The sequence below is a fragment of the Oryx dammah genome, unplaced genomic scaffold (assembly GCF_014754425.2).
Source record: "Oryx dammah isolate SB20612 unplaced genomic scaffold, SCBI_Odam_1.1 HiC_scaffold_19, whole genome shotgun sequence".
Taxonomy (NCBI): domain Eukaryota; kingdom Metazoa; phylum Chordata; class Mammalia; order Artiodactyla; family Bovidae; genus Oryx; species Oryx dammah.
In genome coordinates, this window is record NW_024070203.1 from 33,794,438 (window position 1) to 33,866,526 (window position 72,089).

The following is a 72,089-nucleotide window of genomic DNA, read 5'->3' on the forward strand; positions in this document are numbered from 1 at the left end:
TTTATCTTATGTCCCAATACTAGAGGAAGCATCTATAAATTGCCTGGATAACAGTTATGCAGATTTAAGGACTTCATTTCTCAGCAATGCATCATCAAATGAAACCATTTTCTTAAGACGTTTGTGAGTTTTCCTTGATTTTTGAAAACTATCTTTCCAAACTATGGTTCCTTTTTAATAATAAGCCTAGAGCTTTGACTCAAATTTTGCGTAGGGGATGCATCCAGATTCATAAGAGTAATCCAAGACACTAATGGTGGTTCTTACTCTCCTTCAGGTCAGAATTGCAGGAGTTTTTTTTATCCTCGTGGCTGTAAGGTGTTTCCTTTTTATGCATTTTTCCTGACCCTTCACTAGGTCCTGTCTCCAAGAAGATTTTACCAGGGAGGAAAGAATTCATGGAGGACATTGAATTCAAGGTTAGAAACACGCATTTCTGGTCCTAAGGAGACACAGCAGACACTGCACTCCTTGCTGTGATGTGAGACAGGAACATCAAGAGATGGGACCCAGACACACACAGAGTCACACATGGTACATGCACACACACACACATATACACTCAACTTGCACACACACACATACACACTTTTGACAAAGAAATACATCTGTGTAAGTGGTACTTTTCCTAACAAATGTGATTCAGTTGATCATTCTTTAAAGTCCTGCCCTAAAATGACACAGCCATCCTCTGCTCTTCCAGTCTGGGAACAAAAGTGCTTATGACAAAGGAGATGCTTAGAACACCATGACCTCATGAGCACTGAGGGCTGTATCTCTCTCTCCTGGGGTGCAAACTTACACATGAAGAGCTACATAATGCTCAGAGCTACACAATGTTCAGTCTAACATTTAGACTCCAGTCATGGCAAGATGCTGTGAGGACACATGGAATGTAAATTTAAGGAGGTTTTCCTATTTTCCACATCAGCAGGATTTCTTCCTGGAACTACTCTCCATGTAAATATCCCTCCCACAGGATGGTAAGAACTTTCAGCCATGGGGTGAAAGTCAACCAATATTCAAGCCATTCCTATGTGCTTTCACTTATAAGAATACAAGGACACCTAAGAAAATCAATGAAATGTAAGAAATGCTCAAAAGAACACTTCATTTTCATCAGGGAAAACCTTGCCCTGCTGTCTTCACCCATCCATGTTAGGGTGCTGTGAAAATTTGGAACACAAGCATCATCACAGTAACCCTAGAGGAGGAAATGGCAACCCACTCCAGTATTCCTGCCTAGGAAATCCCACGGACAGAGGAGCCTGGCAGGCTACAGTCCATAGAGTGGCAAAAAGTCAGACTTGACTGAGCGACTCAGCACGCACGTCACGATGCAATTCTAGAGCCACGTAAAAACCTCCCATGCAAGGTACATTTCCAAAAGTAGAGTGTACACACAGTAGGAAGTCCACAGTGAACATGTCTTGTAGATGTAGTGATGTCTGCAGTTACGTTTCACATTGCTATAAATTCCAGAGGGTGTTGCCCTAACATACAGGCTTAAAGAAGAGATGGGTGTTATTTCTAAATTAGCCCTTTCTTCTGCCCTGGCAAACTGCAGAAAAAGCCATTACCTCGAAACCATAAGTTTCAGGGGAAAGAAGGAAGAAGTTATAAATTATCTCGAAGTTCTAGCAAAATTACTCTAAATGTGCCCCCTGCCAGCGTTATCCTCAGCAGGTGTGCTCCTCACCGAATACTGCGCCAGCTATGTTCCAGCACCGAGAGTGACATAATGTCCTCATTCCCCCACAATTAGGATCAATTTCACTTCCGGCTAAAAGCCACAAAATAGTATCTCAAGATTCACATGAGCAAGATGCCCTCCTTTCATGAACAGAGAGAATCTGGTAATAGTGATATGTTCATTAAAAGATACAGCTTATAAACTAGATTCTGCCAAGGCAACCACCTGGGAGTGAGTTAAATAGTTCCTGATTCATTAACATATGAGTTCTGAGTCCTGTTAAAGGGCTGACAGTGCTGAGGGACTCAGAGGATGTGACACATGACTGATCCCAGACAAAAGCTTATGCATCAGCGAAACATCTTTGCATCAGCCCTAAATGACTCAGGATTTTATCAGCATGTCCTAGGGAAGCCACTTGGTGGGAAGACAAGCCCATTCCTTATTTGCACATATACTATTATTTACAGATAAAACTGTACATTTTTTTGGTGGTATTGAAACCACTTTGTGTCTCTTAACAACAGGACATGCTTTATCATGAGGTTATCTGTCTGAAGAGCATGCTAGAAACAAACCAACCATAGTTTTCAAGAAATTAAACGATGTCGGAAAATACCTTTTGTATATTTAAATAACTTCGTAAACATCAGGATAATTTTCTGCTACACGTGAACAGCAGACACCCCAGGGGTGGAGTCTTAAGCTGAAATCCTCACCCTGCAGCTGTAGGAAATGCATGTCCACTTGGCATAAAGTGAGCTGGGCAGGGCCCCGGACACGGGTCTTCTTCTTACCGAGGTCATTGCTGTCTGAAGTTGTGTCTGGACTGGAGAGCCACAAAGCTCTGAAATCACTGCATTTTTCTTTCTCCTAAATAGAGCTTTGAACACCACATTGCTTAGGAAAATCTCAGCAGAATGGGTCCTGAATTAAAGGTAGGGAACCAGAAGAAAAAGGCTTATTTCTTGGTTCATCAAAGGAACTGGGAGCCAGCACCGCTTCTCTGCCCTCGAAGGGGCTGCGTCTGCTCGCTCTGATCTCCTGTGCTCCATCCCCAGGGCCCTGATGTTTCCACCAACCTGAGTCGCTAACGCAGCCTGTATCTTGCGATTTCAGAACCACAAGATTTCTAAAAGTTTGTTAAAATTTCTCCCTTTCCATCTCAGACTGCGGTAGTAATCTGAGTTAATCCTAGATCATTGAACTGTTCTCTACCCGGAGGACTATAAGAGGACATCTCCACGACTAGTCATACTGGTTTATTTACCCCATCAACCTCCCTCACATAGGCAGGATCCTGAACGGTATTTCTGACCCTGCTTGTGCTCTGGCGCTCCATCCTCATCTTAATGGGAAAGCAGAAGTCCCGGAAACACCGCTTGAAGTTTTCGTCAAGGAAGGCGTAGAGAATGGGGTTCAGGCTGCTGTTGGTGTAGCCCAGGGCGATGCAGAAATAGTAGCTGGAGAGGGCAGCCGTGCTGTGGGCGGTGCTCCCCAGGGCCTCCACAAGGATGAAAATGTGGATGGGGGTCCAGCAGACGACGAAGACCGCCACCACCACCAGCACGAGCCTGGTGATCCGCCGCAGGTTGCGGTCTTTCTCTCGCGAGCCGGAGAGGAGGCGGACGCTCTTTAAGCGCAGGATCATGAGGGTGTAGCAGACAATGATAATGAGAACGGGGATGACGAAGGCGAAGACGAAGACACAGACCTTCATGAACAGGTCCCACCAGGAGTAGTCGTCATCCGGGAACTGTAGGGAGCATTCGATGACTTCCATGTCTGCAGGAGGGAACAAAGCCACAAAACGGAAATCCGTTAGCCAAGGGTTTCAAATGTGGATTTCAATACCTTTCATTACAAAGGTCCAATTATGGCCAGGTGATATTACCTGAAGCTGATCACCAAGCTAGGAATGAGGGCCGTGTGTATTAACCATCCTTTTTTTCACACAAAGAACAATGAAGTCAGAAATGTTACCATTCACTGGTAACAAACACACTGCTATAGAGTAAATAAGATTATCCAGAAGTACTAATTATCTAGTTGTGGAGGCTGGTTTGATGCCGACTATTTTCAGGAGACCAACACTGTTAATTTACGGCAGGAGTACTTACTTGCATACCCATGTATTAACAATTCTCCCAGATCTAAGGCTCTGGCAATAAAAGCTAGTGGTAGTTTAGTCACTAAGTTGTGTTGGACTCTTGCGACCCACGGACTGTAGCCCACGAGGCTGTAGCCCCCATGAGATTCTCCAAGAAAGAATACTGGAGTGGATTGCCATTTCCTTCTCCTATCTGCAATAAATGATAAAATATTGCAAAACCAGCCATTCGACTTAACAAAAGCCAACTTGTCAGAAAAACCTTAAGTGGTTTACAGGAAATCACTATGTAGGTCCATAAGCATGTAAACAAAATTTGTCTAAATACCACCCAGCTGCTGTGATTTAATAGAACCAGTGGTGGTCAATGTGATTAAAAGCATTGCTGAAACATGAGAGGAAACTTTTGAAGAAGAAAGAGAAGGAGGAGGAGGAAAGGAAACGAAAGGAAACAGAAGAAAGGGGAGGAGGAAGAAGAGAGTCAGTATTATCATCTTCAAGGAAATTCACGAATCAGACACATTTTTTACTTTTGCCAACGGTGACTATGTAACAGGGAAAACAAATACGGTGACTATGTAACAGGGAAAACAAATATATGATTACTTAGAAAATGACTTTATTTTGCTCTGCTGTTCTTTGCTGGACAGCATTCTCTTTGGAGTGACCATATTAGAAAGAGCAGAGACTCAGGAGAAGTACCTTTTATAATATTTTCCCAGAGGCCACCTACCCTCCCCAAGCTCTAGCCAGTGAGCCCAGAGCAGGCTAAATTCTTTTTGCCCTGATTCTTCTTTACAGATAAAGAAACAATGAATGATACTAAGCTGTAGTTTTTTATAATGAAAGCGTGTCTTCTGACATTGGAAAATCTGCTTCAAAAATAGCACAAGGATATTTTTCAAGCAGTGAAACAGCTCTATTAATCATGTTTTCTAAAACATCTTAATGTGCTCCTAATCATATATAGTAATGTTCAAAATTCTCCAAGCCAGGCTTCAGCAATACGTGAACCATGAACTTCCAGATGTTCAAGCTGGTTTTAGAAAAGGCAGAGGAACCAGAGATCAAATTGCCAACATCCGCTGGATCATGGAAAAAGCAAAAGAGTTCCAGAAAAACATCTATTTCTGCTTTATTGACTATCCCAAAGCCTTTGACTGTGTGGACCACAATAAACTGTGGAAAATTCTGAAAGAGATGGGAATACCAGACCACCTGACCTGCCTCTTGAGAAATCTGTATGCAGGCCAGGAAGCAACAGTTAGAACTGGACATGGAACAACAGACTGGTTTCAAATAGGAAACGGAGTATGTCAAGGCTGTATATTGTCACCCTGCTTATTTAACTTCTATGCAGAGTAAATCATGAGAAATGCTGGACTGGAAGAAATACAAGCTGGAATCAACATTGCTGGGAGAAATCTCAATCACCTCAGATATGCAGATGACAGCACCCTTATGGCAGAAAGTGAAGAGGAACTAAAAAGCCTCTTTGAAAGTGAAAGAGGAGAGTGAAAAAGTTGTTGGCTTAAAGCTCAACATTCAGAAAACGAAGATCATGGCATCTGGTCCCATCACTTCATGGGAAATAGATGGGGAAACAGTGGAAACAGTGGCAGACTTTATTTTTTGGGGCTCCAAAATCACTGCAGATGGTGACTGCAGCCATGAAATTAAAAGACACTTACTCCTTGGAAGGAAAGTTATGACCAACCTAGATAGCATATTCAAAAGCAAAGACATTACTTTGCCGACTAAGGTCCGTCTCATCAAGGCCATGGTTTTTCCTGTGGTCATGTATGGATATGAGAGTTGGACTGTGAAGAAGGCTGAGCGCTGAAGAATTGATGCTTTTGAACTGTGGTGTTGGAGAAGACTCTTGAGAGTCCCTTGGACTACAAGGAGATCCAACCAATCCATTCTGAAGGAGATCAACCCTGGGATTTCTTTGGAAGGAATGATGCTAAAGCTGAAACTCCAGTACTTTGGCCACCTCATGCAAAGAGTTGACTCATTGGAAAAGACTCTGATGCTGGGAGGGATTGGGGGCAGGAGGAGAAGGGGACGACAGAGGATGAGATGGCTGGATGGCATCACGGACTCGATGGACGTGAGTCTGAGTGAACTCCGGGAGTTGGTGATGGGCAGGTGTGTGCAATTCATGGGGTCGCAAAGAGTCAGACACGACTGAGCGACTGAACTGAACTGAATCATATATCCCTTTGTAAAACAAAATCTATCTTGGAATTTCAGTTAGACATGCTTTAAAACACAAAGAATATAATCACAGCAGCCAGTTAATGAAGATGACTATTTCAGAGACATTTTTATCAACTAAATACCAGATCAAACCTTCCAATAGTAAATGAAAACTCCCAGATTAACTTATAATTTTTGACTCCCTAAAAAGCTCTTGTCCTAAATACTACTACTAGGAAGACTAAAAGAAACAAACAAGCATCTCTCTTAGTCTTTGCTTTAGTATTTATGGGAATAAGAACAATTAAAATCACCTTTAAAAAAATTCACCACTATTATCATAGTTCAAAATGTATTTATTTAACAACTTTTTAGGATGGCACATTGCAATCTGGCTTCTTTGAAGTTTTTTTTTTCTTTCCTGCTTAAATTCTGTGTATTCCAACAGTGTCTTTCTTGTGGTTGACTTCAGCTTGAATGTCACTTTAAAGACATTTATACAGAGTTTCCATGGTGGCTGGATGGTAAAGAATCCACCTGCCAATAAGGAGAGATGGGTTCAATCCCCGATCCGGGAAGATTCCACATGCTGCAGAGCAACTAAGCCTTTGCACCACAGCTACGGAGCCTGTGCTCTAGAGCCCAGGAGCTGCAGCTACTAAAGACTCCTTGCCCTAGAGCCTGTGCTCAGCAACAAAAGAAACCACCACAAAGAGAAGCCTGTGCACAGCATCTAGAGAATGGCCCCTGCTTGCCACAACTAGACAAAAGCCCACATAGCAATGAGGACCCAGCACAGCCAAAAATTAGTAAATAAAATTGTAAAAAAGACATTTATACAGAGGCAGATCCATTTGAACAGTCCTCTTCTCTGAAATTTGTATTCTCCCTCTAAACTATACTCTCTGTTGTGGGGAGGGGAGTGGGAGGGGGGCTCATGTTTGGGAACGCATGTACACCTGTGGTGGATTCATGTCAATCTATGCCAAAACCAATACAGAATTGTAAAGTAAAAATTAAAAATAAATAAATAAATTAAAAAAAAATAAACTATACTCTGGAGAAGGAAATGGCAACCCACTCCAGTATTCTTGCCTGGAAAATCCCAGGGACAGAGGAGCCTGGTTGGGCTGCCATCTATGGGGTCGCACAGAGTCGGACTCGACTGAAGCCACTTAGCAGTAGCAGCAGCATACTATACTCATTGTATTTTTTATCATTATTCAAAGACAGAAGCCAGAGAGAAAGCAGACAGTAGCTCTTTGTAATAATATGTTGCCTTTCCCAATGTTTTTCTCTCTATCCAGAATGTAAACTATCTTAGGGTAGGGACCCAGTCTGCCTTGAATAATATTCAATTCCTGCCACACAAGGAGGCAGGAACATATGGTGTTTGAGGAGAATAAATTGTTAAATAAACAAATGAATACCACATGGAAATCCTTGAAAATATGGACTCAGTGCAGTAGTCATTATGGAAGAGTAATCTGATAAGATAATCAAGGCAACATAAGGGCTGATGTTTAATTTGGGGACATCTTTTAGCTCTGAGGATTAGCTTTCTTTTGCATGCAGTAGGAACTGAAAAATGTTTAATGATTTAAATCATTTAAGTAGTGATTTAGTGACTGAACGATGCACCCAACATTGGAATACTCGAATATACAAAGGATATATACACAGAACTAAAGGGAGACATAGATAGAAACACAGTAATTGTAGAGGAATAAAATATCACACTTTCAACAATGGGCAAATAATCCAGATAGAAAATCAATAAAGAAATGGCAGATTTGAAAAAATTAAAAATAAAATGAACTTAACAGACATCCACAAAACATTTCACTCAAGAGCAGCAGAAGACAAATTCTTCTTAAATGTGCATGAAATAGTCTACAGTATATATATATATGTATGTATATGTATATATGTATATACACACACATCATATGTTAGGACATGGAGCAAGTCTTAACAAATTAAGAAGATCAAAATCATATCAAGTATTTTTTCTGACCACATGAAAATAGATACCAATGACAGGAAAAAAAGGAAAATTCACAAATATGTAGAAATTAAACAACACAGTCTTAAAAACCTAGGAGTGGAAACAGAAATCAAAAGGGAAATTAAAAAATTGCTTCAGATGAATGAAAAAGAAATACAATATACCAAAACTGATGGGATGTAGCAAAAGCAGTTCTGAGAGAAGTTTATAATGACAAACAGCTACATGAAGAAAAAAGTAAGATCTCAAATAAAGAACCTAACTTTACATATTAAGGAACAAACGAAGCCCAAAGTTAATAGAAGGAAAGAAATGAGAAAGAATGAATCAGAAATAATTAATAGAGACCAGGAAAACAATAGAAAAACAGCTGTTTTTTTTAAAGATAAAAATAACAAAACATCAGCTACACTAAGAAAAAAGGAGAGAAGACTCAAATAAGTAAAATTATTAATATAAATGAAAGAAGAGACATTACAACTGATAACACAGAAATACAAGGGATCACAAAAGGTGACACTAAACAATTATATGCCAACAAATTGAACAACTCAGAAGAAACAGATAAACTTCTAGAAACATACAACCGACCATACTGAATCTGAAGACACAGACATTGGTCTGAATAGACCAATAACAGATACAGAGATTGGGGCTAAAGAAAAGCCTCCTTACGAGAAAAGTCAGGTGCCAGATGGATGCATCCAAGCATTTAAGATGCATTGGTTGAGACTTCCTGTCCAGGTGGCTGTGTTCTAATGCACTGACACCTAGCTCCTTTCAGCGAGCTTTCTCCACAAATGTGAGTCTATGAACCACCAATGCCAGTCAGCTCTGCCTCAAGAGCATGGAGATGGCCTAAAGGACTCTTCTCTGTCTGCCAGGGGTCTGGACACGCATGTGTTGCAGCACACCACAATGAGCAGGCTAGCGGGTCTGGAGACAGTCTCTCATCACATAATATAAGTGTGCTTTACAGAATAAAAGACTCATAGAAAGGATGGAGCCCTCCTACAAGACTAGTTTTCTCTCACTTCCTCCTCTTCGCTGCACAAAAACTAATCCTCTGCTGACATTGGTGCATCTTTTCTCCCATCACATCTGCACACGTTCATCTACAGCAACTCCTTCCAGGAAAACCTGCATCTATCTTTATTTCCTCTCAAAACCCTAATTGAAACCCAATTCCTCGAGAATGTCATTTTCTGACAACAATTACAGGAGTAGTGGTTAAGTCAACAGGTATAACGTGAAATGTAAAAATCAATTCTTTATTTGCCCTGGGAAAAACCATCTCTCTTCTTTTATTATTAACCCCAGTTTTCTCACATTCATGGAGCATCTCCTTTTGAACCTAAGTTATTACACACCAACCCCTAAGGCTCAGAAGAGTTTCCTGCAATTTTATTTCATGTGTTGTGTGCATGAAGAAGCAAAATCCTATGTGTAATTGTTGTTGCTGTTGTTCAGTTGCTAAGTCATGCTCGACTCTCTGCAACCCCATGGACTGCAGCACACCTGTGTCTTCCATTGTCTTCCATTGTCTCCCGGAGTTTGCTCAAATTCATATCCATTAATCATATTAATGTAATTAATACTAAATAGTACTCTTGCCTGGAAAATCCCATGGACGGAGGAGCCTGGTAGGCTGCAGTCCATGGGGTCGCTAAGAGTCGGGCACGACCGAGTGACTTCACTTTCACTTTTCACTTTCATGCACTGGAGAAGGAAATGGCAACCCACTCCAGTGTTCTTGCCTGGAGAATCCCAGGGACAGAGGAGCCTAGTGGGCTGCCATCTATGGGGTCACACAGAGTCGGACACAACTGAAGCGACTTAGCAGCAGAAGCAGCAGCAGTAATTAAATTAATAATATTGTGATGTAATTAGTGGAATTAATCATATTTTAAAGTTCTTCTCTAGTAAAGCTTGGCATTTCTTAAAATTTATTAAATTATCGCAGCTGTAATTTTTACCAGTGCTGTCCTTGAGTTTAGGTTGAACCTATACCATAACAGGATTAACTCTCCTTTCTTGTACTGCCCATATGTCTAGATTACAGTTTTTCAGATAAGCTCACAGATGGTTACATAGGACCTAAACCTTTCTCAGCTACTGATTGGCAAAGGGAAGGGATATAACTCTTATGTGGGGCTTTAAAACTCTTCAGTTCTGCTCTTTTGTTCTATGCGATTGTTGTTATCCTTGTATAATCCAGCAGTGACTGTAATAGTGGCTTAATCATAATAAGAATTTAGAAATGTATTCAAGAAATGATACAAGAGCAGCCTATAACCTGACATACTATGCAGAATGGTTTAAAATATGCTTTAACAGAGCAGGTAAACAAATGTATAGCTGACATCTGAGCTCATAGCCACCTTCACTTCATTTTTGTCTAAACAAATCACTTGGATACTTAATGGGGAGCCAACCAGCTTGAACTTAAGAAAGAATAATAGGTTTTGACGGGAAAATCTATCAGATTTCCTTCAACAGAAAAGAGATGTTAGATAGGAAACTTCTTTATATCTTGGATTAAAGGAACAGGAGAATGATTTTACAGGTTTTAGGGGTCCACTGTGGCTCCTTTGCCTCTGTGTTAAAGGGCTTTCTTGGTGGCTCAGGTAGTAAAGAATCTGCTTGCAACGCAGGAGATCCTGGGTTTGATCTCCGGAAGATTCCCTGGAGAAGGGAGTGGCAACCTACTCCAGTATTCTTGCCTAGAGAATTCCATGGACAGAGGAGCCTGGTGGGCTACAGTCCATGCGGTCACAAAGAGTCGGATATGACTTTGCCTGTGTGTACTGTACTGATAGCTTAACATCTGCGGTATTTACATTGTAAATTCATTTTAAAAGGAAAAAGATTATGCTTCATTTAAAAATGTGTACCATGCAGGAGAAGCTATGGTTTTAGCACCTGCCTTTTCACTACGACCTGGAAAGTCTCTGCTTATCTGTACTCACAGGTATCATGAACCTCTCTCATAACCTGGAGCATTTAGATACCTGCTACTGGACATGGAACAACAGACTAGTTCCAAATAGGAAAAGGAGTACATCAAGGCTGTATATTGTCACCCTGCTTATTTAACTTATACGCAGAGTACATTATGGGAAACGCCGGGCTGGAAGAGCACAAGCTGGAATCAAGGTTGCTGGGAGAAATATCAATCACCTCAAAAATGGAGATGACACCACCCTTATGGCAGAAAGTGAAGAGGAACTAAAAAGCCTCTTGATGAAAGTGAAAGAGGAGAGTGAAAAAGTTGGCTTAAAGCTCAACATTCAGAAAACGAAGATCATGGCATCTGGTCCCATCACTTGACGGGAAATAGATGGGGAAACAGTAGAAACAGGTCAGACTTTATTTTGGGGGGCTCCAAAATCACTGCAGATGGTGACTGCAGCCATGAAATTAAAAGACGCTTACTCCTTGGAAGGAAAGTTATGACCAACCTAGATAGCATATTCAAAAGCAGAGACATTACTTTGCCAACAAAGGTCTGTCTCGTCAAGGCTATGGTTTTTCCTGTGGTCATGTATGGATGTGAGAGTTGGACTGTGAAGAAGGCTGAGCACCAAAGAACTGATGCTTTTGAACTGTGGCGTTGGAGAAGACTCTTGAGAGTCCCTTGGACTGCAAGGAGATCCAACCAGTCCATTCTAAAGGAGATCAGCCCTGAGTGTTCTTTGGAAGGAATGATGCTAAAGCTGAAACTCCAGTACTTTGGCCACCTCATGCGAAGAGTTGACTCATTGGAAAAGACTCTGATGCTGGGAGGGATTGGGGGCAGGAGGAGAAGGGGACGACCGAGGATGAGATGGCTGGATGGCATCACCGACTCGATGGACGTGAGTCTGAGTGAACTCTGGGAGTTGGTGATGGACAGGGAGGCCTGGCGTGCTGCAATTCATGGGTTGCAAAGAGTCGGACACGACTAGGGACTGAATTGAACTGAACTGAAAGCAATAAATAGCTCCCCTCACCCCAGTGAATTTATATCAAAACAAACATATTTTCATAGCTTTATCTTTCACTAGTAAAGCTAAATTCCTAGAGCAGAAGTTCTCGCCTTGGCTGTACGTCAGAGTCATCTGGGGAAATCTTAAAACTCTTGACACCCAGACTGTGCCTCAGATCAATTAAACTCAACCCTCCAGAGAGGGATCCAGGCAGCAGAGCTTTTCTAAAGGTAGACTTCCAGGTGATTCTAACATGCATCCCAGAGTCAGAAGCACTGTCCTGGAAATACAGGGAAAACATCAAGTCCTGTTTGCATGGGGTGAAAAGCAATGAGTCCAAAGTTTGATGGCTTTGCTCATCTGTACTATCATCCATTGTGAACCTGATTTTGAATGACTTACCTTCAGAAGAAGGCTTCCCTGTGGGCTCAGTGGCAAAGAACCCGCCTGCCAATGCAGGAGACATGGATTTGATTCCTGGGTTGGGAAGATCCACTGCAGAAAGAAATAGCAACCCACTCCAATACTCTTGCCTGGAGAATTCCATGGACAGAGGAGCCTGACACGCTGCAGTCCATAGGGTCGCAAAAGAGCTGAACATAACTTAGTGACTGAACAACAACCACCACCAAATAAAGTTGCCATGGAAATTAACCCCTTAGGAAAAAGAGTGAAGAGGCAGCCTATGACTTTAATGACTTAGGACCCTTTTCAGGGAGGAAAAAGAGGAGCGAAGTATATCTTAGAATTGCCAGGATGTGACAAAATTGTATTTTAAAAAATCCGCATGCCTGTGTTTCCTTACTTTGTCCTCACCCCTCCAGGTTCCATAAGCACTTTCTAAGTAGGGGATAGGATGGTGTCTGTGTTCTGGCCATGTCATCATCGCATCTTGTGTTAGACAAAGGAAGGAATGCAAATTGTTTTCTTTCTCATTTTCCATGAATTTAGGCATTATATTTCTGTTGGCTTTTGGCTTTTCTTCTATACATGAGTCCTGCTGCTGCTAAGTCGCTTCAGTCGTGTCCAACTCTGTGTGACCCCATAGACAGCAGCCCACCAGGCTCCTGTCCCTGGGATCTTCCAGGCAAGAACAATGGAGTGGGTTGCCATTTCCTTCTCCAATGCATGAAAGTGGAAAGTGAAAGTGAAGTCACTCAGTCGTGTCTGACTCCTAGTGATTAAGAGTTTGTATAACTAGAAGCTACATTCTAAAAATGAAATAATGTAGCTGAATCACATTTCTGTACACCTGAAACTACACCACACTTCAATAATTTTTCAATAAATCAGCTATACTCCAATTATTTTTTTTTATTTTATGAACAAGGACAAAATAAATCACAGAGTCTTTTTTTTTTTTAATGGAAACAGCCATCCTTACCTTCCCTAACTTTGGTTCCTCCAAGGACTATGGCAGAGATGCCAACAGATGAAGACAGGATCCAAATACAGATGTTGATGATCTTTGCCTTCAGGGGTGTGCGGAAGTCAAGAGCCTTGACGGGGTGGCACACGGCGATGTAACGGTCCACACTCATCATGGTTAAGGTGAAGATGCTTGTGAACATGTTGTAATAGTCGATGGAGATGACCACCTTGCACAGCACGTCCCCAAAGGGCCAGGAGTTCATCAAATAGACCGTGCTCTGGAAGGGCATAGTTGTGGTCACCAGTGCATCTGCCAAAGCCAGGTTGAAGATATAGATGTTGGTTGCTGTCTTCATCTTTGTGTATCTAAAAGACAAGAAACAAGATCATTTCTTTCCATCTTCATGCCATACTCATGAGGTAAATGTTTCTCTGGATTACTGAATGTTTCATCCACTTATTCTTTATGTACTTATCATCCAGACATTAGGGGCAGTAGAAAAATGGGCAAATATTTCCAACTTTATTAAGCTTTTATTCTAGTGCTTTGTTCCAAAATCTATTTAATTGTAAAAGGGTAAAGAAATGAGTTGGACAATCACTGACTAAATTGATATGCGTTTGCGCAAACTCTGGGAGATAGTGAAGGACAGGGAAGCTTGGTATACTGCAGTGCCTGGGGTTGCAAAGAATCGGACGTGACTTAGGGACTGAACAACAGCACAAGAAACAAGCAGGCTTCCCTGGTGGCTCAGTGGTAAAGAATCTGCCTGCCAATGCAGGAGATGCGAGTTCAATCCCTGGGTCAGGAAGAACCCCTGGGGGAGGAAATGGCAACCCACTCCAGTATTCTTGCCTGTGAAACCCCATGGACACAAGAGTCTGGCAGGCTACAGTCCCTGGGGTCACAAAGAGTTGGAAATGACTTAGCAACTAAAAACAACAACAACAAAAGAAACGAGAATAGATAGACAAATGGATAAATGTACATATAGATCTTGTCAACAAACTTGTGTGTCATATAGGTCTTTATTTTGTGACTAACATTTTAATCCTACACAAGATTGCTTGGCTTTCATTATTTTTTAATGCTTTTTTTCCCCCACTATGTAAAACAAAGATAAAACATACCCAACTTTTCCTTAAGGTTACTTTGAGAAATCAGTCATGGTAATTATGTCTTTTGAAAATCTAAATGGTTTTTTATTTTTTAAATAATTCCATTTCAACGACCACAGCACAACTAAGTGCAGATTTTTTTAACCAGTGACCCACACCTTTTAATTTTAAATATGTTATGTAAAAAAAAAAAAATGACAGGCTGAGTTCTCTTATACATAATATAGTATGAAACATAATCTGGTATGGTATGTGAGAAATAAATCTGTTCCTTTCACTTTCATCTTGGGAGGTTTATAAAGCACACAATTTGTTTCATCTTCCAACTGAGGGAACAGAAAATTTCAAAATAAGTCAGAAAGATGGCCTTTAAGCCCAAATTACTTCTTTCCATTTTCACATGAAGTTTAGAACAATTGCCTCTTCTACTAAAACTGAATTAATAAGATTGTTTTACTTAGAGAATGCTTCCTCGGGGATCTATAGGGCAGGAAATGTTCCAGACTACCTCAGCAGGTTTTCTGAAGCCAGATGCTAAGATATGGTGAGGAAATCCACAGAGAAATGATTTTCTACACACCTCAGGGTTGTGGACCTAATCACAATTAATTCAACCATGTCCCATGTATCTTCAAGGAGCCAGACTTTTTTCCGTATTAGGGCCCTGAGTTTAATCGAAGGTTATTTGTAAGGAGCTGATTACAGAAAATGACTTCTGCTTGGAGTATAAAGTATTATCAGTGGTATGTGCTGATCATTGTGTCTGTGCTGTCTTTTTTTTAATGCCTGAGTAATATTCCATTGTTTATATAAACCATTTCTTCTTTATCCATTCATCTGTCAGTGGACATTTAGGTTGCTTCTATGTCTTACCTATTATAAATAGTGCTACTACGAACGCTGAGGTACATGTATCTCTTCAAATTAGAGTTTTCTTCAGATATCTGCCCAGGAGTGAGATTGCAGGATCATACGGTAGCTCTAATTTTTAAGGAAAATCTGTACCATTATTCACAGTGCTTACACCCATTTAGAGTCCTATGAATAGTGTAGGAGGGTGTTTGTCGCTCAGTCGTGTCTGACTCTTTGTGACCCCATGGACTGTAGCCCACCAGGCTCCTCTGTCCATGGGATTCTCCAGGCAGAACACTAGAGTAGGATGCCATTCCCTTCTCCACGGAATCTTCCCAACCCAGGGACTGAACCCAGGTCTCCTGCATGGCAGGCAGATTCTTTACCACGTGAGCCACTAGGGAACATTATATGTTCAAATACTGTCTTCTTAAAAATATGGTTTTATGTTTGAAAAATGCATCTTACAACCCAGCCTCTTACTCTTTCAATCCCTAATACTAGCAACGACTTGAGCCAGCAACACCTGTGACTTCTGCTCTAATGTTTTGTAACGTGATATTCTCCTCTATCTTTAGGAAGTGAGACTGATGTTCTCTGCCTTACACATTTAGGTGGACCTGGGTTCTAGTCCTTAGTTTTCCCTCCAACAGACAGACTTTGGAGAGGTCACTAAAAACCCTGAGTTTCAGTTTCCCCACCCTGGAATGGGAAACATTATCTCAGAGTGGTCCTGAGATAACCAAGGGAAGGCACCTGATCTGGATTTTGTCTGGAATTTATCGCATGCTTCCAGCTCCTCTCCTTGCTCTAATATGGGTGGAAACTACCAGTTACCAGAGGAAGCAGAAGGGAACACAGTTTGTAGTTAACACCTCTGGTGGTATTTACCCATTTCAGCTTGAATAGGAAAGATAAAAGTAAAAATGAAGCCTGCAACCTTACGTGCTAGCACACCATGAATGGAAAGACACATGAGTTACAATAAAACAGCATATGTGTCTTTTAGGTAGTCAAAAAATACTGGATGATAACTTGCCCTGAGCTTTTCAAAAATATTTTTATTAGATGTGTGAAATTGCTTAAGGCTTGAACTTTCAAAAAGTTCAAACCCTGTCATCAGATCTCAGAATGAGACAGATGACTACCAGCAACAAAGACATCTGTATCGCAATTAAACTAATTGCAGCAGAAGCTGGTGCTCCCCAAGAAACAAGCTCTGCCCATACACTCCCTGTGGGGCTCTCTGTTACAGCCCGAGGGCCAGAGGTGTCTGCAGGGATGGAGGGAGACGCTGGCAGCCCCTGCCATTGACAGCCTTGCATCTGCCGACACCTGATGTCTAGGCGTGGGGCGGACCGTGCTCCTGATAGTGATCGTAACAACCGTTTGTCCCCGAACATTCCCTATGGCACACTCTGCTGTGCGCTCCACGTGCCGTATCCCGCCCAGTCCTGAAAGTGATGCTGGTGGGTACCAGCATCCTCACTCTAGAAACGAGGCACTGAGAACCACAGGAGGCTTTAAATGTCTCAAGAGTCGCATGGTTAGAAGAGGCACTGCAGGAACTCAGACCCAGGGATTTGAGCTCATGCCCACATTCTGGTATCTCTGCAGCACTTCATAACTTACAAAACCCACCCAGTATTTTACTTCCACATATCCTATTTTATTTTCACAACAACCGCTCTTCGAGTGGCCCAGGGGATGTACGCCTTTTCCCTAACATGGCTGAAGAAAGACTCAGGAGAGTAAATTGATTTTTCTAGTGTCAGAGAGGGAGGGGCCCTGTGGGAGGACGAGGAGGAGGCAGCAGGTCTCAGCTCCCACTCCAGGGCTCTGGAAGACATGTGCTTACAAGGCTACAACCCTGAAAAGGAGAACTCAACAGGTACAAGTATTAACAACAGGCTATGAGTACAAGGAATATATATTAAGTGTTTTATGTGCTCCTCTGGATTGGATCCAGTGAACACAGGATTTTAAGACCTTCCCCCAATCTCAAAGACAAACTGGTTGAGCCCCTGGGTATGGGTATTGTTTGCATTGAACCAAAACAGAACAGCATGTGTTATTTCAATTATTATCTGTCTGCTGGTGGAAATAAACGAGTAAGCTTTCTCACCAGGATCAGATAGGAAATCACTTTCCATTTCATCCATGCTGCCTGACAAAGACTCACAAGTCTTTCAAGTAAAATGGCACTGTCTGAGTGGGAATTCTTGGCTTGTGTGGAGCAACTGGGGGTGGGTTGGCAGCGGGCGGCTGCACTTTTTGGTGTACACGCTACAGGAGCGTGTGGCATTAAGAGAGCAGTGTGTAGGCTGTACCCGCTAAACTTGCCAGCGTCACAAACCTGGAAACAACGGTGGGATGCGGGAAGCAGGCCAGGAAGAGGATCAGGAGGGAGCCCAGGGTGCCAGCCACGAGGAAGTCAGCACAGGGCAAGGTCATGGATGGTGTTCCCCAGGAGCTTAGAATCTCCCCATCACACATGAACTCAAGATCTTCCTAGCATGGTCCTCGTCAAGAGAGATTTGTTGAGTGGCTTCTAAACTGGCAGCCATATCACAGCTGGTGTGATATCGAGGGGAACAAAGGAATCTGTGGCGCTCTCAGGAACCAGTGTCACCAAGTAGAGATTCTAGGAGAGCAAGGCTCTCGCAGGAGAAACTGACTCAGAACCTATCACCAGGCAGAGATTTTAGGAGAGCCTGGCTCTCACAGGAGGAACTGACCTTGTGATACCGCAGGCTCACAGCTTCTGTCCTGCCCTGCACCTGCCCGGTGCAGACAATCCCAGTGAGACTTCATTCTTGGAGCCTTACTATCCCTTACTATTGAGGTGTGCTGCCCCAGTGTTCTTCCTTAAATTTAAATGAGGCTTTTTAAATCAGGAGCTGCTTTTTAGCTTTGGTGCAGCATAATAAACCCCTAATCTTGGTGGCTAATCACCATATATCTTTAAACACAGACACGTTCTCGGGTTTGTGGAGTTCGGTACTTTGTGGCTCGTCCCTACCCTTGTCCACCAGGCTGACATCCTCTCTACGTCTTCAGCCGGCTCATGCTCCCTCCCCGGCCACATCTTCTCATCATTCCAACACCAAGTCTCAGCACCTGCTCCATACCCAGCAGCAGCCTGGACACCGAGGCGACTGAAAAACAAGTTTACACAGATCCTGCCCCCAGGATCTTCTAAATTAATTGAGTCAAGATTGTAACACAAACTAGAAGAATAGACTACCTGATGGGAAGAACTGACTCACTGGAAAAGACACTGACGCTGGGAAAGATTCAGGGCAGGAGGAGAATCTAATCTCTAATAAGTAAAGGAATTCAGGGCCATATTCCAAAGTTTCTTAAGGAGTCAGAAATTGTACCAGAGAAATGACAGGATACTCGGAATTCCACTCCTTCCAGCAGCTAAAGATTGAAAGACATTCTGGTAAGTGTGGTTAACTGTACCTTGTGAGGGCAGGAAGCATCTGACATGAGGAGGCAGGGCCTGAGCCAGAAGGGAGTATCAACATAAAATACAGCATGTGACCCGTCGGGAGACAAAGGCCATCACGCAGATGACGGTGTTTCAGCTTGTCCATGAGCAATGCCCGTGGTTTTCAGGAGAGGGAACTCAGGGAAGAGGAAGCAAGTGATCTCAAATTCGAGAGACCATGGGAAAGAAAAATGTGAGCCTTCTGAGTAGACACAGAATCTCGGCTTCAACATCACAAAAAAGCAAACACCCTACTGGCCAATTATCTGAAGAGACTCCTTTAATACAGCAAAGACCTAATCGCCATCAGAAAGCACCTGAACAAACGCTGATCTGGTGAAAACATCAGTGTAACCTGCCCCACAGGCAGCTGGCCGCTACCCCACAAGCCGGGGCTGGACCAAGAGACGCAAGGCCTGAACACCAAACTCAGGAAGGGGAGGCTTTGCAGGCCCAGGGAGGAGGCACCCCTCTTTAACCAGTGATGGGGGAACAGCACAGTGAGAGTGGGCTTCAGCATCTTTTCTCTGTATAATGTATTCATCCTCTTGGGCATGTTTTCCAGATACACAGTATTCTAGATTTTATGTTTAAAATAACCAGACATTGGGGACTTCCCCGGTGGTCCAGTAGTTACGACTCTGTGCTTCCAATGCAGGGGGCGTGGGTTCAATCCCTGGACAGGGAACCAAGATCCCACATACCATGGGACCTGGCTAAATAAACAAAATTTGAAAAAGTAATATCGCCAGACGTGACAGCTGTATCGATGCAAATTCTCAGGGGAACTTTTTTAAAAAATATAATAAGTTTGCTTCATTAAATTATCCAGATATTTCCAGTTCATCTCAATGAATTGGCTAAACATCCTTTTAGATTGTTTACCACTGAAACTATGGTTCTTTACTAAAGGGCAGTAGCTTGTGATTTAAAAAAAAAGGGGGAAATTGGGCTGCTGTTTCTCCAATGATCTGACTTTGAAATAGCTTCAATTGATAGTATCCTAAAGGCATCGTATTCATGTAGGTATCAGGCCCTTGAAACTGTACCACAAGCTGAGCAAAAGCTGAGGAGAACAGAGGAGGGGCGGGGTGTACCCCAGCCTCAACTCCTGGGACTGCAGGTACCAGGCTGGCAGTGAGGTGCAGTCAGAAGGCAGACACCTCCTCAGATCCTGGTGGGCTGTCCTCGAGGGTGCTGTGGGGCAGGGGAGGAAGCAGTGCTAAAGCAGTGCTTTCCCTGCCTTAGCCCGGGCCCCAGCAACTGCTCCCCTCCCTGGAGCCACAGCCCTGTTCCCCAGGAGGTACTGTCCAGTGTGTCCAGCAGTGCACACAGGGTGAGTGTTTCTCACGAAGAACACAGCAACCCACTCCAGTACTCTTGCCTGCGAAAGCCCATGGACAGAGGAGCCTGGTGGACTCTAGTCCATGGGCTCTCAAAGAGTGGGACACGACTTAGCGACTAAACAACACCAGCAGGTAGAAAACTATTAATACGAATCTCAAATGACTGATGCAGTGTTTCCTAGTGTACAACTCTCTGGATACCTAGACGTATGCAGACTTCTGGAATTATTTTCCCATTTTAATACAGAAAACTGACCTAGCTAAGGTGAGCCACAGGGCGCCACCCAGAGGCAACAAGGTCACTCTCCTGCTCTGTCTTCTGTGGGAAGGAAGAACCCCCTGCATTAGGTGGAAAGCAACACAGCAAAGCAGAGTTTAGAGTTGTGCTCTGAACTTAGAAGAATTAATATTCCACAGAATCTCGGAAAACTGCTCTGATTGTTACAGCCTATCTCTAAAGGCATGTAACTCCAGCCATGCTTAGTCTGAAGGCTTCCCTGCTCAACCTCAGATCAATTCCTTTGGGGTATCTCAATTCATCCACTTGTTTTATGTTTTTCTCATTTTTCATTTAAATGCTGACTTGCTTGGTCAGTGGAGTGAGTTAAATAAAAAGGCGTAAGCCTTTTACTACATTATCCCCACTCCTAAAATCCATTCTTCTCATGTAAGTCTTCCTTATTTAAGATATAAGCCAGCATTCCAACCAAAGAGAGAGAGAAACAAAATACACTGGCTGATTTTCTGTTGAGGAATACATGAGTGTTATTCTGAAACCATCTTTTGTTAACCAGGTATTTTATAAAGCCTGCAAAACCTTCTACCTCTGAAACACAGAAGCCAAATCTTAGAAAGGAAACCATCCTGCAGACATACGATTTTAGGTTTTTAGCTGAGCACAGAGGCACATCTCCCACGGAGCAGGGCAGCAACAATTGAGTGTCTCCACAGGTTAATCATGGACTTCCCTGGTGGCTCAGACGGTAAAGCATCTGCCTACAATGCAGGAGACCCAGGTTCAATCCCTGGGTTGGGAAGATCTCCTGGAGAAGGAAATGGCAACCCACTCCAGTACTCTTGCCTGGAAAACTACATGGACAGAGGAGCCTAGTAGGCTACAGTCCATGAAGTCGCAAAAAGTCGGACACGACTGAGCAACTTCACAGGTTAATCTAGGGAGAAGGAGATGCCAACTTCCCAGTTCTCATGAAGATGCTGCCTGCTACCCAAAGACATCACTGGGCAGAAAATGGATAGAAGTTGCCAGTTCCCAGTGAGAAGTCAGTCCCTCCTAAAAATAACTCTAAGATGGACGCCAAAAAAACTGTGTCGGCAACAGCATCCAAAAGTGATTTTGAAGACTACCACTTTGCCTGAGTCTGTTAAATCTTAGGAGCTCTGTACCTGATAACCACATTGCTTGTTTTTCTCTTTCTTTTTATTTTTTCTTGTTTTTTTTTTTCTTTCCCTTTCTTTCTCCCTCCCTCCCCTCCTTACTCCTTTCCTCCTTCCTTTCTTTTTAAGTAACCGTGCAGTCTCTGATCTCTGAAATAGCTCCATGAAGATTTGGGCTTCCGTGACCACATGTCCCACACAGAAGAAAATAATCTCATTTAGCTAATCCATGTAAACAGTGGCAGTGAAGCCAATTTTCTCTTTTAAGAGCTTGTCAAACAGTAAAATTACTTTGGGACATTCAAGATAGGCTCCTCTGAAAATAATTTCTGAAATTATTTTTCCTATGCTTGCTTTAAAGGAAATGTTGAGCACTGATTCCAAGAGAGGACCAGGATAAATTACAACATACTCATTTTTTTCTAATCAAAGCCTAAGGTAAGCCTGCAGTTGAACAGGAAGCAGTGAATAGTTAATGACGACTACACACCTCTGCCTTTCCTCTCATATCTCCCTGCACGTCATCAGGTGACATGACCTAAGTCGGCTCCCAAAGTTACCCCTTTGGGGATATTCCAACACTGCCCAGGCTGAATTATAGGGAAGCCGAAGTCTTCTACGAGTGAGACAAAGTCACCAGAAGACTCATCCCTTTATTGTGTCATTATTGTGATAGCAAAGAATTAATGAAAACTAATAAGAAAAGGCACAACTTATAAGATCAAGGACCAAATAATTTTCTGATTCCTGTAATTTTTTCTAATAATTTTTCCTTGCTTATCCTTATATTTTCTGGAGAAGGGAATGGCAATCCACTCTAATATTCTTGCCTGGAGAATTCCATGGACAGAGGAGCCTAGCAGGCCATGGGGTAGCAAAGAGTCCATGGGGTCAGAAAGAGTCAGACATGACTGAGTGACTAACACTATCCTTACATTAAATTTAAAAAGAAACATACCTTTATAAGAGTAAAGCTTTTCTTTAAATTAAACAAACAAAGAAAAATACCCTCTTCAGTATTCTTGCCTGGAGAATCCCATAAACAGAGGAGCCTGGCAGGCTACAGTTCATAGTCAAAAAGAGTTGCACACAACAGACGGGACTGAGAACAAAGAGATGAAATGAGGTAAAATTAAGGTAAAATGGGGTCGTTTCCAAGGCAAACCATTCAATATCACGGTAATCCAAGTCTATGCCCCAACCAGTAATGCTGAAGAAGCTGAAGTTGAACAGTTCTATGAAGACCTACAAGACCTTTTAGAACTAACACCCAAAAAAGATGTCCTTTTCATTATAGGGGACTGGAATGCAAAAGTAGGAAGTCAAAAAACACCTGGAGTAACAGGCAAATTTGACCTTGGAATGCGGAATGAAGCAGGGCAAAGACTAATAGAGTTTTGCCAAGAAAATGCACTGGTCATAGCAAACAGCCTCTTCCAACAACACAAGAGAAGACTCTACACATGGACATCACCAAATGGTCAACACCAAAATCAGACTGATTATATTCTTTGCAGCCAAAGATGGAGAAGCTCTATACAGTCAACAAAAACAAGACCAGGAGCTGACTGTGGCTCAGATCATGAACTCCTTATTGCTAAATTCAGACTTAAATTGAAGAAAGTAGGGAAAACCACTAGACCATTCAGGTATGACCTAAATCAAATCCCTTATGATTATACAGTGGGAGTGAGAAATAGATTTAAGGGCCTAGATCTGATAGATAGAGTGCCTGATGAACTACGGAATGAGGTTTGTGACATTGTACAGCAGACAGGGATCAAGATCATCCCCATGGAGAAGAAATGCAAAAAAGCGAAATGGCTGTCTGAGAAGGCCTTACAAATAGCTGTGAAAACAAGAGAAGTGAAAAGCAAACGAGCAAAGGAAAGATACAAGCATCTGAATGCAGAGTTCCAAAGAACAGCAAGGAGAGATAAGAAAGCCTTCCTCAGAGATCAATGCAAAGAAATAGAGGAAAACAACAGAATGGGAAAGACTAGAGATCTCTTCAAGAAAATTAGAGACACCAAGGGAACATTTCATGCAAATATGGGCTTGATAAAGGACAGAAATGGTATGGAGAGAAGCAGAAGATATTAAGAAGAGGTGGCAAGAATACACAGAAGAACTGTACAAAAAAGATCTTCACAACCAAGATAATCACGTTGGTGTGATCACTCAGCTAGAGCCAGACATCCTGGAATGTGAAGTCAAGTCGGCCTTAGAAAGCATCACTACAAACAAAGCTAGTGGAGGTGATGGAATTCCAATTGAGCTGTTTCAGATTGAGCTGAAAGATGATGCTGTGAAAGTGCTGCACTCAAAATGCCAGCAAATTTGGAAAACTCAGCAGTGGCCACAGGACTGGAAAAGGACAGTTTTCATTCCAATCCCAAAGAAAGGCATTGCAAAAGAATGCTCCAACTACTGCACAATTGCAATCATTTCACACGCTAGTAAAGTCATGCTCAAAATTCTCCAAGCCAGGCTTCAGCTATACATGAACCATGAACTTCCAGATGTTCAAGATGGTTTTAGAAAAGGCAGAGGAATCAGAGATCAAATTGCCAACATCCACTGGATCGTGGAAAAAGCAAGAGAGTTCCAGAAAAACATCTATTTCTGCTTTATTGACTATGCCAAAGCCTTTGACTGTGTGGACCACAATAAACTGTGGAAAATTCTGAGAGAGATGGGAATACCAGACCACTTGACCTGCCTCTTGAGAAACCTATATGCAGGTCAGGAAGCAACAGTTAGAACTGGACATGGAACAACAGACTGGTTCCAAATAGGAAAAAGAGTATGTCAAGGCTGTATATTGTCACCCTGCTTATTTAACTTATATGCAGAGTACATCATGAGAAATACTGGGCTGAAAGACGCACAGGCTAGAATCAAGATTGCCAGGAGAAATGCAGATGACACCACCCTTATGGCAGAAAGTGAAGAGGAACTAAAAAGCCTCTTGATGAAAGTGAAAGAATAGAGTGAAAAAGTTAGTTTAAAGCTCAACAGTCAGAAAACGAAGATCATGGCCCCCGGTCCCATCACTTCATGGGAAATAGATGGGGAAACAGTGGAAACAGTGGCAGACTTTATTTTTGGGGGCTCCAAAATCACTGCAGATGGTGACTGCAGCCATGAAATTAAAAGACACTCACTCTTTGGAAGAAAAGTTGTGACCAATCTAGATAGAATATTGAAAAGTAGAGACATTACTTTTCCAACAAAGGTCCGTCTAGTCAAGGCTATGGTTTTTCCAGTGCTCATGTATGGATGTGAGAGTTGGACTGTGAAGAAAGCTGAGCACCGAAGAATTGATGCTTTTGAACTGTGGTGTTGGAGAAGACTCTTGAGAGTCCCTTGGACTGCAAGGAGATCCAACCAGTCCATTCTGAAGGAGATAAGCCCTGGGATTTCTTTGGAAAGAATGATGCTAAAACTGAAACTCCAGTACTTTGGCCACCTCATGGAAGAGTTGACTCATTGGAGAAGACTCTGATTTGGGGAGGGATTGGGGGCAGGAGGAGAAGGGGACGACAGAGGATGAGATGGCTGGATGATATCACTGACTCAATGGAATTGAGTCTGAGTGAACTCTGGGAGTTGGTGATGGACAGGGAGGCCTGGCGTGCTGCAATTCATGGGGTCACAAAGAGTTGGACATGACTGAGTGACTGAACTGACTGATCCCACTTGGCAAGTGTCCTTATAAGAAGAGATCAGGATACAGAGAGTAGGAATTTCCACACAGAAGGATGACCACATGAGGACATGGTGAAAAGGCAGTCACCTGCAAGCAGGGACACTCAGGAGGAACCAAACCTGCCAGCACCTTGATCTTGGACTTCCAGCCTCTAGAACTGTAAGCAGAGAACAGAATTTTGTTGTTTAAGCCACCCCATCTGAGGTCCTTGTTATGACAGCCTTAGCAAGGCAGATTCACTAGAAATCTGAGAAACCTACAAGACAATCCTATAGAACCATCCAGAATGAGGGAGGGCAGATGAGTCTGAAGTAGGGATGAATAAGTGGAAGAGAGATACACAGGTTTAGGACAGTTCAGAATTTCCCTGACAGTTATAGCCACAAGAATGGATAATACCATCAAGAGTGATGGTCAGTTTGATGAGCCATCTTGGCCAGGCTACAGTCTTCAAATACTCAAACACTCACCAAGATGCTACTCTGAAGGTGTTTTTAGATGTGGTTAAAGTCCATTATCAGTTGATCTTAAACAAAGAAGATGATCCTAGAGTACCTGGGTGGGCCTGGTCTAATTAGTCGAAGGGTCTTAACTACAGGGCATACAGCTTCCCTGAGAAAGAAGAGATTCCACCTTGGAAGTGCGTTCTGCCTCTCCTGACACCTACCCTCAGGGCTACAGACATGACTGGCCAGCCCCACGATCACCTAAGCCAAGTCTTTGTAGTAAACCCCTCCACACACACACATTCCCTACTGGTTCTGCTTTTCTGGCTGAATCCTGACTAACATGAAGAGAGTGCAAAGAAAGCTAAGAAGTCTCAGGAAAAGACAATTATTTAGGACACGTCAGGGAAGAGGAGACTGTGATGGAGTTGACGAGAAACCCAGTGTGTGTGGAAGGAAGTCAAGGAGAAGGTGAGACTGGTCCAGCATGTTGAATCCCCATGGACTTTGAGGGACAGCCAGCCTGAGACATCACCTGGGACATGAGACCTACACGTCCGAGAGAGGAGCATCAGGGAGGAAACTCAAGTGCCCTGATTGAAGAACAGATGGACGACACCAAAGCGATGGGCAGGGGTTATTCCTCCAAGAGGTTTACCCAAGACAGATAGGAGGAAGAAAGGACGTTAGCTAAGGGAACATAATCTATTAAATGGGTATGGGGAAACATACCCATGGGCTTTCCAGATGGCTCCAGTGGTAAAGAATCCTCCTGCCAAAGCAGGAGACACAAGAGATGCAGGTTTGATCCCTGGGTTGGGAAGATCCCTTGGAGAAGAAAATGTCAACCCACTCCAGTATTCTTGCCTGGAGAATCCCATGGACAGAGGAGTCTGTCTGGCTACAGTCCATGGGGTCACAAGAGTTGGACACAACTTAGCAACTAAACCACCAACCACCACACAGCTTTACCAGCCTGGCATATATTAGGTGTTCATTAAATGTTAATCGTTTTCACCAAGAGAGGAGACAGCCATATGTGTTGGAAGTTGTGGTTAGGGTGGGAAATGGAATATAAGGTATCAGAGATGGGGCTGCCTGGCAATGTCCCAGGCGTGGGCTGGGTGGGCATCATAGCATTCACTGCAGGTGACCTGCACAGGAGAGGTGAAGAGAACACGGGGTTAGGACCCTGAGGATGGGCACCCCAAGGTGTTGGTGGGACCCAAGGACTTGAATCAAGGGTTGAGGTAAGACCTTCCTGAGCCAAGACCACAAACCCCTATACCTGGAGAGAGGGAGGCTGCAGTGCTTAAATTTTAAGGTGTTCACAGTGAAAGGTTACAGAATCCTAACATTGAGCAACTATAGTAGTTGCTACACATTAAAGGAGGAAAATCCTTGAAACATTAGATGATCTTCAGAAGATACTGGATGACATTCCAGGTGCTGAAGGGAGAAAAGCCATTGATAAGGCAGGTCTACAAGCAGTCGATGCTTCTTCCACAACCCTCACGTCCTCCCAGGTCTGAGATGGCCATCCCAGACCTGCACCTGCCCTGCCATCCGAGCATCTAAATTCCATCTCTAGGGTGATTTCCTAGATGATTCAACCAGGAGCCTTTGGCATGTTCAATATTTTAAAATAATATCCTTTTCAAAAGTGATCCTCCATCTTTTCAAGTGACACTGCTCAGCCAAGGTCAATCACAAAAGCCTCACTTGAACTCCACCCTCTTGTTCTGCTCTGAGTTCTGATGAGCACACTGCGTCTGATGCCTGGCTCCAACCTTTAGTCCTTTCTTCTCCTTAGCAAAATAAACCCATCCATCAAGTTTTCTTCTGAGGTTTTATTTTTCAATTCTCTGGCCCTGTATCAGTCTAAACAAATTCTAAATGCTTCTTAATGCTGTTTGCTATAGATTTAAGCCAACTATTGTTTCGATATTTGGCTTTCCAAGATGATAATAGAACTCTTCACTCCTCATTTACTATCAAATGTAGTGGGCAGATGTATAATATTATTACATGAACTTTATAACTCTTTTTGTATTTTTAGCTGAATTTATCCCCTTTTCACAAACTTTAGTCTTGGATGTCTTTGAGATAGACATATTTAGCTTATATTTATATGTATTTTTGTATTTATCTTGAAAATTCTAGTCAATCTACAGTGATTCTTCTTTCTTTCTGACATGTATAATGCTCCCCATGGAGTTATCTTTTCACATATTTTAGGATTCTTTATTCTTTTTAATCCTAGACTGCAGGGCTATACAAAGAGTTGTAGAGCAACTTAAAAAGCCCTCTCAAACTCAAAACTTCAAGTTCTCTTTCAAGTGACAGTAAGATGTATCTGTTTCACTCAAGCACTTAAGTATGATGGAGCAGGAACAGAGTGGGTTTACTCCTGACATCCCCTTTCTCTGTAACAATGTTTTATTATAAAACAACAGCCTCTGTAGCAAAGATCTCCTAGAAATTTTAATTATAGTTTAGAGTACAGCTGTCCTTTCTTTTCTCTTGGTTACTATAATCTTCTCTCTAATGGAGAGTAGCCCTGCAATTACTAATGATTTGAAAGAACAATTTGCTTGTAAAATATTACTTCAGTAGCCTGTACTCATCACTGATAGAAGTCCAGTGGAAGGCAATAAGCAATTGTGGAAAGCAAGGTCACCAAGCTAGAGACACTAATTGTAGGTGAAAAGAGCTTTATAATATGTATTTGGAGGCTTAAAAGATGGTTTTCAGTTCTGTAGCACAGATGAGGATAAAAGTGGTGACATTCCCAAGTCAGAGAGAGAGAGAGAAAGGAAACAGGTATTTGAAAGATTCATGCTACTGCAGATATGTCTTTAAAGTTCACAATAAATAAAGAGCATGTTTCAAAACTAAAGTCAAGATTTTTTTTTAAAGTTCATCCTTTCTATGCCTCTAAGCAGAGTGACTTGCACCTTCCTTTATACACAGGAACGTCTCATCTTCGTATTCACTCTCAAATGTGCAGCTGAAAACCATGAAGTCTCCCAGAAAGGGAAATTTCTCAAAGGGTATCCAGACAATGGTAGGATTTCTGTTTTTTTCTTGTTTCCTTTGTTATGAGAGGCCAAAATACAAATCACTTCACTTTCTAGAAAATTAGCATATATGCAGATATTTAGGTATTTATTATTGGAAGCTGACTTCAATGCGCCCACAAAGAACAATAAAAAGAAAGTTCCAGTTCCCATGGTGGGAGATAAAAAGCAAAACAATTTTTGGAAACCTCCAGCACCCATACTTTAGGAGACAAATACTAGATGGTTTAGGTACCAAAGTGACTGGCATTCTAAACAAATAAGATGGCATGTCAGTACTACAAGGCTCACATGTGGATACCTAAACAGTATACTAGATTTGCTTCATAAACTATAACACCATTCTGATGAGTCACAGGAAATCCTGAATTCTCTTCAGGGCATTGAGTGGGCATGAATTTTATCTTAAGAAATATTTGCAAGGGCAAAACAAAGTGCTCCAAACTGGTGCAGGCAATCAGGCAAAAGGCCAGGCAGTTGGACTAGTTTCCTTCCCAGGAGACACTGACTTTGTCTCTTGCAGGGACACCCCATTATCTCCATCCGAAGGGCCTTCTGCAGGAATTTGGGGCCCAGGGGAGGGTCACTCTTAAACCTTCAAGTCACCTCTGGTCGCTTGGATTCGTCCTGTGAGAACCTCGCAGTCCCACAGCAAAATGTCTCCCAGGAAATCTCACTTCGAAGAGGCCGCCCCCTGAACCTCTCCGGAGCCCGGACGGAATGGGGTCCCCACTACCCGGCTGGCGTCCCAACCCGCGTCCTGGTGACCAGCCCGATCCTCCCTCCAGCTGCGGCCACTGTAGCGCCAGGACCCTGCGCTCACCGGATGATCACGAACATGACCAGCGAATTGCCCACCAAGCCCACGACGAACACCACGGAGTAGACGGCCGTGATGATGACCAGGATGACCGGGGAGATGTGAGCCGGCTCCAGCAGCACGTCCTCCGAGCCCGCGCTGCTGTTACCGTCCGGCTCTGCCCAGCCCGGGAACCAGCCGCTGCCGTTGGGGGGCAGGCAGGTGCTCGGGGAGCAGGTGGGGCCCGGCTCACCGCGGAAGATCTGGACTGGGGGCTCCATGTCCGGCGGCTGCGGCAGTGGGACAAGGACAGGCGGCACCTGCGGGGGCAAGAGAACCGACTGGACCCGGGAGGCGAACTTTGGCCGCGTCCGAACCAGCGCGCGAGCGCGGAGGTGCAGGGGCCTGGGACCCGCTGATACCCACCCCGGCCGGAAGACCCCGGGGAGGCACAGGGGCGCGGACCTCTCTCTGGGTGCCACTCCGGCCAGCAGACGCGCCGCAGGTACCAGGAGGGGCGGAGGGCGCGCCGTCCTTTCCCCTGGTGCCTGAAATCCCTCACCCTTTCCTAGGCACGGCTCCAGGGAGGAACTGTCCCCGGTCTGCGGCCCGGAGACCCCAGGGACAAGAGACCCCTGGAGCGCAGAGCCCTAGCTGCCAAGGACCGCGCTTCGAAATCCCAAGGCTCACCTCCGGCTCGGGAGATGCACGCAGAGGAACAGCGATGCTGGACCGCGCGGAACCCAGCGTTCCCGAATCCCACTCAGCCGGCGAGTTGCCGTGCATCCGCAGCCCCGCGGCGCTGGCTCCCAGGCCCGGACCCCGCGCTCTGGCCGCCCCCCAACCCCCGAGCGCGTCCCCGCCACTCCGCGCGCGGCTCCCACGACCGGCAGCGGCTGAACACGGCTGGACGCCGCGAGTGCGCGCGGGCCCCAGACATCCCTCCCCTCCCGACCCCGCCCCTGCCGCCCCGCCTACCCGCCTGCGCGCCCCTCGCCCCGCGCCCGCCGGCTCACCCGGAGCACAGCCTCCATCCGTGGCCCCTGGCCTCCCCGGCGCCTGACTGTGAACATCTGGGCGATTCAGACTTAGGGTCAAGAAGGGTGCGCCTGTCCAGTGCGAGTGGACATCGGGGTTACTCACAATGTGTCTAGAACTGCTGCCGGCCTCGTTCTCAGAACACGTCTGCTTTCGGGTGAGGAGGAAAATGGTAATTTTATGTGAGTGACCCATCCAAATACAGTAGCAAAATGATCCAATTAGAATAAGACCAGACCACACGGTTTTAGTCGTTGATTTTGACCACCCAGTGCTAAGAGCCGACTCGCTGGAAAAGACTCTGATGCTAGGAAAGATTGAGGGCAGGAGGAGAAGAAAATGACAGAGGATGAGATGGTTGGCTGGCATCACTGACCCACGGACTTGAATTTGAGCAAACTCCGGGAGATAGTGAAGGACAAGGAAGCCTGGTGTGCTGCAGTTCATGGAGTGGCAAAGAATCGGACACCACTGAGGACTGAACAACAGCAAATACATAAATAGAATATTCTGTCCCTTTCATTCTGCAGCATGCACGGGATGCACCCCGAGGTACCACCTGTGTGTCTTGCTGTCACCTGCCGAAGAGAAGACACGCCCCTCCTCAGGCCAGGCCCCAGGGTGGGTGCAGGTCGGAGACAGGGTCCTTTCTCCCACGTTAACCTCCAAAGCCATCCCATTCCCTCATGAAGGCGGCTTTTCTCTGACACCTCCAAGAGCCTGAGCCCCCAAAGAAATCCCACCCTCGTTCCTCTGCATGACTCTGCCATGCCAGGAGCAGACTCTGCTGGTGAGAGAGGCCCTCAGCACAGTGACCGGAGGGTAAGGAAGCAGGACTCAGGCGCTGTGATGAGACCCTGAGGGAGACTGGGGAAGCCCGCCTCTCCCAGCTGGTGTTGGAAGTCAGGTGCCAGGAGACCAAGGTAGCCAAGTGTCCTGAGTGGACTCCTGTCTAAGACTGACTGACCTCTGGAGACAAACAGAGCCCACTGCTGCTGCCCTGGCTCGCATCTGCACCCACACGTGGGCACTCACGGCCCTGACGGTCATCCCACCCATCGACGGGCAGCAGAAGGGAGCTCCCACCTCTTCTGCGACACAATGACCCCCCAAAAGAGATACGCCCCCCCCCCCAGAGTTGTATCCCAGCCTGGAAATGTACAGCTCTTCTGAGAAATGTGATGTGAGCCCAACTGTATCCCTTCAACCCTGGTGCCCTCAGGGGTTTGAAAATGTTTTATCACATCTTGTTCTTGTTCAGTCACTCAGCCATGTCCCACTCTGACCCCATGGACTATAGCCTGCCAGGCTCCTCTGTCTGTGGAATTCTCCAGGCAAGAGTACTGGAGTGGGTTGCTGTTTCCTGCTCCAGGGCATCTTCCCAACCCAAGGATGGAGCCTGTGTCTCTTGCGTCTCCTGCACCGGCAGGTGGATTCTTTACCACTGCAAATCAGTGTCATGCACTGTGATAACACAAAGGCATCTTAGTGGACCCCATACCTGCGTGCCATACACATGACTTTCCTGTGGTCGTGGAGCAGGGGCTTAAACCTGAAACGTTGAATCTCTACAACTCTGAAACTCTTGATCAAATTGAATCCACGGAGTTGAAACTCTAGTGCCAATCCCACGTCAGGCATCAGGTGATGGAGTGAGAGTTTCAAGGGAGAACAAGAATGTCAGGAACAACCATGACTGCTGCTGTACAACTTAACAGTAAGGACATTGGGGGCTGGCTGACAAAAGGCACTGTTCATCCTTAAGGAACTGACTGTCTCCAGGTTTGTAGGGAAACTGGTTTCCCAGGGTCTGAGGGACTCCTGGCTTTCTATCTTGCCCTTGAATGGCCAGAGTAGGGGAGCCAGGCAGGACCCCCAGAGTGTGGCCAGGGCCTCTCACAGACACAAAACCTTGCCACTCCCTGCCTCACTCACTCAACCTCACCAAATCCACCGTTCTGTTTGCAAAGAGTGAAAAACATTTTGACTTAATAAATATTCCTAATGATATTACTGCTGATGTTCCCCATATACTGTCTGGCATCTACAAAACACATATTAACTGAATGAATTAAGAATATGTCATATTTCACGTACAGCACAAGGAACTCGCTCAATGCTATGTGGCAGCCTGGATGGGAGGGGAGTTTGGGGAAGAATGTGTGTGTGTGTGTGTGTGTGTGTTCAGTTGTGTCTGACTCTTTGCGACCCCATGGACTGTAGCCACCAGACTCCTCTGTCCATGGGATTTTCCAGTCAAGAATACTGGAGTAGGTTGCCATCCCCTTCTTCAGGGGATCTTCCCAACCCAGAGACTGAACCCACATCTCTTGCATCTCCTGCGTTGGCAGGTGGATTCTTTACCACTATGTCAGGGACTATGACTGAGTCCCTTTGGTCTTCACCTGAAGCTATCACAGCATTGTTTATTGGCTATCCCCCAATACAAAATAAAACATTTAAATTAATTAATTAATTTCTTAAAGAATATGGCATACTTCACAGTAAAAAAAGCGAATGCAGATGTGTGGGCTGGGAACCAGAAAATATGCTAACGGAAGGTTAGCATGAATTTGAAAGGTAGCGTTAACTCGAGACAGTAATTATATTTGATTAGCATTTTCTTTCCCTTTTTCTTACATAAGTCTTCAAGCAAAATTATAAGGAAAGTGGTGAAAGTCAAGGGATAACAAATCTAGAGAAAATGGGTTAGTGGATTCCTTTGTATCCTATGAAGCATTGTGCACTTTTAAGATCAATGAACTCACCGAACTTAATAAAACTTAGCAGTTCATGACTCCAAAGAGTTCAGACTCAGATCAAGCTTTGTATTTGGAGGCAGTGCTTGCCAAAAATGTTTCTCGTTTTGCAATCAATTTCATGATGATTTGGTTAGCACTCAGAGTCAGGAAACAAAAATCCCATGAGTAGAGAAGCCATAATGGCTCCTGAATCTAATAATACCATCTCTGCTGACTCCTTTGTCTTATAAGACCTCCTCCAGTTTCTAGCATTTTTAAAGCATGTGCCATTAAAATTAAAAACTTTTAGACTGCACCCAAAGAGTGATGTTTTAAAAGACTATCAAAGCCTAGTTCTTCAAGCTACCAAAAAAAAAAAAAACAAAAAAAAAAATAACAGCGTTTGAATAATCTACCCTTGCTGCTGCTGCTGCTAATTTGCTTCAGTTGTGTCCGACTCTGTGTGACCCCATAGACGGCAGCCCACCAGGCTCCCCCGTCCCTGGGATTCTCCAGGCAAGAACACTGGAGTGGGTTGCCATTTCCTTCTCCAGTGCATGAAAGTGAAAAGTGAAAGTGAAGTCGTTCAGTCGTGTCCGACTCTTAGCGACCCCATGGACTGCAGCCCACCAGGCTCCTCCATCCATGGGATTTTCCAGGCAAGAGTACTGGAGTGGGGTGCCATTGCCTTCTCCAAACCTACCCTTAGAAAGAGATAATTACAAGAATATTTTGGGTGACACAAAGTGAATCCTCTTTGACTTCATTTCTGACCTCTCTCCATTCCCCAGTTTAATAGGGTAGTTGAACAGCAGACGGAGTAGGTAAAGAGATGCAAGTAAATAAAATTAGAACCGACATATAAATATTTTCAATAAAACACCAAAGTTTGAACCCAGCTTTGTTAGAAAAGTATAGTTTTGCTTTCTGATTTCAAAATCTATGCAGCATATTAAAAGGTCATAGGCTTCCCAGGTGGCCCAGTGGTGAAGAACGCACCTGCCAAAGCAAGAGACGAGGGTTCCATCTCTGGGTGGGGAAGATCCCCTGGAGGAGGAAATGGCAACCCATTCCAGTATTCTTGCCTGGAGAATCCCATGGACAGAGGATCCTGGCGGGCTACAGTCCACTGGATCACAAAGAGTTGAACATGACTTAACAGCTAAACAACAGCAATAACAATATAAAAATTTGTACAAGCCTTTTTGATTCTGTCAGAGTACTTCCTATGATAATATCTCACTTGGTCATGATAACTTCCTTGTGCTTCATGCAGAATAATGCTGTCTGTATTTTATAATTAAAAGCAGGCTTTGAGGGGTTAAGTTGCATAACCGCAATCATTTAATGAGAAGAGGTACTAGGAACACGATTGTTCCTTTAAATCCCACCCTGTGATCTTTTCACCGTCCCAGTTTGCACAGATACTGTAGTTTGAATGAAAGCAGAGATGAGTCACACAAGTAAAATTAAAATGTGAGCAGAATGTCAAGTGTTTGCTCTGACATTGAAGCATGAGCTGTGGCTTCGTTGTCCGCTATGCAAGAGGTTGTTAATCTATTTTATGAAATGGAGATAAATACAATGGAAATTATGTTGAAAAATTACACCGATGTTAGTATGTTGAACTCCCCTTTAAAGGGTGTGTATTCAGACAACTAAAGCAGAAGGAAGGTAGACTGATTAATTCCACAGTCGATTCAAAGAAAGATACTGAATAAGTGAAAACTGCACATATGTTAATTCTGGCAAAAATAATTGATATGAACAAGATTACATAGCACTTTGAAAGAAATACAATTATTTATAATTATAGAAATAGAGTGTGATTTATCATTTAGTTGGTAAACATTAAGAAAATATCATTTATAGTTAAATGGACAATTCATTTAAAAAGGTTGTTACTTGCTTATACATTCAGTTCAGTTCAGTCACTCAGTCATGTTCCACTCTTTGTGACCCAATGGACTGCAGCACACCAGGCTTCCCCGTCCATCATCAACTCCCGGAGCTGGCTCAAACTCATGCGCACCGAATCGGTGATGCCATCCAACCATCTCATCCTCTGTTGTCTCCTTCTCCTCCTGCCTTCAATCTTTCCCATACATTTACATGGACCAAAAATCAGAACTATTTACAAAGGTATTGTAAGTAGTCTTATCTCTGTTTTCCACATCCAACCCCCATCTCATATAAGTAAATTTTTTTCATTTCCTTTGTGTTTTGAGGGTGTGCCTTTATGCACGTGCAATTAAATTGGTTTCTCTGCATTTTTACACAGAAAAACACATTCATTGTTCTGCACCATGTGGTTTTCATGTAACAGTATATACTACAGATAGTGCTATGTCAACACATAGTTTTCTCATTCTCTTTAAAATAACCTAAATTTTTCAAAGCATTTCATTTCATGGAACTATCAGCTTGTGTAACCAGTCCTTCTCAAACAGAAATTTGGATTGTTTTAATCTCCCACTGTCACAATTTCTCCAAGTCAACAGTTGTTTTAAATTTTTATAGACATTGCAAACAACTGTGTATCAAATTTTGATCTGATGGTTAGTTTCTTTTGCGAAGAAAAGTATTACATTAGTCATTCCAGTTTAATTTCAAGAAAATTGCATATAAATGAATGTGTCTCATTTGGGATGACAAGTACACACTGCTATATTTTAAATGGATAACCAACCAGGACCTAGTGTACAGCACAGGGAACTCTGCTCAATGTCACGTGGCAGTGTGGATAGGAGGGAAGTTGGGGGGAGAATGGGTACGTGTATAGGTATGGCTGAGTCCCTTTGCTGTCCACCTAAAACCATCACAACATCGTTAATCGGCTATACTGCAATGCAAAATAAAAAGTTCAAAGTTCAATTAATTAATTAACATTTCTCTAACGGTTATTTGGTGGAAATTTGGCCTTTGAGAAGTTTATTGTACCCAAGTTTCAAAGGAGGCTCCTCAGAGACTCGGGCACTAGAGCTGTTATGAGTCGCATTCAGCTCATGTTCTGAGAGTCAAATGACTGACACTTGTTTTAGGCACACTTGCTGACGAACCTGCCTTTTCTTTTCTGGCAGAGACAGTAATATAAATTTAATTATGGAATGACGTTAGTGTTTTCTTTTAAATATGTAAACTTTCTCAGGTGAGAAGATAGAAGGTCCTATGTGGAATTAATTTCATATATGTAGCTTTTAGAATGAAGCAAAGGCATGGAAATGACTTCCAGTGTGCATGGAACAACAGACTGGTTCCAAACAGGAAAAGGAGTACGTCAAGGCTGTATATTGTCACCCTGTTTATTTAACTTCTATTCAGAGTACATCATGAGAAACGCTGGACTGGAAGAAACACAAGCTGGAATCAAGATTGCCGGGAGAAATTTCAATAACCTCAGATATGCAGATGATACCACCCTTATGGCAGAAAGTGAAGAGGAACTAAAAAGCCTCTTGATGAAAGTGAAAGAGGAGAGTGAAAAAGTTGGCTTAAAGCTCAACATTCAGAAAACGAAGATCATGGCATCTGGTCCCATCACTTCATGGGAAATAGATGGGGAAACAGTGGAAACAGTGTCAGACTTTATTTTTTTGGGCTCCAGAATCACTGCAGATGGTGACTGCAGCCATGAAATTAAAAGATGCTTACTCCTTGGAAGAAAAGTTATGACCAACCTAGATAGTATATTCAAAAGCAGAGACATTACTTTGCCAACAAAGGTCTGTCTAGTCAAGGCTATGGTTTTTCCAGTGGTCATGTATGGATGTGAGAGTTGGACTGTGAAGAAGGCTGAGCACCGAAGAATTGATGCGTTTGAACTGTGGTGTTGGAGAAGACTCTTGAGAGTCCCTTGGACTGCAAGGAGATCCAACCAGTCCATTCTGAAGGAGATCAACCCTGGGATTTCTTTGGAAGGAATGATGCTAAAACTGAAGCTCCAGTACTTTGGCCACCTCACGCGAAGAGTTGACTCATTGGAAAAGACTCTGATGCTGGGAGGGATTGAGGGCAGGAGGAGAAGGGGACGACCGAGGATGAGATGGCTGGATGGCATCACAGACTCGATGGACATGAGTCTGAGTGAACTCCGGGAGATGGTGATGGACAGGGAGGCCTGGTGTGCTGCGATTCATGGGGTCGCAAAGAGTTGGACACGACTGAGCAACTGAACTGAACTGAACTGTATAATGGTATTAATACATAGATTATAGGGTGAGATTGAAATCTCCTATCTCTGTTCATTTCTCTGTCTAGAATTGTTGACAAATCAACTTTTTAAATTACCATACATATGCAAGTATCTAGTGGACTGGAAGAAACACAAGCTGGAATCAAGATTGCCAGGAGAAATATCAATAACCTCAGATATGCAGATGACACCACCCTTATGGCAGAAAGTGAAGAGGAACTAAAAAGCTTCTTGATAAAAGTGAAAGAGGAGAGTGAAAAAGTTGGCTTAAAGCTCAACATTCAGAAAACAAAGATCATGGCCCCCGGTGCCATCACTTCACAGGAAATCGATGGGGAAACAGTGGAAACAGTGTCAGACTTTGTGTTTTTTGGGGGGAGCTCCAAAATCACTGCAGATGGTGACTGCAGCCATGAAATTAAAAGACTCTTACTCCTTGGAAGAAAAGTTATGACCAACCTAGACAGCATATTCAAAAGCAAAGACATTACTTTGCCGACTAATGTCCATCTAGTCAAGGCTATGGTTTTTCCAGTGGTCATGTATGGATGTGAGAGTTAGACTGTGAAGAAGGCTGAGTGCTGAAGAATTGATGCTTTTGAACTGTGGTGTTGGAGAAGACTCTTGAGAGTCCCTTGGACTGCAAGGAGATCCAACCAGTCCATTCTGAAGGAGGTCAGCCCTGGGATTTCTTTGGAAGGAATGATGCTAAAGCTGAAGCTCCAGTACTTTGGCCACCTCACGTGAAGAGTTGACTCATTGGAAAAGACTCTGATGCTGGGAGGGATTGGGGGCAGGAGGAGAAGGGGACGACAGAGGATGAGATGGCTGGATGGCATCACTGACTCGATGGATGTGAGTCTGAGTGAACTCCGGGAGTTGGTGATGGACAGGGAGGCCTGGTGTGCTATGATTCATAGGGTCGCAAAGAGTTGGACATGACTGTGACTGAACTGAACTGAACTGAATCACATTTTGGGGTTTATGAGACAAAAGTGAGTTGCTATATGCTTAAAGCGATGTCATTAATCTAAGAAAGAAGGAAAAAGGGAAGAAAGAGGGAAATAAAGAGGGAAGGAGGAAGGAAGAGAGAGAATATATTGATACATATAAAATTAAGCTTATACCAAAAATCACCATTTTTCAAAAAACATTAGAGCATTGTTCCTTTTATACTTTCATTCAGAAACTTTCCTACACAAAGAAATCGTGAATTTTTAAAATTTAAATGTCCTTTCGGTATTTGGAAATAGTTTGACAGTGTCTTTATTTTGTACCTATCTGTTCGTGAATTTCATTGCTGTTGTTTTTGTTGGCCACACAGCGTGTGGGAGCTTAGTTCCAGTTCCCCAACCAGGGATTGTACCCACGCCCCTGCACTGGAAGTGTGAGTCTTAACCACTGGTTTGCCCAGGAAGTCCCTGTACTTATTTATAATGAAAGGCTGACTACATCACTTTAGAGTCACTGCTCTTTTCTCTGAGCCCTTTGTGGATATTGTCGTATCACTACTGCTTTCTGGGCTCCAGTGTCTGTAAATCACATCAGCTGTTGGTCCAAGTATCACTGCTTTGCAAACATCTGTCTGCTTTCTGCCTGCTTTCTAAGATCTTTGTCTTTGCTCTTTCAGTTCTTTAACTACAATTATCAATTGCACAATTGATACAACAGCTATAATTACTCAGCAGGCTGCTTTCCCCCCATATCCTGCAGAGAATATTGTGTTCCTCTTGACTACGAGTCTGTATGTCTTTCAACAATTTTTTAACTTCTCAGCCATCCTTTCCTGAAATATTCCCTCTTCCCTTTCTGTGTTCATTCCTTCTCAAACATAGAGTGTCTCTTAGACCCCCCATTCTCCAGGTCTCTTAACCTCTCCAACACATTTTCCTCATCTCTTCATGCTATATTATTGGTACTTTCAAGTCACTTTTCTCATTTACTAATTTCCTCTAAGATGTGTCCAATCTGCTCTTTGAATGATCCACTGAGCATTTAATGTCAAGAATTACTTTTTTCTATTTTGCAAGCTTCTATTACATCATAGGGCTTCCCTGGTAGTTCAGGCAATAAAGAATATGCCCACAATGCAGAATACCCAGGTACTATCCCTGGACTGGGAAGATCTCCTGGAGAGGGGAATGGCTACCCACTGCAGTATTCTTGCCTAGAGAATTCCATGGACAGAGGAACTTGGCAGGCTTCAGTCCATGGGGTCACAAAGAGTCAGACACAACAGAAGCAACTTAGCACACATGCTGTATAAACATTTTTCTTTCTGGATTTGCCTGGAAATTGTTGGCATTTTAGCTGCTCTCAACTCTGTTCCACTGCCAGTTGACTGTTGTTTGTAATTGTAGTTTCAAAATTAGCAGGTAAAAAAAAAATTAGCAGGTAATACACCATTTTTTCAAGGCAACCAATAAATTGACAGGGATGTTAAATTCAAGTCTACTGCTGATTCCTTCAGGGCTATTCATCTTTGGCATTTAACACCACCTGCCTATGCAGGAAATTAAGTATTGTCCTTTCCTCGACTATAAATGTTTTCTTTTAATGGTGATATAAATCGAGTGATTGCAGAGAAATAATAAATTACAAAGAAAAGAAAAATGGGCCTGAATGTGTGGCTTTTTGTGACTACCTGGCTTTTTTCAACCAAGTGTGATGAAGTGGAGGATTAATGTAATGAAGCAAAAATGTGATGCTTTTTATTAATATGCAATCAGTCTCGAGCTCTTGGGTTTCTGAGACATTTCTTTTCTCTTTGATGAAAATAAGCAGATTATACAATGTGTGACTTTCAATAGCCATTTTATTTTGCTTTCATTAATCTGGTTGGTGTCAAAGGAAAGTTAGAAAATGCTTTCGCTTTTGCTTTTCCTCGGCCTTTCATATTTCATGTAGAGCACTGCTGACACATTTTATAGTGATGAATATCGTGTCATGTGAATGTGGCTTCTGGACTGAAGCCACAGCGTAAACTCCTTGGGTTTTTGGACAATGCAAACATGAAGGGAGCTTGTTGACAAGCAAATACCGTGTTTGCTACTGTAGTGCTCTAATATACCGAGATAATCAGTTTCATTAAATGAGAATACAAGGGAACAAGGTCAGATCTAGTTAAAATTCCAATGTGAATTGTGAATTCCCTTTCCTGCGGGCTCCTCTCTTCATGATCACGGCTGCAGGACGCCTGCTTCTTGCTGTCTCCCTGCCCCAGGTGGTTCAGGGTGTCCTAAATTTGGTCTCTTTCTTCTACCCAATTTCCCCACTCTCTTTCTCAGTCCACCCATTTTGCTCTCCAAGCACTCAGTCAAGACTCATCTCAAAAGTAAAATGGCTCTCCAAACCTACAGGATATCATTTGATGGGCACCTGCTTTCCTTTATGTATTTATTTGGCCACACAACGTGGCTTGTAGGACCTTATTTCCGCAACCAGGGATCAAACCCGGGGACCCCTCAGTGCAAGCACGGAATCCTCACCACTGGATCACCAGGGAATTGGCCACCTGCTTCAAATCTTGATTTGTCGTAATAAAGAGCACCTTATTGTTTGGACTCCATTCTTGTTAGTTTGTGTAGGTGTTTCAGACTTGAAGGATCCCCTGGGAAAATCCACAGACCTCTGAGATGGTAACAACAGCTAACATCATCACCAGCACTTTAAGCATGATCAGAGCTGAGCAAGGCTATGTACAGGTGCACTGGAGAGATACTTGAGCAGAGAAGACACTGGCACTGCAGCCACCCACTGGGTACCTCAAGCCCCTAAAGTGTACATGGATGTGTGACCCCTGGCAGGTACCCTAGACACCAAGTGGAGGCCGGCCACATGAAAGCACAGGGCCCTAAGCCAGGCTTGATCAGCTTCACAGTGTGCTGTGGGACTTTGTTCTTGAGGTTCTTAGATGACGAGCAAATCAGTCTCATAACAAATGACAGCTGATGTGTGAAAAAGTGAAAGTGCTAGTTGCTCAGTCAAGTCCAACCTTTTGTGACCCCACTGATGGTAGCCCACCTGGTTCCTCTGTCCATGGAATTCTCAAGGCAAGAACACTGGAGTGGGTCGCCATTCCCTTCTCCAGGGGATCTTCCTGACCAGGGATTGAACCCTCATCTCCTGCATTACAGATAGATTTTTAACCATCTGAGCCACCAGGAAAGCCCCAAAATCACTTCCAAAAAAGCCATCTGTCTTCCATGCACCTCTGCTCAGTAGATTTGTCCTATCTCTGAGATCCCCAGCTTAGATCCTTGCTCTCTACCTACTCACAAGTTTTCATACATGGACATGCTCTCTAGTGAATGGACGCAACTGTTAAATAAACGTTTTCCCATTTGAGCATGTGTGAGAAACAAGTGCTTTATCCAAGTCTCTGTGCAGTATGTGTTTTAAGTGCCTTCCAGACATTTATAATACAGCAACTACAAAGCTTTGACACTTGAAAGCAACCAGACCTCCCCTGGTTGAGTTAACAATAACTAAGACTTTGACCTTCCTTTGAGATAATGAGGTCTGATTGTCTAGGACACCTTAGGAACAGAGTTATTCCTCACTGTAGGGGCAGTGTTCCTGTGAAAGAGACAGGGAGTTTCTTTGTCTTATGAACCTGCTCGTGATTTCTATGAGTCTCCCAGTTAAACAAAACTAACACAATAGAAAGCTCTCCCCCTCCTGCCTTCTAAGGTGGGGGGAGCATCTTTCCAGCAGTACTGCCATTTCTCTCTTGACACATACAGATGGCCCCACAACATTCCCGTGCCAGCTGATTCCAACAGCTGACACATACACATCCATAGTTCATGTTGTAATATAAAATATGTTTAAAGCACAAGGTACTCTGTTTCCACGTACATGTAAGATTTCTAACAGCACATGCAAGACCCTGAGTCTGTTTCCATCTTCCCATCCATCCCCTCCAACTCTCTGCCACATGCTGCCCATTCAGTGTTCTACCAGTTAAGAGACCAAGGGCAGATGTCACACAGGCAGCTGCTGCCCAGCGACATAGGCAACATGGGCATGACAGCCATGGTGCCAGAGAAGAGGAGCACAGGGTTCCAGGTGCACACAGTCTGCCAAGAGACCAGATGGGGCGGCAGGCAGATACTGACTCCTGTGTGCACATCAGGGCAACTGAGAGGCATCTCAGGTTGGTGGAAAACCATCAATAGCTCATTATTGCTCATCGGCCACAGGATAATAAACATGTCTTGGAAAACAGGGAACATGGCATAAGAGAGATGTCTTCAAATCGTCGCTGCTTGTATTTCTAAAATTCCTTCCTTCCTGAGATTTGAGGATCCACCCAGCACCTGGAAACCCTCCATCCTGCTCCTGGAGCTCGTGGCTCAAGGCAGATACTTCCGATAGTTGCCAGCACCATTGGTTCACATGCAGCAGCTGCTGCTAAGTCGCTTCAGTCATGTCCGACTCTGTGCGACCCCATAGACGGCAGCCCACCAGGCTCCCCCGTCCCTGGGATTCTCCAGGCAAGAACACTGGAGTGGGTTGCCATTTCCTTCTCCAGTGCGTGAAAGTGAAAAGTGAAAGTGAAGTCACTCAGTCATGTCCGACTCTTTGCGACCCCATGGACTGCAGCCCACCAGGCTCCCCCGTCCCTGGGATTCTCCAGGCAAGAGTACTGGAGTGGGGTGCAATGAGTCATTATTTATTCACAAGGTTGTTCATCCCAGGCATTCACCTACTATGTGCCAGATGCGATGCTGTCTCCTGGCAAAAGATCAACACATCGTGGGGAAATAACCCCATTAACTGACAAAGAGGTGAGGGCGGTGCCTTCATGGGGAAATAACCACATGAAGTGACGAAGGCAGTGACCTCAAATGCAGGTGTGTCCCAGGCTCCTCCGGCCTGTCGTGTCAGGTGGGAGTTCAGAGGAGAGGGGCTGGTAGTCAGGCTGCATCTGGAAGGGCAAGGGGAGCTCTGCCCGGTAGAGATTCAGAGGAAAGCGCTCAGGGATACCAAGCACAGGGCAAGGTCTGGGAATGAGTGAAGCTGGAGAGCAGAGTCTTACTGTGTGAAGAGGGCAGAGGGGCAGGTGCTAAGAAGAGGGGGGAGGATGGCTGTGAGTACAGGCTGCATGGGATCCACGTCCTCACAGCACCACCAAGGCCCTGCAGCTTGTTCCTCCTAAACGAGGTCATCGGAGCCCCCGTGAGCACCAGGACTGGGGCACTGTTTGAGCTGCACGGCTCAATAAATGTTAGCTCTCCCCGGATGTGAGCGCTCCCCAGGGTGTGTCTTCTGGGCGGTCTTCCTCACTAGGCTGTCTGTTTGGTCTGAGTTTTGTTCTAGGTGATGTGGAGCCCATTCAAACAAAAGTGGAGTTTATTAGGAAAAGGTCAGCAAGTAATGCTGAGCCCCCGAGGGGTGGGTTCTAGGGTGACACCTACGCTGACATCTTGGTCAGAAATCAAAGCTGCCCTGTCTGCTCCTGGGACCAGAGGACCAGACATCGGCCGTTTTCTCAGGGATTCGCCTGTATATTCTCCCTGTGAACCTGACTCTCTGGCCCCTCACATCCACCCTCCACAAAACCAGCCTGTTCTCCAGAATGAGAACCTGAACCAAACAAGCCACTGCTTCATACCCTCCGGTCGCCTCTTGCTGCCTACACTCTATATTTCTTCCATCAAATCTCTTGCACACAACTTCTGTATCTTTCCTCTACCATTTTCACTGGATGTGGCGGGTTTTGTTTATGGATCCGTCTTCCTCACTTTTCTGTTCAAAGGCAAGAATTAGACACTATACCTTTGTATTCTTACAGACCAGTTCAGTGAATGGAACAGATAGATTTTAAGTAACATCTGATTACTTAAAAGTAAATAACCCATCCTATACATTTGTGGCTGGCGTAAGCATGGACATATTTATGTTTAAGGATGAGAAACAGAATATTTCCTGGCATGTCAGTAAACAAAGGCTGTCACCATCATGTCAACAGCGATTGCAGCCACCTTGGGAGATTGCAGCCACCTTGGAAGGTGAGCCCCTGAGCCCTGAGGGAACTCAGGAAGGAAAGAATATTTGCCTTCTAGCAGCCATCAGACTGCAGCTACCCCCCAGGGTGAGCTCCAAGGGGGCTCAGGAGGTGAAAAACACAGGATAATGACCCCCAAATAGCTGAGGTGCTTAGGAAAGGAATTATCCACACATGACTACTGCAAAAACCATAGCTTTGACTAGACAGACCTTTGTTGACAAAGTAATGGATGTGAGAGTTGGACCATAAAGAAGGCTGAGCACCAAAGAATTGATGCTTTCGAACTGTGGTGTTGGAGAAGACTCTTGAAGAGTCCCTTGGACTGCAAAGAGATCAAACCGTCAATCCTAAAGAAAATCAATCCTGAATATTCATTGGAAGGACCAATGCTGAAGCTGAAGCTGAGGCTCCAGAACTTTGGCCATCTGATGTGAAGAATGGACTCATTGGAAAAGACCCTGATGCTAGGAAAAATTGAAGGCAGAAGGAGAAAGGGACAACAGAGGATGAGATGGTTGGATGGCATCACTGACTCAACAGACATGAGTTTGAGCAAACTCCAGGAGGTAGCAAAGGACAGGGAAGCCTGGCATGCTGCAGTCTATGGGGTCCCAATGAGTCGGACGCAATTGAGCAACTGAACAACAACAATCTTTTGACTTCGGAATACCTGCCCTTTTTTAAAAAACTGCTACATATCCTGGTTCCCCTCTGGCCTCCTTGGAGCAGTTCTCTCAGGGTTACTCGAGGGTTCTTCAGCCCCCCCGAACCTTTTCTGAGTTCCACAGGGCAGGTTTGAACAGCTGCTAATTAGGGAAAGGAGGGGATGCAGAGACAAGGAAGGAGCTGCCAAGAAACAGTAGTGCAGCCCTGAGGCAGGTCCTGGATCCCCCTCAAGGGAGGCATAGAACAATGTCTTTGAGCTGTTTTGCAGATACCAAAACCTCACTGTGTGGGAGAAGCTAACCATGTGCTGTCTACAAGCACGGAGACCCTTGACTGGTTGGAAACCAACAGGTTTATGCAAAAGACTGTAATTAATGGACAGAGGTTTAAAATCTGTGACTATAAAGAGTTTCCAAAATAAGACAGATTCTTAGTTGTTATTTCAACATGTTATTTTAGCATGAGTATGCCAGTCTTAGGAAACGCAGGATGAAACAAATGTGCAGTGCCGATCAGAGTTTAGAACTGGATACAAAGCTAACATGATTGATCCTAGAGATGCAAACATGGGACTGTGAATACAAATCCCAATTTCATACCTGAAATCAGATCAGCTAGGGAAGACACCTGACTCTAGGACACAAGACCCTTGTCCAGACAAAGGGAGGTCAGGGGCGAGGTGAAGACCCCAGCAGCACACAGTAGAGCAGCAGAGATTAAAGAGCAATGTGACACAAGCACTTAGAAATCAGGCATAAAGTAACATGCATGTAAGGGTTTTATGTCAATTGGAGGGTTGGCAAGAAGGAAGTAAGCAACCTTGAAAAACAGGAGCAAGGGTTGGAACTCCTTTTACTGGAATGTCTTTGACTGGACACTTGGGGTCCAAAAAAGGAATTTAGTCTAAGGGCTAGAGAACAACGGGGGAAAAAATTCAGGAAGGTGGCTACTGGATCAGATCATTGTTAATAGTGAACCAGTAATAATTTTTGTGTTTTCTGCAGCGTCCTCTAGACTATGGGAAACATTGTTTTTATAAGGAGAGGCAGAATTGACTCATACAAGTGATAATTGAGAGAACCCAACTGAGAGATTAAAAATCTGCCAAACACCAATAATACAAAGAAAGAATGTGACTCAGACAGTTTCAGAGAATAACAACCAAGTCTTCAAGGATCAATTAATCCCACTGCTACTTTCATATTGGGTAGTTCCAGGTAATATTTCAGCATGCAGAACAACAGCCAGCAACCTAGGACCACCTGGTACCCCAGAGATGCTAAAAGCAACAACCTCTTCTACTTGGAATTCAGCTTCTTTGGAAAAGCTATTATCTGGTCACACAACGACTGCAAAGGAGCTGCAATACTGTCAGACTTATGGGGTGAAACTGAATAACAACACAACCCTCAAATAATGGAGATATTTAATCTTTGCCATCCTAAGGTAATGGGCTTCCCTGGTGGCTCAGGGATAAAGAAGTCACCTGCCAGTGCAGGAGATACAGGTTTGATCCCTCAGTCAAGAAGATCCCCTGGAGAAGGAAATGGCAACCCACTCCAGTATTCTTGCCTGGAGAATTCCATGGACAGAGAAGCCTGGGGGGCTGCAGTCCATGGGGTCACAAAGAGTCAGACACAACTTAATGATTGTTACAGAACCAGTCCTCAAGAAACCAAGCACCATACTCAGAGAGTTGGAGAACTCAGGTTTATTACGCCAGAGGAGTTAACACTCTAAGCTCTGAGCCCCGAACAAAGGGGTTACAGAGTTTTTAATACATGGACAGACATGATTAAGCAGGTTTGCAGGGGCTGGGAGATTGCAAAGAGCAGGACAAGAGTAAGTAAGATAAGTTCCAGTTCCTAGTATTGTGAGCCCCCACTTTTTGAGATTATATGACCTACATGATCCAGACTTTACAAGGAGCAAGCTGAGTTACAGAGGCAGAAGGAGCAGGTTATGTAAAATTTTAACTTTTCCGCTTCAAGATAAACAACAATCCTAAACTAAATGTGTTCCAAATGCTTCAATTGTCTCTCAGACGACATGGTTTAAGCACTCTTAATCATCTTTAAATGTTTCCATTAAGATGTGATTCACGTACCTGCTAACTCATCCTTTGAAAGTGTACAATTCAGTGGCTTTTAGTTTATTCACAGAATTGCACAGCCATCACCACAATCAATTTTAGAACATTTTTATCACCCTCAAAAGTCTTTCCTTATTTCCTCTCTAACACCTCCGTCCCTGTAACCACTAACCTCCTATCTCTGTGAATTTTTCCCTGGAGATTTCAGGTAAGTGAAATTATACAATGTGTGGTCTTTTTTTAAAATATAAATTTATTTATTTTAATTGGAGGTTAATTACTTTACAATATTGTATTGGTTTTGCCATACATCAACATGAATCTGCCACAGGTATACACGTGTTCCCCATCCTGAACACCTCTCCCTCCTCCCTCCCCATACTATCCCTCTGGGTCATTCCAGTGCACCAGCCCCAAGCATCCAGGATCATGCATCGAACCTGGACTGGGGATTCATTTCATATATGATATTATACATGTTTCAATGCCTTTCTCCCAAATCATCCCACCCTCTCCCTCTCCCACAAAGTCCAAATGACTGTTCTATACATCTGTGTCTCTTTTGCTGTCTTGCATACAGGGTTATCATTACCATCTTTCTAAATTCCATATATATGCGTTAGTATACTGTATTGGTGTTTTTCTTTCTGGCTTACTTCACTCCGGATAATACGCTCCAGTTTCATCCACCTCATTAGAACTGAAATGTGTGGTCTTTAGTGACTAACTTCTTTCACTTATTTATCAAAGTCTATCCATATTGTAGGATGCATTAGTACTTTATTTCTTTTTGTTGTGGAATAATGTTATTCAATGTTATAATAAGAGCAATATTCCATTGCTTGTACATACACATTTTGCTTGTCCATTCATCAATCGGGTTTGGACTGTTTCCACATTTTGGCTATTACAAATAATGCTGCTATCAGCACTCGTGTACAAAGTTTCAGTGTGGACATATGTTTGCGATTCTCTTGGGTATATACCTAGAAGTGGAGGTTATGTGTTGTATGGTAATGCTATATTTAACTTTTGAGGAATTGTCAACTCTTTTCCACAATAGCTGTACCTTTTTACCCTCCCACCAACAATATGCAAGAATTTCAATTTCTCTACATCTTCACCAATATGTTTTCATTCTAATCATCTTAGTGGCTGATTCCAACCATCAAAGTGAGTGTGAAATAATATCTTGTGGTTTCAAGTCTTATTCCCCTAGTAACTAATGAGACTGAAAATCTTTTTATGTGCTAATTGGCAATTTGTATATCTTCTTTGGAAAAGTATTCACATTTTCCCCCATTTTTTAGCTCATTTGTTTGATTTTGTTATTGGTAAACATTTTTTTTTAATTCTAGTTATTTAAGTCCACTAATTTGTCTGAATCTTACTTGCTTACATTGTGACTCAGACAGTAAAGAATCTTCCTGCACTGCAAGAGACCTGAGTTCAATCCCTGGGCCGGGAAGACCCCTAGGAGAAGGGAACGGCAACCCACTCCAGTGTTCTTGCCTGGAGAATCCCATGGACAGAGGAGCCTGGTGGGCTGCAGTCCATGGGGTTGCAGAGTCAGACACGACTGAGTGACCAACACACCTGCATCTAATTATGGAAAACACAGAAATTCCTTGTACCTTTGTTATTCCACCCATCAAAAGGAGTAATATTACCATCAAAATGAGGTGACAACACAGAACTTGTGTGAGGGTTCTTTATCACAGTGACTGAGCCGTGATAGAAGCTCAGGAAATGAGACACATCTAAAAGGACTTGTTGATGGCTGAAAGTAACCATGGTGCAATTAGGACTCTGTATTTGGGGGTTTGAGATAGCATTTACAGAAATCAAAGATAACATAATTGTGCTGTAAGTCTTATCAAAACGAGTCATGAAATTTTAAAAAATCAGAGTAGTATTAAAAATCCCCAGAAGACATATCAGGTTGTGATATAATTACACAAGTATGATAATGAGTGACTAGATAGAAAGGTTTTCAACAGGAAAGAGATCACAAGACAAGAAAGTTTAAAAAGTACAAAGAATAATCATTTGATATGCATGATTGTTTGATTTTTACATCCATTGTATATGGTTTTTGAGATCAACAACAATGCCTGGGGAAAAAAATTAAACATTCTACTTCATCAGAATTAAACTATTTTCTCCATTGAGAAATCAAATATTCTTGAAGATTTTATTTACTTCCTGGAGAAGCAGGAAAGGATTTTGGAACCAAAAACCTCCATCCGTGGTCAAGGGATTAAACCAATTCTGCAAACACATATACCAGTTGTGGATTTTGTAACAATGATCAAGCGTATACCAAGCGGACAACACTGTGTTAGTTATTCATAGATCGATTGCTGATAGCTCCTGTTCTAGTTTTCCATTCAACAGCCATGTTGCTGAACAACTTTGAAGGTTTCATAGTTGATTGGTATTTCAAGAAAGTTCCCAGAGAAGATAAAACTACAAGTGCCTTTTCTAAGTTCTCTTGGACCAGGTCACATCACTTAGTGAATTAACTTCTATTTAAGACACAAAAACAACCAAATTTAATTGGTACAGGAAGCACCTCAAAAAGAGCTGATGGCAACATTTGCTAAAAGAGTGGGCTTCCTTGGTGGTCCAGTGGTTAGGAATCTGCCTCCCAATGCAGGGCACACAGATTTGACCCCCAGTCTGGGAAGACCCCTGGTCCAGGAATCCCACTTAGATGCCGTGGGGCAACTGAGCCTGTTGTACTTCCCCAGGTGTTGCTAGAACCCACCTGCCAATGCAGGAGACTTGGATTCAATCCCTGCATTGGGAAGATCCTCTGGAAGAGGGCACAGCAATCCACTCCAGTATTCTTGCCTGCAGAATTCCATGGACAGAGGAGCCTGGCGGGCTACAGTCTATAAGGTTGCAAAGAGTCGAACACGACTGAAGTAACTTAGCACACCTGAGCCCTTGCACCAAAACTGCAGAGCCCACATGCTGCAACCACTGAGCTGGGCGCCCTAGAGCCTGTGCTCTGCAATAAGAGAAACCACTGCAGTGAGAAGCCTGTGCACACTGCAACTAGAGAGAAGCTCTTCTCGCCGCAACTAAAGAGAAAGCCTGCACTGAGCAACAAAGACCCAGTGAAGCCAAAAATCAATACACCAGTAAAATAAAAACAAGCAAACATTATTGGACTTTCACACAAATTATAAGGACCATCTTATTCCCAGGTCATTATGTTTTAACCTCTTAGCCTTTCATGTAAAATTAATAAAAAGAATTAGTTTACAATTTATAAGACTATCCAAATATAAGGCAGGAAATAAAACCAACTTCAGTTCGGAGCATGGCGGTGACTTAATTTTTCTCTGCTTTCCTCCCCACAGAAAGGAATCAAGAGAGCGCATCTTCCACACAGGCCCTGCCTATCTTCCTTCTGAAGAGCCTCACCGCGACAGTATTCTAATGCAGATCAAACTCGGCCTCTCCATATTAAGTGCAAGCAGTAGAGATAAGGTGTGGCTTAATCAACCCCCAGACTGGATGCAAATTATGTTCTTCCTCTCCTGCACCAACGTTATAAAAAGAAAATGCTGCTACTCATTTAACCTCAGACCATCTCTATCGCTGAAAGGAAGAAAACATAATTATGCTCATTTTCCAGGTTAAAAACGAGGTACAAGACAAATTAAATGTCTGACCTTGTGTCAAAAAGCGAATCCAAGCGGCAAATCTATTAGAAATTCTTAAGTGCAAGCCAGGATTTTCTTCAATTCATCAAGCTCTGTGTTCTAAAATGTCTGATCTGAAGCCAATTTCTTCTAAATGGTTGGAAAAAGGAGAACAAAAGGCTAGGTTTCATTGTTTTCACCTTGCCATCTCCTGACTTTAGATGGGGAAACAATGGAAACAGTGACAGACTTTATTTTGGGGGGCTCCAAAATCATTGCAGATGGTGATGGTAGCCATGAAATTAAAAGATGCTTTCTGCTTGGAAGAAAAGCTATGACCAACCTAGACAGCATATTCAAAAGCAAAGACATTACTTTGCCAACTAAGGTCCATCTAGTCAAAACTATGGTTTTTCCAATAGTCATGTATGGATGTGAGAGTTGGACTATAAAGAAAGTTGAGTGCCGAAGAATTGATGCTTTTGAACTGTGGTGTTGGAGAAGACTCTTGAGAGTCACTTGGACGGCAAGGAGATCCAACCAGTCAATCCTACAGGAAATCAGTCCTGAATGTTCATTGGAAGGACTGATGTTGAAGCTGAAACACCAATCCTTTGGCCACCTGATGCAAAGAACTGACTCAGAAAAGACCCTGATGCTGGGAAAGATTGAAGGCAGAAGAAGGGAATGACAGAGGATGAGATGGTTGGATGGCATCACTGACTCAATGGACATGAGTTTGAGCAAGCTCTGGGAGTTGGTGATGGACAGGGAAGCCGGGCATGGTGCAGTCCATGGAGTCGCAAAGAGCCAGACACAACTGAGTTGATTGAACTGACTAAACTGAACCGACCTTAGTTGTAATTGTTACTATCAATCATGCCCTTTTCTGAACGACCATGCACCATCTATTCTTCTCTTAAGATGTTAGTCATTTTTCACCTCCTGTGTTAAAACAATCGCTGTTTGTTATGGAGAATAGATTCTCCGAATGATAAGACTTTTATACCCTTATACCTCTGATGTATACCTATATCAAAAATAATGGAAATGTTACCAAAGGATTGAATAATAAATGAGACACTCATTCTTACCACTAATGAGAACCATGACATTTCCAGCATGACTGTGCTTCAGACAAATCAGGGGCACAAGGACATAGACCCAGATGGACAGCAGGTCACTCACAAGACTCTTTTTCAAGAATATGGATGTAACTTAGCTCTTCTGTTGCCCCCTGTATGGAAACAGTTCCTCCTCCTACCAGCCCTTAATAATCAGCGGGAGTTTATGCCCACAGCATGGGAAAAAATTGAATGAATTGTAGGTGAAAGTTCCATTGCAAACAGTTTTTAAAGAGGCAACTTGCTTGTTTATAGCCATTAGTGACTGGGTATAAGTGAGAATGTGCTTGAATGTCCACAGATATGCTTCAGTATTCAAGATATTTTACATCAGAAATTTCATGTCAGCCCACACTTTTGTGAAATGATGTGTATGGGGACTTCCCTGGTGGTCCAAGGGTTAAGAATTCACCTTCCAGTGCAGGGGGTATGGGTTCGATCCCTGGTTGGAGAATTAAAACCCACATGCTTCATGGTCTAAAGCAAAGGCAGCATTACAATAAATTCAATAAAGACTTTTTAAAAATGGTCCACATAAAAAAATCTTTAAATAGTAATACATATTACTGTGTTCTCGTATTTATTTAAAAATGAATAACATTAGCAATGGGAAAGTAAATATGAGCTTCAGTGTTCTAGTCATTGTTCTTCTTTAATGTGGGCATTTGGGGTGTGTGTGTATGACTGCATTGTGTGTGTGCACATTGGCCTCTGTGTGCACACACAACATAACTCCCACCAGGCATTGTGGTTCCAGGGACAAAAAACAATTTATATTAATATACTCATTCTATAAAGCTTTTTATAATTAAGCGGCATGCACTTTCCAGACAGCTGACCTGGGTCAAATTACAACTTGGGACCACTGAAAATCTTGAAACTAATGGACCCGGGGTTCACAGTCCTTGACATCAGCTGAGAACACCATATCTCCTATGAGCAATGCTAGTCCGCCAGGCAGCAACGGCCACTCTAGGCAACCTTGGTCTATCTTACTTTCCATCTTCCGTTTAATTCAGTTGCACACATTTTTAAAAGTTTAATCATCTTCCCTTTAGAAAAAAGCCCTCTTAGTACCTGCAAGCATTCCTTTCAATTATCATGCTTGGCCTTCAGAAGGAGGGCATTTCAATTTCACGGTCAACACAGGATGCAATTTTACACTTGAAAATAATGGCAAGAGCTTTCTGTAATGGACATTGAGACAGCATTTCAGCTGCAGATGACCCATCACTTTACTGGCTGGAAAGAAATAGAGCTTTTGAGATGTACTCTAGAATTTCTAGGAAATTTTGGAATTGGATTTTGCAGACTAATACTTTTAAATAATGATTACCTTTGGCCTGACAGGTACATCAATTAGTGCATTGACCCATTACAAATAAATGCTGTTGACAGAAATAACTGAAACAGAAATCAGTACTGTTGACCTGGTCATCACTCCTTTTCCTTCCTAAAGATTTAATGAAATGCATCCTTTTTGTTCTCTATTGTTGATGAAGCAAAGATCCCGAAGTTGAATTGGTATCTAGGTTTAACAATAAAATAGATACGAGATGTCTTGAAATTAAAATGTATGCTTTAAAACTGCAATTTAGGACTCTGAGAGCTCAAGTCTTTTTATTTTATTTTATTTTATTTTTAGTCTTTCCGGAAACTGATCCGATTTCTTTATTTTTGGGTTTGCTTATATACCTTTTGTTACACATAGGGATGAATACAGAGTCGCGTCGGGGTCAGCAGTCCTGACCTTTATCAAAATGTTTGGGATTTTCCTGGCGTTCCAGTGGTTAAGACTTTGCCTTCCAATCCAGAGGGTGCGGGTTCAACCCCTGGTTGGGGGCTAAGATCCCACATGCCTCATGGCCAAAAAACCAGAACACAAACCACAGAAGCAATATTGTAACAAATTCAATAAAGATTTAAAATGTAGCTCTTTATTCCTAAAAGTTGCTCTTGAAGTATGACGCTCTTTGCTCTGAGGAGGACCCAAAAGGCTTTGCCCTTCAGCCATGGACGCCACCACAGCTGCAAGGTCTCAAGTTTTAAAGATGTGTTGACAGTGAGACATCACCTCACACCTGCCTGAACAGCCATGACTCAAAAGAAAAGAGATAGCCAGTGCTGACGAGGATGTGGAGTAGAGGGGCCCCTCGTACCCTGTTGGTGGGAATGTAAATTGGTCAGGCACTATGGAAAACAGTACAGAAGTTCCTCAAAAAAAACTAAGCATAGAGACCATAGAACCCAATGATTCTCCTTCTAGGCATTTATCTGAAGGAAACCAAATCACTGCCTTCAAAAGATGTCTGCACCTCCATCCGTGTTCATCGCAGTATGATTCACAGTAACCAAGACACGGAGACAACCTCAGTGTCCTACAGTGATCAAATGGATAAAAATACGAGATCTGTATACACACTGGGATATTATTTAGCTGTAAAAAAGAAGGAAATCCGGCTGTTTAAGACAACAGGGATAGACCTTGAGGGCATCATGCTAAGTAAGATAAGTCTGGCAGAGGAAGACAAATACTTCACAATCTCACTTATACGTGGAACCTGGAAAAAACAGATTTATAGATACAGAGAACAGGGTGGTGGCTGCCAGAGGTGGGGGGTGGGCAAACTGGATGAAGGTAGTCAAAAGGTTCAAACTTCCTGTTACTTGTCAATTACATCTCAATTTTTTCAAAATGTGTTGAGCAGTCCCTCTCTGTAGGAAAGAGTCTTTCATCTCCGTGAAGAGGGCAGTGTTCCCATCATGGTGCTGACATTTCTCCTTCACGCTCCAGTCTGTGTCCCCAGTACTTCCTACAGTTCTATTCATCATAGCATGCATTTTTAGCTGAAGGATAATTGCTTTACAATGTTATGCAGATGAATGGATAAAGAAGACGTGGCACATATACACAATGGAATATTACTTAGCCATTAAAAGGAACTCATTTGAGTCAGTTCTACTAAGGTGGATGAAACTAGCACCTATTATACAGAGTGAAGTAAGTCAGAAAGAGAAAAACAAATATTGTATATTAACGCATATATATGGAATCTGGAAAAATGGTACTGATGAACCTATTTGCAGGGCAGGAATGGAGACACTGATCACAGCATGTTTTAAATACAAATTTCCAATCTGCTGGAGTCATGAGATTACGGAGTCTCACTTCCTGTTTAATCCAAACAGCTGGGTTTTAAGGGACCACAGACCTCACTGTGGCTGTTCATTTCCAAGCTACTAATATCAATGACAGAAGCAGACAAATCTAGGTCAAAAGCATCTAGAAGCACCATGGGAAACACCCACATGTGCACAGAACCATGCAGACAGAGGCACAAGGGCTCAAACCAAAAAGCCAGGACCTACTCGGAGGCCATGAGTCTTGGGAAGGAAGATCTTTCCCACCAATTGCCCTGTAAACATAGGCTCGAGGCAGAAAAAAGATCTGCTAATTTCTAACAGACAAGCTTCCAGTGCTTGGTTCACAGAGTTCATGTGGCGGATGCCAAACTGTGCACCCAGAGATTTCAGGACACAGTGAGCAGCACTGATGAGCCAGATGGCTTGAAATCTGGAGGAAAGTCACCTCCCTAAGACAAAGCACTTTTGCAAATGATTTTGGCAACGATTTACAACGAAGTTCATCAATCACCTGCAGATAAAGGCCACATTGGAGAGTCTCGCCTGCAGTGTCACAGGGTGAGTCAGAGCAGAAAACCTAAACCCCAAGTGCAATCAGCGTCAAAACATGTTCCAGCCCATTGGAGGAAGCTTCCTCCCCCTTGAGAGAATCAGAAGCCGACTTTCCAGGTTAAGCACTGACAGGAGGGCTCTCATTTATTTGTAGACAGACACCTATATGTTCTCTTATAGATACACATATGCATAGGCCACTCACTCATACATATGTTTAGACATTAACTGAGCAAATGTATAGTAAGTGACTAAAATGGACCAATTACTGTTTTTACTCCCAGAACTATAGAAAATTATAAAATAAAGTTCTTACCCCACAGAACTGACGTTCTTATGAAAAGAGACAGTGACTAAACCGCATTAGTACATCACCCATCAGCTGGTGGTAAGTTCAAGCAAACTGAGTGCTGGGTGAGGGTGGGCTGCTGTTTTATGGAGGATAGTGGAGGAAGCCCTCCACAAGAGGGCAGTGAAGCAGAGATGTGAAGTGCATGAGGATAAGATGTGCAGAGTTCTAGATGAAGAGCATTCCAAACAAGGTGAATGGTAAGTGCAAATGGCCTGGGGTCAGAGCAGAGCTGGTGTGCTAGACAAATGGCAGAGAGGCCTGGAGCCGGATGAAGTGAGGAGAGTGGAAAGGAGTAATCTACATCCATGCATAAACGGGGTCCTATCACTTTGGCTGGTTGTCCCCGCTTTCTTCTTCCCCCACCCACCATTTCTTTCCTTCTCCACTGCATCACTGTCATTCCCGTATAACTCCTATTAACCTGGAACACACATTTTCAAAATGTTCTCTTTCAATTCCCTGGCAATCCAGTGGTTAAGACTCTGCACTTCCAATACAAGGAACATGGGTTCAATCCCTGGTCAGAGGACTGTTTAATAAGATTCCACCTGCTGTGCAGTGCAGTCCAGAAAATATATTTTAAAGTGTTCTCTTTGTTTATATAATTATATTTAGACATACATATCAGATACATAAAGGCTGTGTTCTATCTCTTGTAAAAATGAAAAGAATGTTTATTCATATTTTTATGTGATTGCATTGCTCACATCAACTGTATCTTCTACATGTCCAAGACAGATGATACACCTTGAATTTATTCTTTTCAGAGACCATGAATCAAAGATATTGCTTTTATACAAACTATCTCCTACTGATGGGACTGTTTCTTTCTAATTTTTGCTACTATAAACAACAATATACCAATTTGATGGAATAGGTACATGTTTATTAATAAGTATTGATGCCCTTCAAACAAAGATGATAAGACTTCACATTTTGCCCAGGAGAGTGTACTTCCCTTCACATCCTGTTATATCCATATTCGTATTGAGTCTTTTACTCACCAGAGTCCCAATATGAAGCAAGTGCTGATAGAATTGAAGGGAGAAATAAACAGTTCTACAGCTGTGTTTGGAGACATCAAAATGTCACTTTCCATAATGACTATACCATCTGAACAGAAGATCAGTAAGAAAATAGAGAACTTGAGCAACACTATAAACCAAGCAGACCTAACAAATACATAGACCATGCCATCCACTCAGCAACGACAGAGCACATACTCTTCTCAAGTGCACAGGGAACCTTCTCCAGGATATGTGAGGTCACAGAACAAGTGTTAATACATTTAAAAATTTAAAGCATTTTTCTAACCAAATGGAATAAAACTATAAGTCAATAGCAGAAGGAAAACAGGAATATGCGTGAATATGTGGAAGTTAAATGCACACTATTGAACAGTCAATGAGTCAAAGAAGACATCACCAAAAATATTAAAAATACTTACAGACTAATGAAAATGAAAACACAATAAAATTTATCAGATGCATTTTTCAGGGGAGAATTTCTAGTTGCAATGCCTATATTAAAAAAAGAAAGAAATATTTCAATCCTGTAACCTAACGTTACACCTCAAGAAACTAAGTAGATCAAACTAAACACAAAACTAACAGAAGAAAAGGAGAATGATAAGATTAGAGATCAATGAAATAAAGACTAGAACACAAAGAATCAGTGAAACCTAAAGGTGGGTGTTTGAAAAAAAAATCAACAAAATTGGCAAACCATTAGCTACAGTGATAAAGGGAAAAAGAGAGAAGATGGCAAATAAAATCAGAAATGAAATTGGGGATGCTACTGCTACTGACCTTCCAGAAATAAAAAGTATCATCAGATAAAATGTACAAACACCTAGAACATTGACCATAATCAAGAAGAAGGAGAAAAGGGAGGAGGGATAGGAGGTGATGGGCAAGGAAACTGACATTAACATTAAACAAGACTTCGCATTCCTCCCCCCACCCCAACTGTCAAGACTGCAATCATCCAATTACATAAAAGAGAACAGAAATCTAATTAAGCCTATAGCATTTATATTCAAAGGAGAAAAACATCTGGCAGCTCTGGCTTATAACTAGAAAATTAAAACACCAAAGAGAAACTGGCACATGCTTTTGCCCTTGGGAACTGGAGTTTTTAAAGCCAGTTTAAGAAGCAAAGTTAAACAACCGCTGCTGCTAAGTCACTTCAGTCGTGTCTGACTCTGTGAGACCCCATAGAGGACAGCCCACCAGGCTCCCCGTTCCCTGGGATTCTCCAGGCAAGAACACTGGAGTGGGTTGCCATTTCCTTCTCCAATGCAGGAAAGTGAAAAGTAAAAGTGAAGTTGCTCAGTCGTGCCTGACCCTCAGCGACCCCATGGACTGCAGCCTTCCAGGCTCCTCCATCCATGGGATTTTCCAGGCAAGAGTACTGGAGTGGGGTGCCATTGCCTTCTCCAAAGTTAAACAACAAACTCTTCCTATTTCAGTAGACAACATCCAAATCTGACAAAACATAAAGATCTTCAATGTATGAATCATGCAATAAAAGCACGGCTGCTATCAAAAAGATTTTCATTTAAATAATCAATCCATAACATATTCCATGTATTCAAATGTATTTCTGCATTTCACATTTCATTTTCTTGAAATTAAATCATTTATCTGCATCAGGAGACACAGTAAGCTAAAGGGTCACCGTTCAAATCTTCTATCATTTACTGCAATTTGCTTGTGGTGGGAGGAAGCTTGCTTCTCCCTGGTCTTCAAGTATCTTGCCTGCCAGCCTTCTGGGTTTCAATAGCCAAGACTGAGAGACTGGGAAGAAAATAACAGTGAAGAACATTGTAACTAACTGAGAAGTTGATGAAGGAACATGTTCAAGGCATCACCCTGATGTGGGGTAATGAGGCCACTGCCCAGAGCAGGAACCCAACCCAGGATCATCTGGACATTGCAACTCGACATCAACAGTTCTCAAAAATCTTCACAACAAACACTGGGCTTCATGGAAGGTAAGCAGATGTGTAGGAAGTCGCATCTTTTTCCTTTCCAGTCACCCCCCTTGAAAGCCACATCTGAGCGCTTCTGCAGAGAGTGGGAGGTCTCCGGGACTGTCACCTGAGCCACCACTTTGCAAACTCGGAGACACGTGTGTGTTTAACAGTTCACCTGAGAGTGAGGCTCAGGCTGTGAGAAGTGAAAACATGTGAGAACATGGCCCAGTGGGCTAGTAAGAATAATCGCTTGGGGCAGATCAGGAAATGGGTTTATTTTTCAAATGACTTCTAGAGCCTCTTTTCACTTACTTTGATGTTTTATTATAAATTATTTTAATAACAAATCAATAATCATTGAAAGCTAGTATTCTAAAAGTTAAAAAAACAAAACCTGAATAAGACTCTCAGTCACCCTCCCACATCAAAACAAGACTAATAAGCATAAAATCATAATAATCATAACTCATGCATTAAACCCTATCAACACAGGACATTTTTAAGTTCTGCTTTGTAAATTATGGGATGCTTTCTTAGGATGATGTCCCATTAAGTTAATTCAGAACAAAACGGTGGGCCTCCACTGGCAGTCCAGTGGTTAGGACTCCGAGTCTCCACTGTGGGGTGAGGGGTAGGGGGAGTCCAGATTCAATCCCTGGTTGGGGAACTAAGATCCCGCAAGGTGTGCAGCACAGCCAAAAAATAAATGGTTATAAAATGCAAAACGTCACCATAAAAGACAGTTAAATATCTGATCTGTTATCCATTAGTCGGGAGGTTATAAATAGAGGCATACATATATTTGTCAGTTATGACATTTTAAGTGGTTTTTCCCTTTGGAAGATAGACTTCAATTATAAGTTATTTCCCACTTACATTTTTAGATTCTTAATTTAAAAGAAAACAAGTGAAGGCCCAAGCTTATTTTAGACCATCAAGTGCACAACTGTGAAATAAACACCTTTCACCAATACACAAAGATTAAAACTGTGTCTCATGGGTTTTTACAGCCACAGAATTGTGCTTTTTTTCCCCTTGCACCTCATATTTTCAGATGGTGTCTTCTTTTGGAGGAAAGACGGTCATCTAAATGGTGTGCTTTTGTAGTTCCCCTTCTGTGGGCCCTGATCCAGACCCCTTTCTCCACGGTAGAGGGGAAATGCCACCTGAGAAAGCCACTGCCTTGATATGAGTTCTGTACCATCAATCGTGGTTTGTTTAAAGTCATTGAGGAATTCTGATGCAAGAGTCACTTTGCAGACGAGAGGCAGGGTATGGCTGGGCCAAGTCCCAAAACTCATGGTGGAAGAAGAAAAGCAGGAAGGTGGGGCAAGGATGCAGCTGGTTAGGGAACACAGAGCCTTAGGAGTTGGGGGAGGGGCCTTGGAAAACACATGACCAGAGGCCCTGGAGGCCAGGAAGGGGCTGCAGAACCCTGAGAAACAACAGGAAGAAGAGATGGGGGTGTTACATGCACGCACCATGGTGTTGCCAGCATTCAAAGAACACAGATCCTGTTTTTCCTGCTCACTGATCCTTTCCTGCTCATTGATTTAGATAGCGGCTTATGTCCATGTTTTCGTTTGAGTGTGTGCTGAGTCAACAAGAGCCCAAAATGCAGTACTTGGATGCAATCTCAAAAACAACGGAATGATCTCTGTTTGTTTCCAAGGCAAACCATTCGATATCACAGTAATCCAAGTCCATGCCCCAACCAGTTACGCTGAAGAAGCTGAAGTTGAATGGTTCTATGAAGACCTACAAGATCTTCTATAACTAACACCCCAAAAAAGATGTCTTTTTCATTATAGGGGACTGGAATGCAAAAGTAGGAAGTCAAGAGACACAGTAACAGGCAAATTTGGCCTTGGAGTTCAAAATGAAGCAGGGCAAAGACTAACAGAGTTTTGCCTAGAGAATGCACTGGTCATAGCAAACACTCTCTTCCAACAACACAAGAGAAGACTCTACACATGGACATCACCAGATGGTCAGTACCAAAATCAGATTGATTATATTCTTTGCATCTGAAGATGGAGAGAAGCTCTATACAGTCAGCAAAAACAAGACCGGGAGCTGACTATGGCTCAGATCATGAACTCCTTATTACCAAATTCAGACTTAAATTAAAGAAAGTAGGGAAAACCACTAGACCATTCAGGTATGACCTAAATCAAATCCCTTACAAATTATACAGTGGAAGTGACAAACAGATTCAAGAGATCAGATCTGATAGAGTGCCTGAAGAACTATGGATGGAGGTTCGTGATGTTGTACATGAGGCAGTGATGAAGACCACCCCCAAGAAGATGAAATGGAAAAAGGCAAAATGGTTGTCTGAGGAGGCCTTATATATAGCTGAGAAAAGAAAATATGCTAAAGGCAAAGGAGAAAAGGACCCATTCGAATGCAGAGTTCAAAAGAATAGTGAGGAGAGATAAGAAAACCTTCCTCAGTGATCAATGCAAAGAAATAGAGGAAAACAATAGAATGGGAAAGACTAGCGATCTCTTCAAGAAAATTAGAGATACCAAGGGAACATTTCATGCAAAGATGGCATAAAAGGACAGAAATGGTATGGACGTAACGGAAGCAGAAGATATTAAGAACAGGTGGCAAGAATACACAGAAGAACTAAACAAAAAAGATCTTTACAACCCAGATAATCACAATGATGTGATCACTTACCTAGAGCCAGACATCCTGGAATGCGAAGTCAAGTGGGCCTTAGGAAGCATCACTACGAACAAAGCTAGTGGAGGTGATGGAATTCCAGTTGAGCTATTTCAAGTCCTGAAAGATGATGCTGTGAAAGTGCTGCCCTCAATATGCCAGCAAATTTGAAAAACTCAGCAGTGGCCACAGGACTGGAAAAGGCCAGTTTTCATTCCAATCCCAAAGAAAGGCAATTCCAAAGAATGTTCAAAATACCACACAATTGCACTCATTTCACACGCTAGTAAAGTAATGCTCAAAATTCTCCAAGTCAGGCTACAACAGTATGTGAACTGTAAACTTCCAGATGTTCAAGCTGGATTTAGAAAAGGTAGAGGAATCAGAAATCAAATTGCTGACATCCATTGGATAATCAAAAAAGCAAGAGAGTTCCAGAAAAACATCTACTTCTGCTTTATTGACTACACCGAAGCCTTTGACTGTGTGAATCACAACAAACTGTGGAAATTTCTTCAAGAGACGTGAATACCAGACCACCTTACCTGCCTTCTGAGAAATCTGTATGCAGGTCAAGAAGCAACAGCTAGAACTTGACATGGAACAACAGCCTGGTTCCAAATCGGGAAAGGAGTACATCAAGGCTGTATATTGTCACCCTGCTTCTTTAACTTAGATGCAGAGTACATCATGTGAACTGCCTGGCTGGATAAATCACAAGCTGGAATCAAGATTTCCGGGAGAAATATCAATAACCTCAGATATGCAGATGACACCACCCTTATGGCAGAAAGTGAAGAGGAACTAAAAAGCCTCTTGATGAAAGTGAAAGAGGAGAGTGGAAAAGTTGGCTTAACGCTCAACATTTAGAAAACGAAGATCATGGCGTCTGGTCCCATCACTTCACAGGAAATAGATGGGGAAACTGTGGAATCAGTGTCAGACTTTATTTTGGGCGGGGGGAGATCCAAAATCACTGCAGATGGTGGCTGCAGCCATGAAATTAAAAGATGCTTACTCCTTGGAAGAAAAGTTATGACCAACCTAGACAGCATATTAAAAAGCAGAGACATTTTAGAATTTAGGTCTAAAGGTCTAGTCAAAGCTGTGGTTTTTCCAGTAGTCATGTATGGATGTGATAGTTGGACTATAAAGAAAGTTGAGTGCCAAAGAATTGATACTTTTGAACTGTGGTGTTGGAGAAGACTCTTGAGAGTCCCTTGGACTGCAAGGAGATCCAACCAGTCAATCCTAAAGGAAATCAGTCCTGAATAATCGTTGGAAGGACTGACGCTGAAGCTGAAACTCCAATACTTTGGCCCCCTAATGTGGAGAGTCGATTCGTTGGAAAAGACCCTGATACTGGGAAAGATTGAGGGCAGGAGGAGAAGAGAGTGACAGAGGATGAGATGGCTGGATGGCATCACCGACTCAATGGATAGGAGTTTGAGTAAGCTCCAGGAGTTGGTGATAGACAGGGAAGTCTGGCATGCTGCAGTTCATGGGGTTGCAGAGTCAGACTAGACTAAGCGACTGAATTAAATTGTGCTCAGTTGTGTCTGACTCTCTGACCCCATGGACTGTACCCCACCAGGCTTCTCTGTCCATGGACTTTTCCAGGCAAGAATACTGGAGTGGGTTGCCATTTCCTTCTTTAGGGCGTCTTCCTGACCCAGGGACTGAACGCAAGTCTCCTGTATCTCCTGCACTGCACGTGGATTCTTTACCACTGAGTCACCTGGGAAGTCCCATGTTTTCAAAACCCAAACTAACGATTTGTTCCTGGATTACAGTCAATGTCTGCTTGATTTGAGAGGGGTCCTATGCTGTGCTCAGTCTGTGACCTCACAAACATCAGTTTCCTGCGGCACCACGGCTGGGTCTCTATAACTCGTGATCTGCACCTCACCTTTTTAACACAACATGCAGGAAATTTATAGTAATTGCTAGATCTTGCTATATGAGCAGCTTTGGACATTGAGGAGTATCTAACATTTCAGTATCTTGATTTCTTCTTTAAGTCTGAGTCCAAGGGACTTCCCTGGTGATCCTGTGGTTGGGACTTTGCCTTGGGGGTCGAAGGTGTAGGTTTTATCCCTGGTTGGGGGCCTGGGATCCATCATGCTTTGTGGACAAAAAAAAACAAATGTGGAACAGAGGCGATATTATAAAAACTTCAATAAAGACTATAAAAATGGTCCACATTTTTAAAAGTCTGAGCCCTAACACAAACCACCCATGTGATTCTGGACAAGTTATCCTTGTCAGAGACAACGTTTTCATCTATAAAATGAGGGTTTAAGAGTATATACAGTTAGCCGTTTTTTCCTGTCCTAAATTCTATGATTTTATACAGGGAATAAATAAAATGAATAGTTCCATAAAGACTGCAGTTTCTGTACTAAGATAATTAATTGAACATATGCACACAACTTTACTACCTCCTGAAGGTCCTTTAAATTACTTTTACACACAAATCAGGACTGTACGACGAAGATGGCAAGAGCACAGTAAAAACCAATAGCAACAGATAGACACAAATAGACACACAGCGAGTGGCTTAGATGACCCAGAGAACTAAATGCAGGGTCTCCAGAACTAATCTGACTTGAGTATCAGAACCCTTAAAAGATACAGGAATTGATGGCAACTGCCCCTTCTGGAACTAGGACACGGAGTAGGGGTTGAAACTCTCTGAGTGGTAGGCGGTCCAGACAGCCCCTGGATCACCCAGAACTTAGTGCCCTGTGGAGACTACCCTAACCTCACCTGAACAAGATTGTCAGTCTTCATTCCCTGGGTGTGTGCATGCTCAGTAGCTATATTGTGTCCTCCTCTTTTCGACGGTTCCTCTGTCCATGGGATTCTCTAGGCAAGAATACTGGAGTGGGTTGCCATTTCCTCTCCAGAGGATTTTCCCAACCCAGGGATCAGACTCACATCTCCTGTGTCTCCTGCACAGCAGGCTATATTTCATCTTTTATCAATAGCTTCTTAATTTTAAAAGCTAGGACTTACAATGTGCACGACTATTTTTTTTCTTTATTAGGAACCACTTAACCTGCCCTTGAAGGGCTCTCATGAATCCACAAGGTGGTATATAGCTCACCCAGCCCATCCACAGGAGCCCCCAGAGCTCAGAGCTGTTGCTCTGTCCATCATCCTCCAGGTCCATGAATGGAGGAGGTTTAGAACATGGCACCCCATGTGTACTCATCAAAGCATGTGGTCCTGTCCCCACTGTGCCTTTGACCAGACTTTCTTCTACTTTCTTTCTTTTTCTTCCTTGTGTCAACTTAATCTTTATTTTTGGTTAGAGATGTTTACTTACCTCCTTAGGAATCCAACAGAGCATCACAGTGTACTTTACAGAAAGTAAAGTAGAAAATTCCTGCCCTCATATAGTCAAGCCCTGGATATTGTGACCAACAGGAATAATCTAAACTGATTAAGAGCTTAGGACCTGCAACCCAACCATCACAATGTGAATCCTATTTCTGACACCTCCTGGCCATGTGACAGAGAGCAAGTTACAAACCTCAGTTTTCCGATCTGTAAAATGTGGGGCCCTAAACAAGAGGGTCCCCGCCTACCTCTAAATCCCCACCTGCAGCACTGAGCTCTCGATGTCCTCTGTGTACTGGGCTTGGAGGTCCATGAAGAGCAGTTTTCTTCTCGAGCAGTCATCACATACGGATCTCTCCACTGCCACATTCTCACCCAGTTTCTGATGAAGGGGCCAAGCTAGCTCACACTGTCTGGCTTTTATCAATGTGGCTGCTATAGCGGACTTCAGAGCTGGGGCCTCTGGGTCATATCTTCCCTCCTGTGGCTGCATCAACTTCATGTCCCTCACTGCCAAGATCATGGATCCTCTAAACAGCACTGTCTTCTCTTTATGAGACTAGATATGCAACTACCAGTAAAGAAAGACTTCAGGAGAGTCTTGCCTTTTTCCACAGTTAACCAACAAACACATGCTCAGGAGTATGCTCCTCCCCTTCCTGGTGGAAGTCGGCCAGAGGACTCCATCTGGACCACAGCAGCAGAAGAGGCTTTCGTAAATTAATTCCTCCAAGGCCAGCTGCCGGCTCGGCTCTCCCTGCTGGTGCCAGAGCTGTGTTCTCTGTGCTGTCTGCTCAGAGGTGGTGCTGACTTTGCAGAGGTTGTGTGTCTTCTTTTCCTTTTCTCTGGCAAAGCCACGTGATTTCCAATTACTTTCTGAAGAAAAAAACCCCTCAGTGAAAAATGAAGCAAATTGTTCAAGGTAATATTTTGAGTTGGGATGCTTGAATTTGTTTATGTGTCTATATAGTCAAAGCTATGGCTTTTCCAGTAGTCATGCACAGTTGTGAGAGTTCCACCATAAGGAAGGCTGAGCACCAAAGAATAGCTGCTTTCAAATTGTGGTTTAGATAAGACTCTTGATAGTCCCTTGGACTGCAAGGAAATCCAACCAGTCAATCCTAAAGGAAATCAACCCCAAGTATTCATTGAAAGGACTGATGCTGAAGCTGAAGCTCCAATACTTTGGCCACCTGATACGGACAGCCGACTCATTGGAAAAGACCTTGAATCTGGGAAAGATTGAGGGCAGGAGGAGAAGAGGGTGACAGGATGAGATGGTTCGATGGCATCATCAACTCAATGGACATGAGTTTGAGCAAACTCCAGGAGATGGTGAAGAACAAGGAAGCCTGGCATGCTGTAGTTAATAGTGTCGGAAAAAGTCGGGCAGGTCTTGGTGACTGAACAACAACGTTTGAATTTTGATGTCAGTACTTCATAATCGTGTAAGTAATATATTCTTTCTCCTTCTCCCCCAAAGACTAGAAAACATAATAAACCCCCTAGTTGGCCTGCCCAGGGTCCCCAATAAAAGGGACCTCTTTAAAACCTCTTTAACACCTCTTTCTTCTTGGGGAAACTTACTGAATCTTTGAAGTAAGTCATAATGATCTTAATTGCCTACAAATCTTTGAATTATTTCTATGCTACACTGTGTTCCATGATGTTTCCTTGGCTGCTTTTAATGGAAGCTATTTTCCCCAATGGACTTTAATGTCTCTAGTCTAGTTCAAAGCCAGTAAAATGGATTTTTTAGAAGAATATTCCTAATACGGCAGTAAATAAGATATAAAAGCAACGTTAAACTCATTTTTTGGTTACAGTGTTTATAAGCAAATGGTTTGAAGTCCGTTTGCAGTATAAACCGTAACTTTAAATGGCCCCCAAATGAGTAAAAATGCTGGTCTGCCCTAAGCTCCCTGCTTTTTCTCATTTATTCGAACATTCTGGAATAAGCTTTGTCTGGTTTATTTTTGAAAAAGCCAAGGACATGTGCAAATATCACCCTAGAATTACAGAGAATGGTTTCAAAAGGTTAAACAATTCACAACAGTATCAGTAAATACAGCTGCTAGATGAGAGAAGAAAATCTAGACAAAAGAAAGGTATTGATTTTTGTGGTCTCTAGAGCCTCTTAACAATGAATGATTTGAAATTATTGAACAATAATAGACCTCAGTTAAGCAGCACCTGAAGCCTTTCAATCATTCCAGGTCCATGCCAACTCTACCAACTTTAAAGAGAGAATTTTTTCCATAGCAAAATTTGAAATAAAAACTGGTTTTCCAGTAATCCTAAGACAGTCATCCATTTCAATTAACCAGAAATACAATGCTGGTTAATTGCCCTTCTTACTAACAGCTTCCCTGGTTGTCTTCCCTGATGGCTCAAGTCGTAAAGAATCTGCCTGCCAGTGCAGGAGACACAGAAGACTCAAGTTCAGTCCCTGAGTCAAAAAGATCCCCTGGAGGAGGAAATGGCAACCCACTCCATATCCTTGTCTGGAGAATGCCAGGAACAGAGAAACCCGACGGGCTACAGTCCGTAGGATCTCACAGAGTCAGACACAACTGAGCATCCGTGCACTAACAGCAACTCTGAACTCCTTTAAGATGAGTAACTGTAGTAACAAAAGTGTGTTTGATGATGACTGTTTCTAGAGGAATCTAGAAAATGGTTTTATCCATTATATGCACAGAACAGAGGCCCCACTTCATACTAGTAAAATAATACAGAGGATTTCTTGGTTTGCATAATAAGTGTCAGTTGCTCAGTTGTATCCAACTCTTTGCAGCCCCGCGGACTGTAGGCTACCAGGTTCCTCTGTCCAAGGGATTCTCCAGGCGATAATACTGAAGTGGGTTGCCATTCCCTTCTCTGGGGGATCTTCCAGACCCAGGGACCAAATCTGGGTTAAAAGTCTGAAGCAAATATACTGCTTCAAGATGGACTTCATTCAGCAGTGAGATGATGTCACCAGTGACCCTGGGCTTCCTCGTCTCTCTGCCATATCTTCCCACATCAGGTCTGTCCCCAGGCGTCTCCAGGGACACTCCTGCTGGTTGTGAACAGCTGTAGCAGCTTGAAGTCTCACGTGTTCACAGCACACCATCCAGAACAAGAGAGATTCCACCAAAAACTACTCCAGAAAATGAGATGATCCCCTGTCCTGAGGTCAATCTCACATCCTATTATCAGGATTCTGATTGGTCCATGTGCCCATCTCTGAGCCGATCCTGTGCTGGGGGAATTGAATAGCCAGCAGGCTTAAGATAGTGTCAGCCAAGTCTTGGAACTGCAGTTGGACTAGAATGTTGAGGCTGTCTGGAGGAAAGAGAAACAAGAATCACTGTTGGGAAGACAACAAACAAGTGTCTACCACAGCAGCAAATGGGGAAGTTTCAAACTCCCAAAACGTGGGAGGTCCACTGAAGTCAGAAAAGGGGAAGGAGAGCAGAGTTGATGCGAGTCGTCTGCTCTCTCCAGCTTTAAAACTGATTAAATCGAGCAGACAGTATTTGCCATGTTTTACCAAGCACTCACGTTGAGTTAAAAATACCTAGATGCTTAAAGATGGAGTGGTAGAAAAGCCGCATAGAAATAGCTCGGGAAAAATTAAAGTAAAAAGTTTTAAAGCACTAATCTTTAAAGCTCCAGAGAAAAAACAAAAATACTTGTTCACTGAGATGTCAGCTCAGGTTTTAGAGGCAGACAGATCTGGGTTTGCCTCAAAACTGCACTACTTACAAGCAGTGTGGTTTATGGCAGGTCCCTTTCCCTCCTGGAGTTTCAGTATTTTCACCTGAGTAATTGGGATGTGTGCATGCTCAGTTGCTCAGTTGTGTCTGACTCTTTGCAGCCCCATGGAGGGTAGTCCACCAGCCTCCTCTGTCCATGGGACTTTCCAGGCAAAGATACTGGAGTGGGTTGCCATTTGGATAATAAGGCTCCTAATAATACTTAGTTCATATAGTTTGCAAGAATTACAATAAGATCTTATAGGCAAAATGTCTAAATGCCTGGCACAGAGTAGGAACTCAGTAGTTGCTAGGGCTGGGTCAGGATTCCTTCCACAAGGACCAGCACTGCCTATGAGTTTGTTAGACAAGACTGGATTGTTGCCCCAAAGTCCTGGCTTTTGTTTTCTTGTTCCTTTTCCCGATTCTTGTTTTCTTTATGTAGTCTCAAATAGCAAGTTTCTCCTGTACCAGGACATGTCTGGAGTCATATGTATCTAAAATAGATATCTTGATACAAGGAACTGTTTCTGTGATGAACAGGAGGATGTGAAGGAAAACAGGGCTTCCTTGATGGTTCAGATGGTTAAGTATCTGCCTGCCAATGCAGGAGATCCTGGTTCCATCCCTGGGTTGTGGAGATCCCCTAGAGAAGGGAATGGCAACCCACTCCAGTATTCTTGCCTGGAGAATCCCATGGACAGAGGAGCGTGGTAGGCCACAATCCATGGAGTCACAGAGTTGGACATGACTGAGTGACTGAGCGTGAAGGAAAAGAAGGACTTGCAGTGAGCAAAAAAAAAAAAAAAAAGTGATTATTTCCATCCAGAAAATAATCACAGCATTTTTGAGCAGGTAGTTCATCTATCCAGTCCCTCCATCATTCGTGTGTTCTTTTTCCTGAGAAAAGTAAATGTCCTTTTTCTTCCTAAGTCTTTATTTAACTATCATCACATGGCAGTTAAGAACAAAGCAGAGCAGCAATTTGCAAAGTACCTTGATATTTCGCTGAGAAGTAATATGCATGGACTAGGTAGCAGGAACAATGAGAGGAAAGGTGAAAATAGACAAAGCTAAATATGGTGATGACCACCTTTCTACCGCAGTAGGGTTCACAGAGTGCCCCTAGCACATGGTAAGTGTCTGTGACATATAACCTTGGTTCTCCCCTGCTACCCAGGCTTGTTCTAGGTGAACACTCCCATTGAGTGGCTAATGAGATCTGTCCGTCCCACATTCATTTCCATAGCTCCTTGATGCCTTGCTAAGTGGCAAAGGAGACAACCCTACAATCAGTCAGACTAACCAGAGCTGGATGCTAAGAGTTAGAGGGAAGAACCTTGTCGTGCCTTCTCCTCCGCAACCTCTATTATACTCCTTTTTTCTAGGTGATGAATGTCTACTTCGATGGTGACCATTTCGACCTCAACTATAATTCTAATAGGAATCTTTTCAAGCTAGTTGGAAAGGAAGGTCACTAGGTGGGGTTTCTAAACGCCCTGCATTATACTATAATATGGTCAACTCCCTATTCTGGCGAAAGGCTGAATTAGGACCTGATGATGCGCCTGGCATGCTGCAGTCCGTGGGGTCACGAAGAGGCAGACATGACTGCGAGACTGAACTGAGGCACTAAAGTGAGCGGGATGTCTTTCTGGTACATGCACTCAGTACTCTGCTGCTGGATGATTTTTGAATGCTTTACTTTTTACGTGGGCTTCCCAGGTTCCTCAGTGGTAAAGAACCTGGCTGCCAATGCAGGAGACGCCGAGATACAGGTTTGATCTCTGGGTTGGGAAGATCCCTTGGAGAAGGAAATGCCAACCCACTCCAATAAATAAGTACCAGTTGGAAGAAAACTATCATTTTTGAAAATAGAAAGGTCTATGCAATTCAACTAGGATTTGAAAATTTTAGAACATGCAAAATGAAGAATAGACAGGAGAAGGAAGCAGGAGGTGGGGGAGGAGCAACGGTGCATGAAAAGGGAGGCATGGAACCCGGGAAAGGCTGGCACAGCAAACAGAGCAGCTAGAAGAGGCTTTTCCATAATAAAGAACACGTTCCATCCGAAAGACAAGAGAGTCTGGAAACAATAAAAGACAGCAAAACTGGTAGACAGAAACTCAGGAGGAAATCAATACATTTAGCCATAATCACTAATGGTAAGGAGAACTTAACTGCTTTGCCAGCAGTTCATTAACCAAGATTCAGTGGAAGTGGTTTCTCCCAAAGTCTAGCAGTTAGAGGAATGAGATCAAACCACTGGTCCTGAGAGAGAAAGTGAAGTGTTAGTCTCTCAGTCATGTCTGACTCTGAGCACACAGGCTCCTCTGTCCATGAGATTCTCCAGGCAAGAATACTGGAGTGGGTTGTCATTCCCTTCTCCAGGGCTATCCAGAAACCATCGCAATATTGCAAGTGAAGAAGTTCATACAGCATAATATAATGCAATTTATTTTTAAATGCATTGGAAATAATTTCAAAAGGTTCACAGAAGTGTTTGGAATGATATGCATCAATCTGTTAACTTCGGAGGCAAAAAGTGGGACAGCCAAGGACAAGAGAAGGCTGTAATGAAGAAGGGACTTACTCCTCACACGTTATATTTTCTGTGATTGTTTTATTCTATTACTTATGTGAAACAGAATGAACAGATATATTTAAATGTCATGTGCACACCCAAAGAACTAACAAAATAAAAAATATCTATGTCTCTACTTTTTAAGATAAAAGTAATTGTAAACATTTTGAAAATTAGGAGAAAATTATTTCTTGTGTTAGTGTGATAGAATAATCAGTTACCAATCTAAAGTTTTTTTTCTCTCCAATACTTTCCCAGTAATATTTTATGTACTTCTAATAAAACTGTAACAAAAATAATAGCATACTTTTTCACTTTACATAAGAACCCTTATAAGCATCATGTTTAATAATCAGAGGATATTCCATCACACGAGTGAACTATATTTGCTTCATTATTCCCCTACTACTGAGAATTTTAACAATTTCTTTACTCTTGGGGAACTAGAAACTTTTCTGTTTATAACATTTCCTGCATTTTGGATGACTACCTCAAGGCATATTCCTGGGTGTAAAATTAGTATAATAAATGGGCATGAATATTTTAATGATTCTCAATCTAAATTGTAAAACTGCTTCCCCAAAGAGTTTTATCACTTTGT

The 72,089-nt window shown here is 43.0% G+C and overlaps 1 protein-coding gene and 1 non-coding gene across 2 annotated transcripts; one reads left to right on the top strand and one right to left on the bottom strand.

Annotated features, from left to right (window-relative positions):
- Window positions 1-2,853: 2,853 nt before the first annotated feature.
- OPRK1 (opioid receptor kappa 1) lies at window positions 2,854-29,878 on the bottom strand. Its single transcript, XM_040261216.1, has 3 exons — window positions 29,622-29,878; window positions 13,366-13,718; window positions 2,854-3,478 (listed from the first exon to the last, which is right to left on the bottom strand). The coding sequence occupies exons 1-3, from the start codon at window positions 29,876-29,878 to the stop codon at window positions 2,946-2,948; spliced, it is 1,143 nt and encodes a 380-aa protein (XP_040117150.1). The 3' UTR covers window positions 2,854-2,945.
- On the top strand, window positions 21,131-21,202 carry TRNAC-ACA. The gene has a single exon. It is a non-coding gene; the product is annotated as a tRNA-Cys (tRNA).
- Window positions 29,879-72,089: the final 42,211 nt, after the last annotated feature.

Coding starts and splice junctions, on each gene's coding strand:
- OPRK1 (XM_040261216.1), bottom strand. CDS start 29,878: ATGGAGCCCCCAGTCCAGATCTTCCGCGGTGAGCCGGGCCCCACCTGC. Junction 13,719..29,621: donor GTCATGTTCGTGATCATCCG/GTGAGCGCAGGG, acceptor CTTGTCTTTTAG/ATACACAAAGATGAAGACAG. Junction 3,479..13,365: donor AGGAACCAAAGTTAGGGAAG/GTAAGGATGGCT, acceptor TCCCTCCTGCAG/ACATGGAAGTCATCGAATGC.